The 72,089-nt window shown below is 46.7% G+C and overlaps 1 protein-coding gene across 1 annotated transcript; it reads right to left on the bottom strand.

The window, feature by feature from the left end:
* Nucleotides 1-17,181: 17,181 nt before the first annotated feature.
* rab10 (RAB10, member RAS oncogene family) lies at nt 17,182-57,545 on the bottom strand. The gene is made up of 6 exons (XM_056294284.1): nt 56,836-57,545; nt 40,234-40,294; nt 31,091-31,229; nt 28,079-28,168; nt 18,532-18,633; nt 17,182-18,222 (listed from the first exon to the last, which is right to left on the bottom strand). Exons 1-6 carry the CDS (start codon nt 56,960-56,962, stop codon nt 18,136-18,138), a joined length of 606 nt encoding a protein of 201 aa, XP_056150259.1. The 5' UTR covers nt 56,963-57,545; the 3' UTR covers nt 17,182-18,135.
* Between the last annotated feature and the right edge of the window lie 14,544 nt (nt 57,546-72,089).

Raw genomic sequence — 72,089 nt, 5'->3', positions numbered from 1 at the left:
GTGTACACCCCCATCAAACAGAACTTACCTCTTGTCTGCCAGTCAGAATGAGATGATAGAGTGTTGTTCCCAAGAGGTAACTGCAACTATTGTCAGAGAGATGAGAGAATCAAAGATGTATGCCATTATGGCTGCTGAAGCCAGAGATGGCAAGACGGAACAGTTGGCACTGTGTGTGAGGTATGTTTCTATGGAGAATACAGTGAAGGAGAGGTTCATAACCCTTACAGAGCTGACATATTTTGATGCTACATCAATAACTGCAGCAATTGAGAATCATCTGGTAGAGAAAGGAATTGATCAATTGAAATGTGTGGCACAAACTTACGATGGAACAGCAGTCATGAAGTTGGGGGTGTGCAAGCCCATTTTCAAAAGCACCACCCTGAAGCGATATATGTGCATTGTTATGCACATGAGTCGAATCTTGTCTTGTGTCACACATGCAGAGCAGTTTCTGAGGCCAGAGTTTTTTGTCATGCTGGAAAGTGTCCATTCTTTTTTTAGCATCTCGCCTGTGAACCACGATAAGTTGGTAGACACTCAAAGGAAGTTAGGATTGCAGCCAAGTGAACTTGTGCAGTTGTCAAACACATGTAGGGCATGCCAGCTTTGTTCAGTAAATGCAGTGCTTGACAATTTCCCTGCCATCAGTACCATCATCTCTACCATCAACACACCTTTGGCAGTGGGAAAGAAGGCAAAACTCAGTAAATTCTCCTCAGTGTATTTGCTGTTTGTTTTCCAGGCTCTTCTGTCTGTAACAGCATGTTTACACAGATACCTACAGAACGAGACCATTGATCTTTCCCAAGCAGTGACATACAAAGATGCAGTGATTGAGTCCCTTAAGGAGAAACGCAGTGATCTCTGACCTTGAGAAGCGTTTTTCTGATGTGAATGAAGAATTGCTTGATGGAATTCATGTGTACAGTCCAACTTCAGACCACTTCTTATCTGAGCCACATTTGTCAGAACTGGTACTGTATTACCATATTGACCTTAAGTCAGAGGAAGTGATGGTTGCCAAAAACTATTGAGGCGCAAGAGAGGCTGGTGCTGTTCAACACATGCTCACTGTGTACAACCTACTGGATTCTGATATGTTCCCTTCACTGAAAGCTATTATTCAGGTTGCCTTGACCATACCAGTTAGCAGCTGTAGTTGTGAAAGGTCTTTTAGTCCCTTGGGTCAGCTCCATACCTGGCTCAGGAAGAACATGGGGCAAAGTAGACTCCAGCACCAGGCTGTGATGTCAGTCAAGAAGGAGATGCTTGAGAGAGTCAGTCACCAAAAAAGTGATTGATATATTTGCCACCCTCAAGGTGAGGCGACACAGCTTAATTCTTAAGTGACATTGTACTTTAAGGGTAAGATGGGTTGGGTTTTGGGGGGTGAATTGAGCCAATGTGAAAACAATCTTTATTTATTCAGTTATTGTTTACTCTCATTATCTTTTATTTTTTGATGCTGGTAGTTCATGAAGAAAGTGACTTTTTAAACTCTTTTTCATTTACTCAATATTTTTCTACCTTTGTAAAACCAAGTGATGGTTTTGTGCCTCAACATTTAAGGTAAGTGTTCTCAGATTTGTTGTCTTTCCAGTCACATAATTGAATAATTGATGTATAAGAGGAAATGCTTTTATTAACAGGTGTAAAATTGTCAGCAGAGAGTAGCTGAACAAATTGACATCTCTTAATTATAGTAACACACACGCAGTTGTCTGCACATGGCAAGTCAGTTTGAGCTCTATCAAGTTGCTTGTACTTCACATGTACACTACCGTTCAAAAGTTTGGGATCACCCAAACAATTTTGTGTTTTCCATGAAAAGTCCCACTTATTCACCACCATATGTTGTGAAATGAATAGAAAATAGAGTCAAGACATTGACAAGGTTAGAAATAATGATTTGTATTTGAAATAATATTTTTTTTACATCAAACTTTGCTTTCGTCAAAGAATCCTCCATTTGCAGCAATTACAGCATTGCAGACCTTTGGCATTCTAGCTGTTAATTTGTTGAGGTAATCTGGAGAAATTGCACCCCACGCTTCCAGAAGCAGCTCCCACAAGTTGGATTGGTTGGATGGGCACTTCTTGCGTACCATACGGTCAAGCTGCTCCCACAACAGCTCAATGGGGTTCAGATCTGGTGACTGCGCTGGCCACTCCATTACCGATAGAATACCAGCTGCCTGCTTCTGCTCTAAATAGTTCTTGCACAATTTGGAGGTGTGTTTAGGGTCATTGTCCTGTTGTAGGATGAAATTGGCTCCAATCAAGCGCATGGCGTTGCAAAATGGAGTGATAGCCTTCCTTATTCAGAATCCCTTTTACCCTGTACAAATCTCCCACCTTACCAGCACCAAAGCAACCCCAGACCATCACATTACCTCCACCATGCTTAACAGATGGCGTCAGGCATTCTTCCAGCATCTTTTCATTTGTTCTGCGTCTCACAAACGTTCTTCTTTGTGATCCAAACACCTCAAACTTGGATTCATCCGTCCACAACACTTTTTTCCAGTCTTCCTCTGTCCAATGTCTGTGTTCTTTTGCCCATCTTAATCTTTTTCTTTTATTGGTCAGTCTCAGATATGGCTTTTTCTTTGCCACTCTGCCCTGAAGCCCAGAATCCCGCAGCCGCCTCTTCACTGTAGATGTTGACACTGGTGTTTTGCGGGTACTATTTAATGAAGATGCCAGTTGGGGACCTGTGAGGCGTCTGTTTCTCAAACTAGAGACTCTAATGTACTTATCTTCTTGCTCAGTTGTGCAACGCGGCCTCCCACTTCTTTTTCTACTCTGGTTAGAGCCTGTTTGTGCTGTCCTCTGAAGGGAGTAGTACACACCGGTGTAGGAAATCTTCAATTTCTTAGCAATTTCTCGCATGGAATAGCCTTCATTTCTAAGAACAAGAATAGACTGTCGAGTTTCAGATGAAAGTTCTCTTTTTCTGGCCATTTTGAGCGTTTAATTGACCCCACAAATGTGATGCTCCAGAAACTCAATCTGCTCAAAGGAAGGTCAGTTTTGTAGCTTCTGTAACGAGCTAAACTGTTTTCGGATGTGTGAACATGATTGCACAAGGGTTTTCTAATCATCAATTAGCCTTCTGAGCCAATGAGCAAACACATTGTACCATTAGAACACTGGAGTGATAGTTGCTTGAAATGGGCCTCTATACACCTATGTAGATATTGCACCAAAAACCAGACATTTGCAGCTAGAATAGCCATTTACCACATTAGCAATGTATAGAGTGTATTTCTTTAAAGTTAAGACTAGTTTAAAGTTATCTTCATTGAACAGTACAGTGCTTTTCCTTCAAAAATATGGACATTTCAATGTGATCCCAAACTTTTGAACGGTAGTGTATAGATAGCATTTTCCAAGTCTCAGCACAGACTCTTCATAGCATTCTAAACATGGCTTGAACTGTACCACTGCCACTCGAAGATTGAAGCAACAGAGTATAAATCTATTCTTCACTTTTGGGATTGGGGCACGTGGATGATTGAACATTTTTGCAAGCCACTATATGCATGTCATTCTTATAAGGGGCTGAGCCCCCCTAAAGGTCTGATCCTAGAATCGCCCCTGCTACCAGCCACTGAAAAACAGATCACAGAGACCCAGACACACCAGGACAGTGACATTGCTCTCAGTCAGATCAAGAATAAGCACGGATAAGCACACAGTGCCGCACATAATACAGCCATACCTGCCATTCTGAGGCGAGTTAACAGTGCAAAATGGACTGCTGTTGAAAGGCAATAGAATTGTGATACCAGAATAACTCCGATCTGACAGGGGGGATGTGTAAACTGTATAAGGGACATGTAGGAGTCACAAAATGCTGTGATGTGTGTGCATGTGAAAGAACAAATTTCAAAGAGACTATGATACCTACAGAGTTCCCAAAGAGGCCCTGGTCACAGGTGGGGGCTGATCTTTTCCAGAAGGGGAACAAACAGCACTTGTTAATTGTTGATTACTTCTCCAGGTTCTTTGAAGTAGCGCCACTCACATCCACAACATCTGAGACAGTCGTGGAACACCGCAAGTCGATAATTTGCCCAACATGAGATTCCACAGGAGATGCGAACAGATAACGGGCCAAATTTGCGTCTGATGTTTTCAGCCATTTCTCACGGGACTGGAGTTTCACCCATGTTACATGTGCGGAGGCCGAGCGAGCTGTCAGAACTGTCAAAAGCCTGCTCAACAAGTCAAGCGACCCATATCTGGCACTCATGGCGTACAGAGCCACTCCATTAGCCAATGGATACCGCCCCACCGAGCTCCTGATGGGGTGGAGAATCAAAACTCTCGTCCATGTCATCCCAACTCGGCTGAGCCCCGGGTGGGCCAACATGGAAAAGCTGAAAAAGACCGAACAGATCTACAGACAGAAACAACAGAGACCCTTTATGTGAGACACAGAGCCCGTGATCTACCAGGTCTGCACCCAGGGGACCACGTCTGGGTAAAAGACACCACCGAGAGAGGAACGCTAGTGTCTGCAGCGGACACTCCTATATCCTACCATGTCGGGACCCCTGGGCGTACCCTGCGGAGGAACCGGGTTCATCTTTCAACTACCCCTGTGGTACCTTCAACACCCACTGATCCACCGGAGACAGTTGAGGAAACAAACACCATTCCTCCCCAACCTGTCAGAGCACGGGACAAACCTGTCGACCAGAGTCAGCCAAGCCCAGTACCCGAGAGATGATATCCTTTAAGAGTGAGACAGCCTCCAGGGTACTTTAAGGACTTTATGAAGCGCTAGAGGGGCGGATTGATATCCTAACCTTCTTGAGAGAGAAAAAAGATGACCTACCTTTGTTAAGAAAAAAAAAGAAATGCAAGAGGTTATTTATTGAAACAAAATGCAGGGAAACCGAGTTTCTGTAAAGTAGTGAGAAAGATTTGTACAATGTTTATTTACAGTGGTTATTTCATGCAAACTGGATGTCTGTTTAACAAACAAAACAGGAGTGATTCCAGTTTTGTCTTGCACTGGCAGTTAGACATTAAAGGTAATGTTAAGTTTGACATTTAAGGTGGGGTCCGCGGTGGTGTAGCGGCTTTGTGTCGATGTAGTTGCCCACGGGGACCGGGGTTCGCACCCCGGTCTCGTCAGATCCGACTATGGCCGGACTCGATGAAACAGCAATAATTGGCAACGCTGTCTTCGAGAGGGGGGCAGAGTCGGCTTGTGTTCGTCACATGAATGCATCTGTGGGTGTGAGGGGAAAAGGCAGTGGTTCGGCCTGGAGTCGCCTTGTCACGGAAGTGGCGAGGCGACTCCTTCGAGACTGCCGGCCGGAGAGATGCAGCTGGTGAACGCATGCAGTACGAGGGTGGGGGTTTGAACTAAAATAGGGATCGATTGGCCTCTAAATTGGGAGAAAAAAGGGAAAAATCAGAAATAAATTATAGAAAAAAAAAGAGAAACTGAATTCAGATTGGCCTCAAGGAACAAGTGGATTTGGGAGTTCATAAATACAGCGAATTCTGGGTCTTTCAGCAGAAATGTTTTAAATCTCCATCTCTGAGGGGATGGTTTCACAGGCTCCATCACCCAGGTCATCTTCAATGGATTGCGATCTAATAGTGCAGCAGCCAGATAAGAGCGATCCTTTACCCTAGTGGGCAATCCTTTACCCTAGTGGGTATATTTTGAGGGGCTAAGAACATCTATTCTAGAGTAAGAATTATGAACATTAGAGAACAAGGAGAACTCGTTCTTGATAGGGTTGAGAGTATGCCAAATATCACATATCCCTAGTTCTTTTAGGCCGCGATTCAATACTGAAGCTGCCTTAGATGGTGTAAGTGCCTTGGGCAGTGAGCAGTCAATAGCTGGGTTAAGGACCAGATTAAAATCTCCACCAGTAAGGCAGGGACCCTCAACCACCGCTAGTCCGGTAAGTCATTAAAGAAGGCTGGGTTGTCATAGTTGGGACCAGTGTCACCCCATTCATATTCAAAACACAATCAATAAGCAGGAATCTACCATTTTTACCTTTTTTACCTGAATTCAATGTAAACGTTATGTTTTTGTTTGTAAGTACAGCAGCCGCTCTCGCTTTAGAGGTAAAAGATGGATGGAAGACGTGTCCGATCCAGTCCCTCCTATGTTTCAGAGGTTCCATATCTGTAAGGTGGGATTCTTGAATGAATGCAGTAGTTGTAGATAGTGTTATTTATCCACATATTATACAGCAGAAGTGACACGACTGCTCGGTAACTGTCCACATCAGCTCTCTTTAGTTCCCTCTCTTCTCCTGCACCCCCCCCCCCCAGTGGATATAACATCCCTCCACCCCTCATTGAGCATAACCATTACTTTGAAATAAACTCCCACCAACACCCACAGATGAGTAAATATCGGTCTAACCAAACAACATCCTATTGACTGAAAGAACAATATAAAAGCAGCTAACTCAGAGTGGGGGTAGACTGCCCCTCTGGTGGACTCAGAACAGGGGTTATTGTGCCCCAAGAAGTTCTGGTCACTCTAACTACAAATCAAGTTTTTCGGGGAGGGGGGGGGACTTCCTTGACCGACAGGAACGGTGAGGGCCCTCGTACCCTATTTCCTCCTCCCTAACCTCAGGCTCAGTACCGGGTGGCTGGTCTTCGTTGAGCGGGTGGCGTCTGTCTGACTCTCTTAATAATAGGTGGTCTACATGATGTCTAAGCACCTGTCTTTCCACCGCCACTCTGTAGGAGAGAGGACCTGTGCAGGTGATCACCACCCCGGGTAGCCATTTCTTATGGCTTGTGAAATCCCTTACCCACCGTTCTGCACCTGACGCCAGTGTTGTGGTTGGCCTGGTGCTGTTGTTTTTCTACAGATAATGTGCTCTTGGTTCTGGAATACTTTAGCATAGGCATCCGGTCTTAGCAGGTCAAACCTGGTTCTGGCAGGACGGCCGAATAACATCTCTGCTGGTGACCCAGCTGTTGTTGCATGTGGTGTTGGTCTGTGTGCTGCTAAGAACCTTGATATACGTATGTGCGTCTTTAGCGATCCTCCTGATCCCAGGGTGTTCTTCAGGGCCCTCTTAGTAACTGTTTGGACAGCTCTTTCAACAACCCGTCTGTGGAGGGCTTGTAGGGGGCAGATGTTACGTGTCTTACGCCACTGGATGTCAGAAATCCCTTCAACTCAGCGCTCTGGAAAATTGCTGCATTGTCTGACACGACTGTATGGGGGAGGCCTTGAGTGCTGAACATCTCCCCTAGGTGCTCAGTTGTTGCTGCTGACGTGGCTATTCGGACAGGGCAAACTTCAAGCCATGTCGAATGTGCGTCTACTGCGATCAGGAACATCTCCCCCAGGAATGGACCTGCATAGTCTGTGTGAATGCGTGTCCATGGTTTGCCAGGCCATTCCCAAGGTGAGACTGACGCTGGGAGGGGCGTTGCGTACCTGTTGACATATGGTACATGTAATGACCTACTTTTCACTCTCACAGATGATAACACCCTTTCTGAATTAGCCGAGGAACTTCGGCATGTTTATTTCTCTCGGTGCATAACGTGCACATAATCCGACTGACTCTCGTCTACCTTCCCGCTCCCGCGGCTGCTCTGTTGACTATCCCATAACTCCCTGTGTCCTTAAAGGTGTATTCCCCTAATACTGAACATCACAGTACAGGCTTGCACTGCAAATTCTATTTCATTATCTACGTATATATGTGTGTGTTTATATATAACTTTATTAAAAGAAACACTCAACGGTAGGGATAGTGCTCAACAAATAAGGAGTGAAATAATAATAATAACTATATATATATATATTTACATATCTTATAAATCCATGTAATTTTGTTATCCTGTTTCCATGTTATATCCTTCTCTTACTCTGATGTGTGACTAATGTTTTTCCTTGTATCTTCTCCCGTGTATGTATGTGAATGGTGTGATGTGAGTCTCCCCTGTGTGCATGTGTAGTCTGTCCTCCTGTCAGGTCTACATAGTGATGGTGGTCATGTGGCTCAGGTCCTGGGCTGTGCTGGTGACATCTGGACACTGCTTGGCGCCCTCCTCATCATATTCTTCATGTATTGTATAATTCCATTTAAATTGTGTTATCCTCTTTCGGTGTTGTATTGTGTAAATTGTGTAAACACAACATCACCGCATGTTGTGCGTCTTGGGAGAGAGAGATCCTCCTGCGTTGCTCTCCCTGAGGTTTCTTCCTCTTTTCTCCCTGTTAAAGGGTTTTTAGGGAGGTGTTCCTTCTCCGATGAGAGGGTCTAAGGACAGGATGTTGTGTTGCTGTGAAGCCCCTGAGGTAAATGTGTAATGTGTGATATTGGGCTATACAAATAACATTGACTTGGCTTGACACTGCCCTTTATGTCCCCAGGTCCTCTGGTGGCCACAGACTGGTCGGTGGTCATGGTGAAGCTGTGATGCCAGACGGACCTCCTGGTCTCCTGATGAGTGCATGACGGAAGCTGAAAGGGTTGTGACAACAACTGAAAGGCTGAAAGCAGGGGGCTGATGCTGCTGTTCCAGGCTGTAAGCACAAGGGGGCGTAAGGCAAACATATAACAAAATCCCAATCAGCGGGACCTCTACTCAAAACTGGTTGTACTGGGAAAACCCCCAACAATGGCTTCCAGGTAGCACACAGGTGTTTAATAGTTTTGTCACTACGTCCCCATTTCAGTTGCTGAATGACAACATGTAGTCGTGCTGAAGTGTGAGGGAAGAGGCGAGTAAAGCGGCCCCAGTATTAAGATCTCCAAATCAACCGTCCCGGCCCGTTTCATGAGGATGAGGTTCAACTGACAAACCACTCGTCTCAAGTTGTGTTGTTTGCTGGTGCTGCTTGTCTGCAGGTGCTGCCTGGCAGTGTGGTGTGGACCAGGCCAGCTCAGTCCTGCTGACCCTGCTGGTACTTCCATCCAGGTGCTGCCTGGCAGTGTGGTGCGGACCAGGCCAGCTCAGTCCTGCTGACCCTGCTGGTACTTCCATCCAGGTGCTGCCTGGCAGTGTGGTGCGGACCAGGCCAGCTCAGTCCTGCTGACCCTGCTGGTACTTCCATCCAGGTGCTGCCTGGCAGTGTGGTGCGGACCAGGCCAGCTCAGTCCTGCTGACCCTGCTGGTACTTCCATCCAGGTGCTGCCTGGCAGTGTGGTGCGGACCAGGCCAGCTCAGTCCTGCTGACCCTGCTGGTACTTCCATCCAGGTGCTGCCTGGCAGTGTGGTGCGGACCAGGCCAGCTCAGTCCTGCTGACCCTGCTGGTACTTCCATCCAGGTGCTGCCTGGCAGTGTGGTGCGGACCAGGCCAGCTCAGTCCTGCTGACCCTGCTGGTACTTCCATCCAGGTGCTGCCTGGCAGTGTGGTGCGGACCAGGCCAGCTCAGTCCTGCTGACCCTGCTGGTACTTCCATCCAGGTGCTGCCTGGCAGTGTGGTGCGGACCAGGCCAGCTCAGTCCTGCTGACCCTGCTGGTACTTCCATCCAGGTGCTGCCTGGCAGTGTGGTGTGGACCAGGCCAGCTCAGTCCTGCTGACCCTGCTGGTACTTCCATCCAGGTGCTGCCTGGCAGTGTGGTGTGGACCAGGCCAGCTCCGTCCTGCTGACCCTGCTGGTACTTCCATCCATCCGTCATGCCAAGCACTCGCAGCGAGTTCAGCCAGGGGAGCGGAGGAGTTGAGCTTGTGAGGGGGGGGGGGGGCTTGTTTGTGATGTGTTTGTTGGAACCAGACTCTCTTACATCCAGGTATGTTGGCAAATGCAGAGAAAAGGACTGGCAGGTTGTTAAAATGTTAAAGAATGAAAAGTAATAGTATATGAAAGGTAAAGCAAAGCGATAAAACGCTCAATCAAAAGAGCCAAGAAATCAAAAAGAAATCAATCTAAAGCCAAGAAATATAGAAAAAATACAGAAAATTTAGGGGAAAAATAGTAAAAATATAGAGCAAAAAAAAGAAAAAAGAAAAAGAGCCAAGAAAGAGGGGAAATGGAGGGCCTCTCCCATGTAAAGCTAGTACTCACATGTGTTCTGACCACCACAAAGGAAAGGAAGCCGGTACAGAGCTGAGAACATGGATGTAGACTAGACTGCTGGAAACCTGCCTTACCGTGCTTCTACCTGTTGTGTAGCTTGTTCCACAGGGCTGTTACCTGTTGTGTAGGTTGCTTCACAGTGCTGTTACCTGTTGTGTAGCTTGTTCCACAGGGCTGTTACCTGTTGTGTAGGTTGCTTCACAGTGCTGTTACCTGTTGTGTAGGTTGTTTCAGTGCTGTTACCTGTTGTGTAGGTTGTTCCACAGTGCTGTTACCTGTTGTGTAGGTTGTTTCACAGTGCTGTTACCTGTTGTGTAGGTTGTTTCACACGGCTGTTACTTATTGTGTAGGTTGCTTCACAGTGCTGTTACCTGTTGTGTAGGTTGTTTCACAGTACTGTTACCTGTTGTGTAGGTTGTTTCACAGTGCTGTTACCTGTTGTGTAGCTTGTTCCACAGTGCTGTTACCTGTTGTGTAGGTTGTTTCACAGTGCTGTTACCTGTTGTGTAGGTTGTTCCACAGTGCTTTTACTTGTTGTGTAGCTTGTTCCACAGTGCTGTTACCTGTTGTGTAGGTTGTTTCACACGGCTGTTACTTATTGTGTAGGTTGTTTCACAGTGCTGTTACCTGTTGTGTAGGTTGTTCCACAGTGCTTTTACTTGTTGTGTAGGTTGTTTCACAGTGCTGTTACCTGTTGTGTAGCTTGTTCCACAGTGCTGTTACCTGTTGTGTAGGTTGTTTCACAGTGCTGTTACCTGTTGTGTAGGTTGTTCCACAGTGCTTTTACTTGTTGTGTAGGTTGTTTCACAGTGCTGTTACCTGTTGTGTAGGTTGTTTCTCAGTGCTGTTACCTGTTGTGTAGCTTGTTCCACAGTGCTGTTACCTGTTGTGTAGGTTGTTTCACAGTGCTTTTACTTGCTGTGTAGGTCGTTTCACAGAACTGTTACCTGTTGTGTAGGTTGTTTCCCAGTGCTGTTACCTGTTGTGTAGGTTGTTTCCCAGTGCTGTTACCTGTTGTGTAGGTTGTTTCAGTGCTGTTACCTGTTGTGTAGGTTGTTTCACAGGGCTGTTACCTGTTGTGTAGGTTGTTTCCCAGTGCTGTTACCTGTTGTGTAGATTGTTTCCCAGTTTTTTTACCTGTTGTGTAGGTTGTTTCAGTGCTGTTACCTGTTGTGTAGGTTGTTTCCCAGTGCTGTTACCTGTTGTGTAGGTTGTTTCCCAGTGCTGTTACCTGTTGTGTAGGTTGTTTCCCAGTGCTGTTACCTGTTGTGTAGGTTGTTTCCGTGCTGTTACCTGTTGTGTAGGTTGTTTCACAGTGCTGTTACCTGTTGTGTAGGTTGTTTCAGTGCTGTTACCTGTTGTGTAGGTTGTTTCACAGTGCTGTTACCTGTTGTGTAGGTTGTTTCAGTGCTGTTACCTGTTGTGTAGGTTGTTTCACACGGCTGTTACTTATTGTGTAGGTTGCTTCACAGTGCTGTTACCTGTTGTGTAGGTTGTTTCACAGTACTGTTACCTGTTGTGTAGGTTGTTTCACAGTGCTGTTACCTGTTGTGTAGCTTGTTCCACAGTGCTGTTACCTGTTGTGTAGGTTGTTTCACAGTGCTGTTACCTGTTGTGTAGGTTGTTCCACAGTGCTTTTACTTGTTGTGTAGCTTGTTCCACAGTGCTGTTACCTGTTGTGTAGGTTGTTTCACACGGCTGTTACTTATTGTGTAGGTTGTTTCACAGTGCTGTTACCTGTTGTGTAGGTTGTTCCACAGTGCTTTTACTTGTTGTGTAGGTTGTTTCACAGTGCTGTTACCTGTTGTGTAGCTTGTTCCACAGTGCTGTTACCTGTTGTGTAGGTTGTTTCACAGTGCTGTTACCTGTTGTGTAGGTTGTTCCACAGTGCTTTTACTTGTTGTGTAGGTTGTTTCACAGTGCTGTTACCTGTTGTGTAGGTTGTTTCTCAGTGCTGTTACCTGTTGTGTAGCTTGTTCCACAGTGCTGTTACCTGTTGTGTAGGTTGTTTCACAGTGCTTTTACTTGCTGTGTAGGTCGTTTCACAGAACTGTTACCTGTTGTGTAGGTTGTTTCCCAGTGCTGTTACCTGTTGTGTAGGTTGTTTCCCAGTGCTGTTACCTGTTGTGTAGGTTGTTTCAGTGCTGTTACCTGTTGTGTAGGTTGTTTCACAGGGCTGTTACCTGTTGTGTAGGTTGTTTCCCAGTGCTGTTACCTGTTGTGTAGATTGTTTCCCAGTTTTTTTACCTGTTGTGTAGGTTGTTTCAGTGCTGTTACCTGTTGTGTAGGTTGTTTCCCAGTGCTGTTACCTGTTGTGTAGGTTGTTTCCCAGTGCTGTTACCTGTTGTGTAGGTTGTTTCCCAGTGCTGTTACCTGTTGTGTAGGTTGTTTCCGTGCTGTTACCTGTTGTGTAGGTTGTTTCACAGTGCTGTTACCTGTTGTGTAGGTTGTTTCAGTGCTGTTACCTGTTGTGTAGGTTGTTTCACAGTGCTGTTACCTGTTGTGTAGGTTGTTTCACAGTGCTGTTACCTGTTGTGTAGGTTGTTTCAGTGCTGTTACCTGTTGTGTAGGTTGTTTCACAGTGCTGTTACCTGTTGTGTAGGTTGTTTCCCAGTGCTGTTACCTGTTGTGTAGGTTGTTTCCCAGTGCTGTTGTGTAGGTTGTTTCAGTGCTGTTACCTGTTGTGTAGGTTGTTTCACAGTGCTGTTACCTGTTGTGTAGGTTGTTTCCCAGTGCTGTTACCTGTTGTGTAGGTTGTTAAAGTTCAGTCCATGACAGTCCACTACTGCTTGAGGGAGAGGAAGCTTCTCTGTGTTCCTCAGTTGTTGTGGTCTTGTTTGGAAGAGCAGTGGCTGCTGGGACAGGCTCCAGCCTCCCCGTGACCCTGAGAACAGGATACGCGGGTTGGATAATGGCTGGATGGAAGCAACTGCTTCCTAGATAGGAGGAAGGAAGATGTACTGGCCAGAGTGTGACAGGCGGGCGATGGTTGGCCTCACACCTTCACAGACGGAGTCTGTGAGGGCTCCATAACGTTTGGCCGTCATTGTCTGCAGAAGGTTGCCGTTTCGTTGGACTTCACATGTTCTTTCTATTTTCGGGCCTGGGAGATTGTTTTTGACTCCGCAGGCTCGTTGTTATGGCGGCTGAGGCCTACAAGTCACTCGTCTCCAGAGTAGGTGGCTGTGGCCGTGATCTGCTCACACGGTATATCTGTATGCTGGCCCATCCATGTCACGCATGACTGCTATCAGTGTCGTTTCATCTGCAAATCTGAGGAGTTCTGCAGTCAGCAATGCAGTTATCAGTTCTGGAGTGACACCATCCACTGGCCTTTTGTACTTGTACATGCACTGCGGAGGTCTGCGATGGCTTTTCAGGTGGGTCAGCCCTGGTCGAAGGTCTTCGTGATAAAATAGGTCCGCCGTCATTTAGTCTTATCAGCCTAGGCTTCCTACTGATTTGTAAAATGGTAGAGCTTTTAAGGACTGTGCAGAAGTTCCAAACGCTATTTGTTTTCCACGTTAGCTTTGAAGGTAATACACCCCATCCACTATAAAAGAAGAAAAAACAACCCTCTAGCCGCTAATCCAAGGCTAATCTGGAATTACAAAAAGTTACAATGACTTCCAAGACCCTAATGGCCTGCCTGGGTCCATTTCATACAGCCAGTCTTATACATATGGACCCTGAGCTGGACCAGGTGTTTGGTTGATGGTTCCTGTATTGCCACCTCCGCACTGTGGATCCAGTTTCCACTCACTCCAGACTACCGGTTTTTAAATCCAAAACCAGCCTTTTCATTTCTCCTGTTCATTGTGTTCTCATCCATTTTTATCTCCAACCCTTTGTGTCGTTGTCTACTTGTAGTGAATGTGTGTTTTGTGCTCATTTAGCGTCATGCCCCCCTTTTGTCTTTTTGTTCATCTGGAATCTACTCTGCTCTTCCACTCCAGTGTTCTTCACCTGTGGAAAGACGCTCCTCAAACAAAAGGAATGATTTTACCATTATCCATCTGCTGGAATCCACTAGAGTACCACAGGAGGTCATTCCTGCCTGTGGCCATCAAGCTGTACGACTCCTCCCTCCCTCACAGGGCCAGTTCATGGTCACTGGACTGCCCTTCCACTTGTTTTACCCTGCCGGGTTTTGTTTGTGCTGTTGTTGTGTGCTGCTGTAGTGCAGTATAGATAGGGTGTTAATTTATATGTTTATATACTCTGCTTTTATTTCTGTTTCTTATTTTATCTTTTACTTCTGTGTTCCTGTTTTTCTTGCTTCTATTTGTTTCTGTTCGTTATTTTCTTGTTATCTTGTATCTTGTTTTCTTGCATCTTTTTATTTTCTTGTTATCTTGTATCTTATTTTCTTGTTATTTTCTTGTTATCTTGTATCTTATTTTCTTGTTATTTTCTTGTTATCGTGTATCTTATTTTCTTGTTATCTTGTATCTTATTTTCTTGTTATTTTCTTGTTATCATGTATCTTATTTTCTTGTTATCTTGTTAGTTTTTCCGTACTAGAGTGTGTGTGAGTGTCTGGTAGAACCCAGCTTCCCCTGGGGGATGAATACAGTGTTCCAATTCTGAGGCCCATGAGAAAATGAAGCAGTCAGTGTGGAGCTCTGTCTTGACCACATGAAGACATGTGTAATTAATTTTCATTTGTCTACTCCAAATACTACAGAAATACTACTACAGCTTTAACCACACCAGTGGTGACCAACTCTGTGCCCAAAAGAGCCACGCGTGTGCACCTTTTATCGTCATCAAACATTCAAATAGCGGATTTAACTCCCTGGCTGTGAAACATTAACATCGTTTTGTGTAGCGTTGGGGTGGACAAAACTCTCAATGGTTGGCAACCGTTTCCCTAAACCAGGTCTGAACCTCCTGGTGTGAAATTCCCTGTGAGACTAAACCAGGTCTGAAGCTCCTGGTGTGGAACTCCCTGTGAGACTAAACCAGGTCTGAAGCTCCTGGTGTGAAACTCCCTGTGAGACTAAACCAGGTCTGAAGCTCCTGGTGTGGAAACTCCCTGTGAGACTAAACCAGGTCTGAACCTCCTGGTGTGAAACTCCCTGTGAGACTAAACCAGGTCTGGAGCTCCTGGTGTGAAACTCCCTGTGAGACTAAACCAGGTCTGGAGCTCCTGGTGTGAAACTCCCTGTGAGACTAAACCAGGTCTGAAGCTCCTGGTGTGGAAACTCCCTGTGAGACTAAACCAGATCTGGAGCTCCTGGTGTGAAACTCCCTGTGAGACTAAACCAGGTCTGAAGCTCCTGGTGTGGAAACTCCGTGAGACTAAAGCAGGTCTGAAGCTCCTGGTGTGGAACTCCCTGTCAGACTAAACCAGGTCTGAAGCTCCTGGTGTGAAACTCCCTGTGAGACTAAACCAGGTCTGGAGCTCCTGGTGTGAAACTCCCTGTGAGACTAAACCAGGTTTGAAGCTCCTGGTGTGGAAACTCCCTGTGAGACTAAACCAGATCTGGAGCTCCTGGTGTGAAACTCCCTGTGAGACTAAACCAGGTCTGAAGCTCCTGGTGTGGAAACTCCGTGAGACTAAAGCAGGTCTGAAGCTCCTGGTGTGGAACTCCCTGTGAGACTAAACCAGGTCTGAAGCTCCTGGTGTGAAACTCCCTGTGAGACTAAACCAGGTCGGAAGCTCCTGGTGTGGAAACTCCCTGTGAGACTAAAGCAGGTCTGAAGCTCCTGGTGTGGAACTCCCTGTGAGACTAAACCAGGTCTGAAGCTCCTGGTGTGAAACTCCCTGTGAGACTAAACCAGGTCTGGAGCTCCTGGTGTGAAACTCCCTGTGAGACTAAACCAGGTCTGGAGCTCCTGGTGTGAAACTCCCTGTGAGACGTTTTGAATTAAAAAACTAGTAGTAAAAAACAGCTTTGTAAAAGCTTCCCTTTATTCGTCGTTTTAAAATCTCTCCCACATCATCACTCCTGCACAAAGGTTGTGTGTTTTGTGTAGCAGTGCTGTCTGACTCCAGAACTCTACGTGTCCAGAATTAAAAACACAATTTTGAATCAACTGTCCTATCAAGAGATGTGTATTTTCAACATGTTAGCATTTTGGTCAGCAACTACCTTCAGTCTTCTGTACTTGGCACAAAAAGTAAGGACATTTGTGTTTGGTAGGTTATTTCTTTGTTGTAACAATGCTTCTTGGCAACAAATCTTATACCGTTGGAAAGCCTGTTTAGTCCCCTTTTAAATGGCGCCACATGTGTAAGGAACCTGCATCTGTGGGATGAGCAGCACAGCTGAGTATGTGGGCTGCATCCATGAAACATTTGCCAAATCTCCAAGCAGCTCATTTTGCTGTTGCTATTGACTCTTGTGTTGAGCTTCTGGTACCCCAGGTGCTGCTGCCCATCAGCTGCCTGATAGAAGATTTACTGCCGAGAGGCATCGTTACAACAAAGACACTCTGCCAAACACACATTTCCTTACTTTCTGTGCTAAGTTTAAAAAAGAAGCAGGTAAAGACAAAGACACACTGAGAGGGCGACTTCTGAGCCTGGCAGGAAGTTCCTACCACGTGGACACTTTTCCAGTTCCTGTTGGTTACTCATCATGCCGGAGTACCACGGCCATACTAAGCTGTCAAGTTTTCCTTTTTTTATTGGGGGGGGGGGTCCCCCTTTTTCTCCCCAATTGTACTTGGCCAATGACCCCACTCTTCCGAGCCGTCCCGGTCTCTGCTCCACCCCCTCTGCTGATCCGGAGAGGCTGCAGACTACCACATGCCTCCTCCCATATATGTGGAGTCACCAGCCCCTTCTTTTCACCTGACGGTGAGGAGTTTCACCAGGGGGACGTAGCACATGGGAGGATCACGCTATTCCCCCCCGAACAGGCGCCCCGACTGACCAGAGGAGGCGCTGGTGCAGCGACCGGGACACATACTCACATCTGGCTCCCGACCCACAGACACGGCCAGTTGAGTCTGTAGGGACGCCCGACCAAGCCGGAGGTAACCCGGGGATTCGAACCGGCGGTCCCCGTGTTGGTAGGCAGCAGAATAGACCGCCAACGCCACCCGGCCTTCCTGTAAGCTGTGACTTTTAAGCAGTGTGTCATGTTGCAGAAGTTACAACATCAAACTACACATGGATGACAAACAAGGTAACTTAAACAAGCTTATTGTTTAATGGATCTGCAAATCTGTTTGAATTCCAAAAGAGAACTTCTGAGCCTCCCGCCCACAGTTGCCCCAGTGGCAAATATTATATGTTACAGGAACGCTACCAACCCAAAGAAATCTGCATGCAGGATAAAAAAAAAAAAAAATACCTAAAAGAAAAACAAAAAACAGAACAATGCAAAATAACCCACAGGAAGTAAAAAGAGGACATAATGCCGCCGTCTCGTGGCTGCAGGAGGACTCAAACGCTTCCGTTCCGCTCGGCAGGGAGGAGCCACAGCTCACAGGGTGTCAAACGGTGACGTCGTTAGGTGGATATGACTCCGCCCAACACTCAGCCCCGCCCCTGTCTTTCATATAAGGCACAGGACAAAATAAACCCCACATACAAAAGGAGCTAGCCACGCCTCCGTCACCGTGGTAACAACTGACAGATGACCGAATACGAGTAGACACAGAAACCCCACTAGTGTACAAAATGTTAACCTATACTCAGCTTTTCTTTACTTTTTATACTTTTTTCATTTTCCTCTGGGTTTTGGAGGGGGGGGGGGAGGGGGGGGGGTCCAAGCAGGTGTGCTCAGGCGAAGGAATGATAAAAATGTGAGCTTGTCTTTTTGTCTCTTTTCTTTTTTAAAACAAATGACAGGAAACATGACGTGATTTCTCTTTTTATCGGAAATAGAAAATCATCAGAAAGCAGTGGAGGGGGGGGGGGGGGCGGGGGGCAGACGAGAGAGAGAGAAGTGGTTTACTGTTTATCTGAGACAGTGTCAGTGTGCGAGAGGTCATGTGACAGGTTAGAGGGCGGGGGTCAGGGTTAGTCGTTAGACAGAGAGAGGAGGTGGAGAGAGTGTGTGTCTGTCTCTTGTGTGTGCGTGTTAGTGTGTGTGGTCGTGTGTGTGACTGAGACGGAGGTGAGTTGTTCAGCTGCAGCACTTGCTCTTCCAGCCCGTGACCCCGCCTCCGCTGCTGATGTCCACGTTTTCACTGTTGGGCTCTTTCACAGGTGTCTGCCAGAGACCGAGAGCAGCACAGGAGAGACACACCTCATTAAATACACACACACACACACACACACACACAGCCCGAGAGCACAGGACAGCCGGGACAAACAGGACATGCATGTGCTGCCAACACTCATTAACATTACTGTCCATCCATCCATCCACCCATCATCCATCATCCATCATCCCCTGCACCACCGTGTTGTGGTGGTACTGGGCCACACAAATAAAGGGACTTGACTTCTACAAAGGCAGGTCTCCAGTCCACATTATAGTCACAGTTAACACACATGGTGGACGGTAAGTTGCACAGACCTTTCTTAGGATGTCTTCTGCTAACGTGAGAAAAGCCTTTTCAATGTTGATGTTGGCCTTAGCACTCGTCTCGAAAAACCTAATGCCGTGCTCCCTGGCGATCTGTGAAGGAGAGGGACACACCAGGACACCGTTAGTGAGCGCGTCCGCTCCAAAAATAACCTGGCCACCTCCTGTGCGACGCAAGTGATCCGGTATCCCGGGTCTGTCACACAAACGCACACACGTCCTCTTTGTGTGTGTGTGTGTGTGTGGAGTAACGGATATGTATATGGTGTTGCTAAATGTGCGGACTAACTGCTCCCCACTACAGTGGTGTGAGCCGGGGCTCTTTACTGAAGGGTGTCCGATCAGCAACATGAACCAGGACAGGTGAGGCACAGCACTTCTCACACAATGCTACTGAAACTGAAGAGCTGGGTACTGAGGCTCTCCACCAGGGCACACAGAACCCAACAGAACCCAACAGAACCGAACCGGATGAAACATCTCTGTTGTTCTGGGGCAGGGCTTCGCTTGTACTGGCAATCAGTAGTACGATTAGGACAACCATCCATCCATTATCCCAACCACTTATCCTGCTCTCGGGGTCGTGGGGCATGACGGAGCCTATCCCAGCTGTCACTGGGCAGCAGGTGGGGCGACACCCTGGACAGGCCACCAGGCCATCACACAGGGCCCCCACACACACACACACACACACACACACACACCTAGGAACAACCTAGTACGGCTGATCCACCTGACCTACATGTCTTTGGACTGTGGGAGGAAACCCACACAGACACGGGGAGAACATGCAAACTCCACACGGAGGACGACCCGGGACGACCCCCAAGGTTGGACTACCCCGGGGTTCGAACCCAGGACCTTCTTGCTGTGAGGCGACCGCGCTAACCACTGCACCACCGTGCTGCCCAGGAAAAGTTCTTGGAAGATTTGTGCCCGTATCTGTTGAATTACACAGATGTAAATATGTTATCGGATATTTATGTTTTATATGATTAGGACAGTATAAAACATAATTAATGGATAACATATTTACATCTATATAATTCAAGAGTCCAACAAATATGGACACAAGTCTTCCAAGAACGTTTCCTGTTTTGTCAGGCAAGGACTGCAGGCTTTGTCCTGAGGGCAAGGCTGAACGTCCGTGCTGGATGCAGGCGTGCCAAAGAAGCAGCGCTGACAGTACTACGGACCATTGTTAGTGTTGGCTCTGTCTGTCTGTTGGTGCTGATGGATGTGCCGGCACACCTACAGCCAACCGATCCATTATTCATGTTATTATCTGCTGCTGTGTTTATCCTGCTATGCTTACACCACAGAGTACCAGGTCCAGCCTGCTGGGTTTTAACCTTTACATGGTTCTTAACCCGTCGGTGTCAGTAAACTCACTAAAATGGTTTTTAATGTAGTTACCCTAATGAGTCACTATTTATGACGTTCCTCATTTAATGGGAGGGGGGGGGTGTCTTTCTACAATCGACTTTCCCAAGACTTCCTGGCTGGTCCACAAATTGAAACCGAAAGCATTCAACAAGCAATCCTGCTTCTCTGTCTTTCAGCCACTTCCAACAGCATGTGCTCAAAAAAAACAACACAATAATTCTGTTCATAAAATGTGCAGGGTTGTACATTTTCCCAGTAGTTCAACATTTATATTTGAAATGTTTCATGTGAAATCTGTATTTTCCAACAACTGATAAAAAAGGAAATAGTTTACATCACCACGAGGGATGGATGTACCACAAATACGATGTAAGAAGCAGCGACAGAGACGCTTGTAAATTGAGTAATAAAAACATGCATAAAAATGTCAGCTATCCGGGCGTCCGGGTGGCGTGAGCCTCCCACATGCTATGTCCCCCTGGTGAAACTGTCAGGTGAAAAGAAGAGGCTGGTGACTCCACATGTATCGGAGGAGGCATGTGGTAGTCTGCAACCCTCTGCCCCACCCCCAGCTGGGAAGAGGGGGTGGAGCAGTGAGCGGGATGGCTCAGAGAGCGGGATGATTTGCCAGGTACAATTAGGGAGAAAAAAAAAAGGGGGGGGGATCCCTCCCCCCAAAAAGCTATGAAATACTAACTGATCTGATGAATTCAGAGAACTTTTGAGTCGACGTGCCAGTTTGATAAAAACTAACTTGCCTCATCAGTTGTTGCCACTTTCTATCTTTCTAAAGTGCCGCTTAGATTCACACACCGTTTCCCAGGAGCCACGGTCCCGGTCATGCTGGTCTCCAGCCCTCACTCCCGACCCCTATCAAAGAACAATAGTTCATGTGGGGGCAAATGACACAAGCCATCAGGAGTCTGAGAGCACCAGAAAGGACTTAACCCTTCTTTTTAATGTTTTAAAAACTATGGAAAGTCTCTTTCTATAGCTACGGCCCCATCCCCACGCTCTTCTGTGGAGTTGGCCGTTTTAGCAGAATCCCCAGCCTTCATACTGGGCTCCAGTCGGCCAGCAGGACTCCCCACATGGGCTTTATTGACAGTTTCTACTTGTTCTGGGATCGCTTCTCTCTTTTAAAGAGAGATGGGATCCATCCCAACATGCGGGGTAGCCAAATGCTACCAGCTAACCTGCAGCATGTGGCAGAGTCCCTCCCACGTGACTGAGTAGTCTCACACACACCCCGGATCCCCCCTCTTCCTCTGTGGTACTACCTCGCCATCATGAGAACTCCCCCCACAGCTCCCCCCTGTCATCTTCAGCCCATAGCAGATCAACCTCATTCCTCTATTTTTCTAATCTTTTTTTTAGTTAGCAAATCACATCCGATTATACAGTGAATAATAAATACATGATGTTGTGTTGCTGTAAAGCCCCGCGAGGCAAATGTGTGATATTCAGCTACACAAAACTGACTTGACTATATAAATCAGAAACACTTGCCCTGTTTTCCCTTCCACAACTCATCCCTATCAACTGAGTAGGGACAACAAAAAAAAAAAAAATATATATATATATATATATACACACACAGTGGCTTGCAAAAGTATTCATGCCCCTTGATCTTTTCCACATTTTGTCACGTTACGACCACAAGCATAAATATATTTTATTGGAATTTTATGTGAAAGACCAACACAAAGTGGCACATAATTGTGAAGTACAAAGAAAATTATACATGATTTAAAAAAAAAAATTACAAATAAAAAACTGAAAAGTGCGGTGTGCAAAAGTATTCAGCCCCCCTGAGTCAATACTTTGTGGAACCGCCTTTTGCTGCAATTACAGCTGCAAGTCTTTTGGGGTATGTCTCTACCAGCTTTGCACGTCTAGAGACTGACAGTTTTGCCCATTCTTCTTTGCAAAACAGCTCAAGCTCAGTCAGATTAGATGGAGAGCGTTTGTGAATGGCAGTTTTCAGATCTTGCCACAGATTCTCAGTTGGATTTAGGTCTGGACTTTGACTGGGCCATTCTAACACATGAATCCGTTTTGTTTTAAACCAGTCCATTGTAGCCCGGGCTTTAGTTTAGGGTCGTTGTCCTGCTGGAAGGTGAACCTCCGCCCCAGTCTCAAGTCTTTTGCAGACTCCAACAGGTTTTCTTCCTAGATTGCCCTGTATGTATTTGGCTCCATCCATCTTCCCATCAACTCTGACCATCTTCCCTGTCCCTGCTGAAGAGAAGCACCCCCAGAGCATGATGCTGCCACCACCATGTTGGACAGTGGGGATGATGGTGTGTTCAGAGTGATGTGCAGTGTTAGTTTTCCGCCACACGTAGCGTTTTGCATTTAGGCCAAAAAGTTCAATTTCGGTCTCATCTGACCAGAGCACCTTCTTCCACATGTTTGCTGTGTCCCCCACATGGCTTCTGGCAAACTGCAAACGGGACTTCTTATGGTTTTCTTTTAACAATGGCTTTCTTATTGCCCCTCTTCCATAAAGGCCAGATTTGTGCAGTGCACGACCAATAGTTGTCCTGTGGACAGATTGCCCCACCTGAGCTGTGGATCTCTGCAGCTCGTCCAGAGTCACCATGGGCCTCTTGGCTGCATCTCTGATCAGCGCTCTCCTTGTTCGGCCTGTAAGTTTAGGTGGACGGCCGTGTCTTGGTAGGTTTGCAGTTGTGCCATACTCTTTCCATTTCCGGATGATGGATTGAACAGTGCTCCGCGAGATGTTCAAAGTGTGGGAAATCTTTTTATAGCCTAACCCTCCTTTACACTTCTCCACAACTTTATCCCTGACCTGTCTGGTGTGTTCCTTGGACTTCATGATGCTGTTTGCTCCCCAATATTCTCTTAACACACCTCTGAGGCCGTCACAGAACAGCTGTATTTGTCCTGAGATTAGATTACACACAGGTTGACTCTATTTAGTCATTAGGTCAACATTCGATCATTCAGCAATCATCAGGCAACTTCTGAAGGCAGTTGGTTGCACTCAGAGAAAAGGGGGCTGAATACTTTTGCACACCGCACTTTTCAGTTTTTTATTTGTAAAGAAAATTAAAATCATGTATAATTTTCTTTGTACTTCACAGTTGTGTGCCACTTTGTGTTGGTCTTTCACATAAAATTCCAATAAAATATATTTATGTTTGTGGTCGTAACGTGACAAAATGTGGAAAAGTTCAAGGGGTATGAATACTTTTGCAAGCCACTGTATATATATATATATATATATATATATATATATATATATATATATATATATATATATATATATATATATATATATATATATATATATATATAGTAGAGAGAGAGAGAGAGAGAGAGAGATAAAAAAGGATTTTAAATAAAAAGTAAATAGACAGATAAATAAAGTAAAGGGTGTTTCTCGATAGTGAGGACCCGCTGTTTGTTAGTTTGCCTACCACAGGAGAGCATAAACTGTTGGAAGGGACAGGAGACAAATGGAGTGGCTTAGCTGTGAGTGTCATTTTAGGAATCTCTAGGGGTCTGAATTTGCTTAACGCCAATTTAAGTTAAGTTAATTTTATGTTATTATACTTATGACAAGATGTTAAAAATACTTCATGTAGCAAATTTGTAACCACAAAATTACTTTGTAATAAACATTTTGTTGAAAAGAAATACATTTAAGATTATATAGATAATCTATTATTTGATTAAATTATGGTATATTCCAGGAATATACATGAGGATTAACTAGCTTAATTAAGAGGCATAATTTCTGATACTGGTGTGGTGAGTCAACTGTTACACCTTTTGTAAATACTCAAGATGTAGATGCATTTCCATATTTTTGCTTGCCCCTTCCTGTAAATTACAACCCTGGATTGAAACCAAGCCACTGAAGATGCACAAGCCAGTGCATTCTTAGTGCCAGTCCCAAACCCGGATAAATAGGGAGGGTGGTGTCAAGAAGGGCATCTGGTGTAAATATGTGGATTATAAATCAGATTTCCATGCCAGATTGGTTGAGGCCTGGGTTACCAACGACCACCACCGGTACTGTTGGCCAGCAGGGTGTCGGGAGGAACTATGCTACTGTTGGGCAAAGGAGAAGGAGAGGGGGAAGGGTAGGAGTGTGAAGGTGAGGGTCAGAACTTTGAATGCTGGCACTATGACTGGTAAAGGGAGAGAGCTGGCTGATATGATGGAGGTAGATATACTGTGTGCAAGAGACCAGGTGGAAGGGGAGTAAGGCCAGGAGCATCGAAGGTTGGTTCTAACTTTTCTACCACGTTGCAGATGGGAGGAGAAATGGGGTAATTCTGAAGGAAGACTATGTCAAGAGTGTGGTGGAGGTGAAGACAGTGTCAGACAGAGTGATGAGCATGAAGCTGGAAATCAAAGTTGTGATGATGAATGCTATCAGCACATATGCCCTGCAAGTTGGGTATGAAATGGAAGAAAAAGAATAATTCTGGAGTGAGTTGGATGACATTGTGGAGAGTGTACCCAAGGAGGAGAGAGTGGTGATTGGAGCGGACGGGCATATTGGCTAAGGGAACAGAGGTGATGGATAGGTATGGTGGCAAGGACATGAATGTGGAAGGACAGATGATAGTGGATTTTGTGAAAAGGATGGAAATGGCTGTGGTGAATACACATTTCAAGAAGAGGGAGGAACATAGGGTGACATATAAGAGTGGAGGAAGGTGCACACAGGTGTACTATATCTTATGTAGAAGGCGCAATCTGAAAGGGATCGGAGACTGCAAGGTGGTGACAGGAGAGAACATAGCTAGGCAGATTCAGATGGTGGTCTGTAGGATGACTTTGGAGACTTTGGAGACCAAGAAGAGGAAGCAAGTGAAGGCAGAGCCGAGGATCGAATGGTGGAAGTCGAAGAAGAATGATTGTTGTGTGTAGTTCAGGGAGGAGTTAAGACAGGCACTGGGTGGTAGTGAAAGTGTTGCCAGATAACTGGGAAACTATTGCAGAAATAGTGAGGGAGACAGCTAGGAAGGTACTTGGTGTGTCATCTGGAGAGAGGAAGGAAGACAAGGAGACTTGGTGGTGGAATGAGGAAGTACAGCAAAGTACACAGAGAAAGAAGCTGGCAAAGACGAAGTGGGATAGTCAGAGAGATGAAGAAAGTAGACAGGAGTACAAGGAGATGAGGCGTAAAGCGGAGAGAGGTGGCCAAGGCAAAGGAAACGATGTATAGTGAGTTGTATGACAGGTTAAACAATAAGGAAGGAGGAAAAGGACTTGTCCTGATTGGCTAGACAGAGGGACCTAGCTGGGAGGGATGTGCAACAGGTTAGAGTGATGAAGGACAGAGATGGAAATGTGCTGACAAGTGAGGAGAGTGTGTTGAGAAGGTGGAAGGAGTACTTTGAGGGGCTGATGAATGAAGAAAATGAGAGAGAGAGAAGGTTGGATGGTGTGGGGACAGTGAATGAGGAAGTGCAGTGAATTAACAAGGAGGAAGTGAGGGCAGCTATGAAGAGGATGAAGAGTGGAAAGGCAGTTGGTCCTGATGACATACCTGTGGAGGCATGGAGGTGTTTAGGAGAGATGGCAGTAGAGTTTTTAACTAGATTGTTTAACACAATCTTGGAAAGTGAGAGGATGCCTGAGGAGTAAAGAAGAAGCATACTGGTACTGATTTTCAAGAATAAGGGTGATGTGCAGAACTGTAGCAACTACAGAGGTATAAAGTTGATCAGCCACAGCATGAAGATAAAGATAAAGAGTAATAGAAGCTAGGTCAACAGGAGAGGTGACAATCAGCGAGCAGCAGTATGGTTTCATACCATGACAGAGCACCACAGACGTGATGTTTGGTCTGAGAATGTTGATGGAGAAGTATAGAGAAGGTCAGAAGGAGTTACATTGTGTCTTTGTGGATTTACAGAAAGCATATGACAGGTTGCCCAGAGAGGTGTGGTATTGTATGAGGAAGTCGGGAGCGGCAGAGAAGTATGTAGGGGTGGTGCAGAATATGTATGACGGAAGTGTGCTAGTGGTGAGGTTGGAATGACGGATGGGTTCAAGGTGGAGGTGGGATTACATCAAGGATCGGCTCTGAGCCGTTTCTTGTTTGCAATGGTGATGGACAGGTTGACGGAGGAGATCAAGCAGGAGTCTCCATGGACTATGATGTCTGCGGATGGCACTGTGATTTGTAGTGAGAGTAGGGAGCAGGTTGAGGAGAGCCTGGAGAGGTGGAGGTATGCACTGGAGAGAAGAGGAATGAAAGTCAGTAGGAGCAAGACAGAATACATATGCATGAATGAGCCGGAGGACAGTGGAATGGTGAGGATGCAAGGAGTAGAGATGACGAAGGCGTATGAGTTTAAATACTTGGGGTCAATTGTTCAAAGTAGTGGGGAGTGCAGAAGACGGGTGAAGAAGAGAGTGCAGGCAGGGTGGAGTGGGTGGAGAAGAGTGTCAGGAGTGATTTGTGACAGAAGGGTACCAGCAAGAGTTAAGGGGTAGGTTTGCAAGATGGTTGTGAGATCAGCTATGTTATATGGTTTGAAGACAGTGGTACTGATGAAAATACAGGAGGTGGAGCTGGAGGTGGCAGAGTTGAAGGTGCTAAAATTTCCATTGGGAGTGATGAAGAAGGACAGGATTAGGAACGAGTATATTAGAAAGACAGCTCAGGTTGGACGGTTTGGAGACAAAGCAAGAGAGGCAAGATTGAGAAGGTTTGTAATTGTGTAGAGGAAAGATGCTGGGTATATTGGGAGAAGGATGCTGAATATGGAGCTGCCAGGCGAGAGGAAAAGAGGAAGGCCAAAGAGGAGGTTTATGGATGTGGTGAGGGAGGACGTGCAGGTGGCTGGTGTGACAGAGGAAGATGCAGAGGACAGGAAGAGATGGAAACGGACGAGCTGCTGTGGCGACCTCTAACGGGAGCAGCCGAATATAGTAGTAGCAGTAGTAGTAGTAGTAGTAGTAGTAATAACACCCTGTATTGAAGCTGCAAACTTAAGCTATTTCATTTTTCAGACTCAACTTGCTTGAACCATGCTATTTTTAACAGTAATCTTTTTGAGAATTCTATCATTGGCAATGTCAGTCAAGTTTTGCTAAAGTAATAAAAATTACACAATAAACAGGCAAAGTAACCAAAATGGCACAACTCCCTTGGATAATTCTGACTATGTAAATTCATGTTCAGGTTTGTTTATTATGTGTCTTTAGTTAAGACAGTGGACATGCTGACAAGCTAGAAACTGTTCTAGCTGCTGCTAACGGCTAACAGGGTCAATGACTCTTCTAAAAGACATTTATGGCTTCATGCAGCTTCAACAAAACAATTTCAAAAACCAATATAACTATCCTACTTGATTCACTGGCTCCTATATAGCCATACTTTATGTATTTCTTAATATTTACTGTTTGTTTTTTACATTCTCATCTTACTTTCATTTTTTTATATGGCCATACCATACAAAATAATTAAACATTTTGCAATGTTCAATTATTTTACAGTTGTGAGTATTTACATTAGTATTACATAGTAACCATCATCCTGTGATAGAAAAAGGACTGAACTAAAATGAGAAATTATAGCAGTCGTGATGACGGCACAAGCATTTTTCTTTTTTTGATACCCCCCCCCCTTTTACTTGGCCAATTACCCCACTCTTCCGGGCTGTCCCGGTTGCTGCTCCACCCCCTCTTCCGATCTGGGGAGGGCTGCAGACTACCACATGCCTCCTCCGATACATGTGGAGTCGCCAGCCGCTTCTTTTCACCTGACAGTGAGGAGTTTCACCAGGGGGACATAGCGCGTGGGAGGATCACGCTATTCCCCGCAGTCCCCCCCCCCCCAAACAGGTACTCAAACCGACCATGGGAGGTGCTAGTACAGCAACCAGGACACACACCCACATCCAGCTTCCCACCCACAGACACGGCCACTTGTGTCTGTAGGTAACACAGGGATTTGAATCGGGATCCCCGTGTTGGTAGGCAACGGAATAGACCGCTACGCTACCCGGACGCCCAAAAGGCACAAGCATTAATAAAATGGCAAAGCTATGTGATCTGCCTGTAGCACCAAAGCAGTTAGCAACAAATCGGCTGATAAACACATGAAAATCTGGTGATGGATGACTACTTATATCTGCAGTATACTGCACCAACTCACCTGCTCCCCCCTGGCTTTTGGTACGACCCTCTTGTCCTCCATGTCACACTTGTTGCCTAGCAGCATTCGCTCAACATCCTCATTTGCGTGCTGAAAAATACACAAAAAAGAAAAAAAAATCCCAGTGGATTATCATACCCTTTTGTCTGTTTAATGACACAGACCTTTGCCTAATCTGAGTTCATCCAAAACATACAGATGTCACCAGCATGTTGTGCATAAAAACTGAGCAAAATCACTTTCAAAGTTTAAAGGTAGATTATATAAAGTTGTCAAACAGAGGCCTCTAGACAAATTTGCCCCACTTGGTTACTGCACATTGTCTTACATTTTTTTGTTTTGGTGTGATGTCTCAGAAAGGGTGTGTGTGTGTAGTTGAGTGGGGAGAGCAGAGGGTTTTGAGAGAGTGTTTAGAGAGTGTGTTGCTGTAAAGCCCCTTGAGGCAAATTTGTAATTTGTAATTTGTATTGGGCTATACAAATAAAATTGACTTGACTTGAGAGCAAATGAGGTTGTGATCACTCCTGCAATCGTGTACATATTAGATATGCTTTACTGAGATGGAAATGGCGGCAGCCCACTGCTCCTAGCTACAGTGTGTGTTGGGATGGATGAATTTCCCCACAGGGATTAATAAAGTACATCTTAAAATCTTAATCGCTCTTAAATATATTAAAACCAAAGAGGATTGACCAGCAATGTTGCACTTGCAGCATTTTTACTGTGCAAGTAAATGACTTGATTTTCCTTCTAGGTCAAAAATGAAGCTCTCTGGCTGTGGAAAAATCCCTCATGTTCACTTACCACACTTTTAACCATGCTAAAAACATCTTTGACCTCGGTGATGTCATGCAAAGACAACAATTTCATAACTTCTCGTGCACTTCAAATGAACTGTCAATGGCTCTTGTGTAAATGAGACGCTGGCTAACATCCATCACATCTGTACTCTCATCCAACGCTAAGCAGAAGTACTTGCAGTCATGCATGACTTGTTTTAAGCTCTCCCTCGACAGGACTTTGAATGTCAAAAATTCTTCGCGTCACTGTGCAACAGGACAGAGAGACCATTTCAAAGTTCTTAGCCATGTTATCGTCTCCAAAAGGTTTAGCCATCTCTACTGCACATGGCTTCACTGTTTCGCCATCAGACAAGGGCTTCTTTGCTTTAGCAAGCTCCAGGGAAACAGCACAAGACGCCTTGAGAGAGGACTCCTGTGCAGACCTGGCTTTGGTGAAAAGACCCTGCTGTCATATTTTTCCTTTGAGGTCAGTGATGATGGTGGCTCTGGCACCTCCGGGGTAGATGTCATATTCGTCTTTGTGCGTAGTGTTGTAGTGGCGACTCAAGTTGAAATCCTTCATGGCTAATTTTGTTTCCAGGCACACTAAACACACAGGTTTGAATTCTGTGAAAAGATGTTCTGTTTCCTGTCTTGCCTGGAAGACATGGTTCTCTAGGCCAAGTTTTCTTTTTTGCCACTCATGTCTCTCCTTGTTGCGTGCCATTGCGGAAGAGGCCCGCCGAGACCAATACAAAACCATGTGCAAGCAGTTGCTTGGCTACAGGCCTCTTGTGTTTTGATGGAGCGCCCTCTATCAGTGGACAGTATAATTACAATTGGGATCAGGTTCAAATGTGGTCAAATGCCCCGCTTGCTTCCAACGCCTGTGAAACCAACAGTTTATTGATATTTGGAAATTGACCCGCAGGCCGCCAGTTTACTATGTCTGAAGTAGAGTTTCAATGGCAATGTGTACAATTCACAGAGGATTTGGGAATGGTCGCAATGACAGCATTGTAAGATGGTGACAGATGTACTCTTAGACCCCCCCCCCCCCTCGGTTCAGGGATGGTCATTCTCTCGTCACATAGTTGGCCTCTTTGACTCGCGGTTCAAAACAGCATTCCTCCCTATCACATATGTGCACACCCTCATCCTTGAAGGAGTGGCCACTGGCCTGTAGATGGTGTAGACTGCAGAGTCCTGGCCTGACGCATTAGCCCTTCTGTGTTGTGCCATCCTCTTGGCCAGTGTCTCTTTGGTTTCCCCGATGTACAATTCACAGCACTAGCACTTGAACAGAATACACTATATTCCTCTGTTTGTGCTGGGGGGACCCTTGGGGTGTATCAATTTCTGGCGCAGTGTGTTTGGGGTTTGAAAGCAATCTACAGGCCAGTGGCCACCCTTTCAAGGATGAGGATGTGTACATCCTTGATAGGGAGGAACGCTGGTTTGAAGTCAAAGAGGCCATATGTGAAGAGGCAATGACCATCCCTGAAATGAGGAAGGTGTTGGGGGGGGGGGGTTAAGAGTATATCTGTCACCATCTTACAATGCTGTGATTGCAACTATTCCCCAATCCTCTATGAATAGTATACGTGGCCATTGTAACACTAGTTAACTGTCACGTCAATTTGAATATGAAACTGATCGTTGGTTTTGGTTGTTTTGCCATTGTGTTGTTTAAAAGGGTGGGGATACCTGCAGTCAGCTGAGACTGAAGAGGTCACTTAGATGAGTGATGAAACGTATCAACAACGTATCAACAAACATTGAGTCCAGATGAACTGATTCAACTTTCTGTGAGCAAATCAAACCATTTGACAAAAAATCTAGCTGTTAGTGCATTACGCTTGTGTTGGTTTTGACCTCAATTGAGATGGTTGATTAAGGTGTTCACATGGCAGTTGCAATAACCACATTATTGCCATATGATTCAAATTGAAGCATGTTGAATATGGAGCTGCCAGGGAAAAGAGGAAGGCCAAAGAGGAAGTTTATGGATGTGGTGAGGGAAGACATGCAGGTGGCTGGTGTGACAGAGGAAGATGCAGAAGACAGGGAGAAATGGAAACAGATGATCCACTGTGGCGACCCCTAACGGAAGCATCCAAAAGTTGTAGCAGATGTAAAAACACTAACTGTAAATGTGTACCACAGCAATAAAACCACGGACATAGGAGACAACACAGCAGGTGGTGCATCACATAAATTCATGTCTTACCTCGTCAATGTTGCGCAGCCATTTGCTGATGTTTTCAAAGCTCTTGGCATTAGTTATGTCGTAGACCAGCATGATGCCCATGGCTCCTCTGTAGTAGGAGGTGGTGATGGTATGGAACCGTTCCTGCCCTGCAGTGTCCCTGCAGATACACACATACAAGAAGAGAGAGATTTGTGCTATGATACTGACTGCTTCATTCCTAAACCAATAATCAATAAAGATCTTTCTTGACAAGGGATATATAAAGAAATAAGAAGTTTCCCTCTTGGAATCACTCTACTCTTGTACACAATACACAGTACAAGATAACGCAACAATGTAAGGTGTAATGTAAATTATACACCTTACATTGTTGTGTCATCATGTACTCATTTCATCATCAGCCGCTTCTCCGGGGTCGGGTCATGGTCGCAGCAAAGTAGGGCACTCGAGACGTCCCGCTCCCCAGCAGCACCCTCCAGCTACTCCTGTGGGATCCCAAGGTGTTCCCAGGCCAGACTGGACATGTAGTCCTTCCAGTCAGTTCTGGGTCTAACCCAGAGTCTCCTCCCAGTTGGATGTGCCTGGAAAACTTCCAAAGGAAGGCACCCAGGAGGCATCCTAATCAGATGCCCAAACCACCTCAACTGGTTCTTTCGATGCAAAGGAGCAGCGGCTCTACTCCGAGCTCCTCCAGACGTTCGAGCTTCTCACCCTATCTCTAAGGCTGAGCCCAGACACCCTACGGGGGAAACTCATTTCAGCCGCTTGTATCTGCAATCTCACCATTTTGGTCACCACTCAAAGCTCATGACCATAGGTGAGGGTTGGAATGAAGACTGACCGGTAAATTGAGAACTTTGCCTTCCGGCTCAGCTCCCTCTTCACCACAACGGTCCAGTACAACGTTCACATTACTGTTGATGCTGCACCAATCCGCCTGTCAATCTCCCGCTCGATTCTACCCTCACTCGTGAACAAGACCCCGAGATACTTGAACTCCTTCACTTGAGGCAACAACTCATCCTCAACCCGGAGGGAGCAATCCACCATTTTCTGGTATAGAACCACGGCACCAGACTTGGAGGTCCTGACTCTCATCTCAGCCATTTCACACTTAGGTCACACTGGAGGTCGCGTTCTGATGAAGCCAACAAAACCACATCATCTGCAAAGAGCAGAGATGCAATTCTGTGGTTCCCAAAATGGACACGCTCCTCACCTTGGCTGCGCCTTGAGATCATGTCCATGAATATCAAGAACAGAATCGGAGACAAGGGACAACCTTGGCGAAGTCTGACAGCCACTGAAAACGTATTTGATTTTGTGCTGAGAATGCGGACACAGCTCTCCCTTTGGTTAGACAAGGACTGGATGGCTTGTAGCAACTGCCCCAGTACCCCCTACTCCCGCAGTACCCTCCACAGATTGCCCCGGGGTACACGGTCGTAAGCCTTCTTTAAGTCCACAAAACACATGCAGACTGGCTGGTCAAACTCAAATGCCTCCCTCAGCACTTCCGCAAGGATAAAAAGTTGGTCTGTTGTTCCATCACTAAGATGGAATAATCCGCATTGTTCCTCCTGGATCCGAGGTTCAACAATCGGTCAGAGCCTCCTTTCCAGCACCCTAGAGTAGACTTTCCCAGGGAGGCTGATCAGTATGATGCTCAGATAACTGGAGCAAACCCTCTGGTTCCCTTTTTTAAATATGGGAACCACCACCCCAGTCTGCCTCTCCGCAAGGTACGATCTCCAACCTCCATGTGACACTGAAGAGGCGTGTCAGCCAAGACAGCCCAACAATATCGACAGCCTTCAGCATCTCAGGGCGAATCTCATCCACACCCGGCGCGCCTTGCCACTGAGGAGCTTCTTAATTACCTCAGAGACCTCTGCCAGGGATATGGCTGGGGCTTCCCAAGAGTCTTCAGACTCCACCTCCTCCACTGAGGATGTGTTAGCTGGGTTCAGGAGCTCCTAAAAGTGTTCCTTCCACCGCCCGACAATGTCCCCAGTTCGGGTCAGCAGTTCCCCTCCCCAGATGAACTCAGCCTGAGTCAAGCCCTGCTTCCCCTCCCTGAGTCGCTGGAGGGTTTGCCAGAACTTCCTTGAGGCCAATAGAAAGTCCTCCTCCACAGCCTCGCTGAACTCCTCCCACACCTGAGGTTTTGCTCCTGTGACCGCCAAAGCCCTTCTGGCCTCCTGGTACCTGTCTGCTGCTTCAGCAGATCCCTAGGCAAACCAAGCCCGAAAGGTCTCCTTCTTCAGTCTGATGGCTTCCCTCACAGCCGGTGTCCACCAGTGGTTTCTTAGGTTGCCACCTCGACAGGCACCAGGGACCTTATGACCAGAGCTCCTCTGTCTGCTGCATCTGCAATAGAGGCTTTGAACATGGCCCACTCAGACTCCATGTCCCCAGCCTCCCTCAGGATACACACAAACTTCTTCTGGAGATGGGAGTTGAAGAGCTCACGGACAGGGGCCTCCGCCAGACGTTCCCAGTTCACCCTCACTAGACATTTGGGTTTGCCAGGTCTGTCTGGCAGCCTTTCCCGCCATCTGATCCAGCTCACCACCAGGTGGTGATCAGTTGACAGCTCTGCTCCTCTCGTCACCTGAGTGTCCAAAACATACGGCCACAGACCTGATGATATGGCCACAAAGTCTATAATTGATCTTCAGCCTAAGGTGTTCTGGTACCAAGTACACTTATGTTCGAACATGGTTTTTGTTATGGCCAATCCATGACTCGCACAGAAGTCCAATAACAAGGCACCGCTCGGATTCTGATCGGGGAGGCCGTTTCTCCCAATCACACCCCTCCAGGTTTCTCCATTGTTGCCCACATGAGCATTGACGTTCCCCAGCTTATAGAGTCCCCAGTCAGAACCTTATCCAGGACACCACCCAGAGACTCCAAGAAGGCCAGATACTATAAACTGCTATTCGGTGTATAAGCACACACAACGGTCAGAACCTTCCCCCCAGGGACTCAGTCATATAGAGGTGGACCCTCTCCTTCCCCGATCAGAACTCCAACATGGCAGCACTCAACCAGGGACTTGTGCGTATCCCCACACCCACCCAGCACCTGTCGCCTTGGCCAACACTGGAAAAGTAGAGTCCAGCCCCTCTCCACAGGGATTTAGTACCACAGCATATGCTATGTGTGGAGGTGAGCCCAACTATATCTAGTTGGTACCGCTCCATCTCCTGAACCAGCTCAGGCTCCCTCCCTGCCAGAGAGGTGACATTCTACGTCCCAAGGACCAGTATGCGATGCCAGAAGTCGGCACGCCCCGGTTTCCACCTTTGCCTGCCAACCAGCCTACACTGTACCCTACCCCAATGCTAATCCCCATAGGTGGTGGATCCACGGGGTGTCATCATGTACTGTATATTAATAATAATAACAAAAAACAATAATAATGGATTACATTTACATAGTGCTTTATCGAGACATCCAAAGCGCTTCACATTAAGGAGGGGAAAGTCATCTCAACCACCACCTATGTGTAGCACCCACTTGGATGATGCACGGCAGCCATTCCGCACCAGAATGCTCACCACACATCAGCTTGAGGTGGAGAGGGGGGAATCACTGAGCGAAATACACAGGGGGATGATTAGGTAGTCAGATGGAGACAGCCAGGTTGGGAATTTTGCCAAGACACCGGGCAAGCCCCTATTCTTTGTGATAAGTGCCATGGGATCTTTAATGACCACAGTGAGTCAGGACCTCGGTTTTAACATCTCATCCACAGGACGGCATTTCCTACAGCAGTGCCCCATCACTGCACTGGGGTATTGGGATTTTTTTATTTATTCTTTTAGGGCCAGAGGGAAGACTGCCCCCTATTGGTCCACCAACACCGCTTCCCAGCAGCAACTCCGTTTTCCCAGGAGGTCTCCATGCCAAGTACTAGCCAAGCCCATACCTGCTTAGCTTCTGTCAATTGGCAGAGCCAGGGGACATGCCAACATGCCACCGTACTGTCATTATATACCAATATAAAATGTATGAATTCATTGTGTACACAGTCTATGTAAGTCTGTAGTGTTATCTTTTTCTTTTTATCGGGATGGTGTGTCCTTGTTTCCTTTGAACTTGTGTCCCTTTTGTGTTAAGGCAGAGAGAGCCAGAACACAAGAATTTCATTATATTCTAATTAGGGCTGTTGTAAGGAATTCCGGGAGTAGAATATAAATGGAATAGCTAAACAGTTAATACTAATCGAATGCTGAAAATTGTTATTTGAATGCGTATTTTTTTATTTTTTTATAAATGTGCTGGCTAATGTTAACGTATCTTGCCCCTCTCGCCACTCGTGTGTAGATGGTTACCCTACATTTGCAAAACTCTCTCACACAATTCAGCAGAGCAGCACTTCACAAGCATTATGTTAAGGTTAGTTTAAAAACCCTGATAGTTTTGCAAATCTAGGGTTACCATCTAGACACGACCCTTCTCGCCTTGGCCTACCCGCATGTGAAAACAAAATGCTTTTGTCACAAATGATGAACAATAAAGTTTTCTGAGTCTGACTGCGAATCACGATCTCACGTTTAATGTGCTGACGTTAACCTCTAACGCTACATCAGAACTGGCAGAAAGCTATGGACCCATGGAGATCACCACTCCTGACCATGTAAGAAGTGATGTGTGGAAAGTTCTTGGATTTCTGTCAACAAACAGAAAAATAACAAAGAAAGATCGGTAATGCTGGAATGCCCTCTATTGGACAGAAGGTATAGCATTCACATGCTGATGGTGGCATTTGCAATGCATAAGTCCATGAATACAGTGTATAGGTACATAGTAAACATTAACAGGCTAAATTTGAGCATTAAAAATAATAAAGAATGAAATTAAACTGGGATTACAGAGGAAGATTGACAGCCCTAATTATAATACACAACAATAAAGTTGAACTTGGAAGTCTTATGAATCACACAAGTACAGTTAAACTTGGAGCATATACATTAAGGGCCCTGACAAACCAGGCCGACAGTCGGCTGTTGGCCAATGTCGGGCCGTCAGTGAGCGTCTGTGACCCTAGCTTTTGCGGTGTGTCCCGCACCGTCGGCGCTAGTCGAACCTCTGTCGGAAGCTTTTCGGCTGATTCCGCATGTTGAATGGGCGGAGCCCGTTGGTGAGAGAGATCACTCTGATTGGCTGTTCAGTTTAGCGAGTCAGTGCAGAACATACATGCTAGTTGGCTGTCGGCCATAGTCTTTGCGGTGTGTTCAAGTGCTACTTTTTGGCCTAGATGGCCTTCGTCGCCACTAGAGTTTGGTGTGTCTGGGCCCTAAAATGAACAGAAAAGCTCATCATTGAACCTCTTAAACACCTGCATTAGCATACATCTCAATCATTAAATTACACTTCTTCTTTCAGCTTGTTCCCTGTTTTTAAGGGGTCAACACAGCGGACTTTACAGTTTTCATCGGTACCGTGTGAGGGCACAGTACCAATGGTTTCATTCAATCATGAAATTAAACTACCTGGAGAAAATTGTGAACAGCCATTTATCACTGCAAATGGAGATTAAGGGACGCACACACTTATGAACACTCGTGTACACACACACACACACACACACACACAAAAGCTTTAAGCACACAAACTAAAGCTCCAGTTACACTCGTTCGTCCGCTACATTTAAATCATTCCAACACAACTGGGTGTCAACACAGCATCTTCCAAATCACATTTTCCTGGAATTGTGATCTAATGAGCCAGGCTACATCCCTGGGTGGTCAGCCAGGCTACATCCCTGGGTGGTCAGCCTCACATTAAGCTTGGAAGACTTTTTGCATCTGGATGTAATGCAGCTACTATGCATATATGAAAACTTGTAGGAATAAGTAGCAGAAGAGAAGAGTCTGCAGCTCTCTCTGGCTCGGCAGAGGGGGTGGAGCAGAGACTGGGACAACTTGGAAAATAGAGTAATCGGCCAAGTACAATTGAGGAGAAAAAGGAGGGAGAAAAATCCCCCCCCCAAAAAAAGAGTGAATTTGTAAAATAACATTCATATGGATTCCTTGCCATATCACCATATTTCACAGTATAATATCTAAATTCACACAACATGATTTTGGCTACGTGTAGAGCTGCCACTCACACCATGCCACACACAATGGCCCATATTCATAAAACTTCACAGAGAAGTCACCGCACCGTTCACAATCTACACCGTGGTAATCAGAGTTCATTCACAGAAACGCCATGGCTGTGGTGACTGCTGTGGAGACACGCTACCATGGCATTACTTATCATCAGCAGTGGTCCCAGTGAAAGCCAATTAAGGGCATACTGAATAGGACCCCTCCCCCACTGAAAATGGCATAAAATTATAATCAGATGGGCTTCGCTTCTTCTGGATCCATTTTGTCTCCACTTGCCAAGCACAATCTTAAAACCAGCCTGAAATCTGTGGTAAGTCGCTAGCTGCCAACAACCGCTGCACCGTGCTACAGTAACGGCGCTAAAGAGGGCGCTGCTTTCAAACGCCATTGAAAAGAGGGCGCTGCTTTTAAACGTCATCGACTCAAGACAAGTGCGTCATCGGTTAAGACCTTCAAGCGGGTAGCCCTGTTGTAATGGAACTGCAAATCCCAGCACAGTGGGCTGACACGCCGAGTCCTGCGACCCCATCGCGTGTGTATGGGAAAGGCCTACTTGTGAGGGTGTTATTCTTTTCAGCTGCAGCATTTAGTGGGTGCAAGATCCTCACAGCTGAAATGATACATAACAGCGGACACAGCACCTAAAAAACAAAAATACACTGAGGCGAAACGCCAAGACAGGACTCGCTCCAAAACCAGAGAGAATCTGGGGCTGACTTTCGGGGGACGGGAATGAAAAGCAAGGCGGTGTTGTGGGCATCGCGTCTTACTGACCTCGGGAGGAGGGGCATATTTTTCAAGTTGTGTTTGTGAGCCAAAAGCAGCAGGATGCAACTCAGTATGCTGTTAAATTGATATGCACATCAAGTGTTGCATATTTACCATCTCGGTAGCTGTGTGGCAGCCCAGCAGAGGGCCAGCGTGACTGGTCAGCGAGCAGCATGCTGCAGAGCTCTGCTGATGGAGGAGGTTGTTGTCTCCAGGTGAAACGTCACTTATGGCACTGCTGAGTAGTCCCGACTCTTTTTTTGTTGTTGTTTTTTTTTGGGGGGGGGGTTCCCCCCCCTTTTTTTTCTCAAGTTGGACTTGGCCAATTTACCCCACTCTTCCGAGCTGTCCCGGTCTCTGCTCCACCCCCTCTGCTGATCCGGGGAGGGCTGCAGACAACCACATGCCTCCTCCAATACATGTGGAGTCACCAGCCGCTTCTTTTCACCTGACAGTGAGGAGTTTCACCAGGGGGACATAGAGCGTGGGAGGATCACGCTACCCCCCCCCTGTTCCCTCTCCCCCCAAAACAGGCGCCCCACCTGAGCAGAGGAGGCGCTAGTGCAGCAATCAGGACACATACCCATTCCGGCTTCCCACCCGCAACATGGCCAATTTTGTCTCTAGGGACACCCGACCAAGCCGGAGGTAACACGGGGATTCGAACCAGGATCCCCGTGTTGGTAGGCAACAGAGTAGACCGCTACGCTACCTGGACTACCCATATTCCCAACTCTTATTCTTAACTCTTAAGTCACCATCTCCCTCATGCACACAAAGTGCTACAACTGCAACGTTTGTCAAGAATCCAAGTAAGTGAGGTGGAGACTGGCGTTTAATGACGGTCCATCACAGACAACTGACAATTCAGTGCCAAGTATTAACGTGGCTTCTAACACCTGTAGGGTTGGGTATCGTTTGAAAATGTTCGACACCGATAAAAAACCAATACCTCCAATTCGACACGATACCTAAACCATACTTTTCCGATACTATATCTTATGAAAACTTTATAGGACTATCAGCAAACTACTTTTCTATACAGCGAGCACCGTAATTCATTGACACATTGTGTTATCTTGGTTCTGTACTCTAGCACTTTGAGACTGAAAGGATACAACGACAATAAGGTCAACGTGCAGAGCGACATCTTTAACGTATGTTTGCTCATTCTCATTTAGCACTCTTATGCAGGAAGATAAGCATATCTGCCCTTTCTGGCAGGAGACGGGCCCTTTCTACACTAATTGTGTCCCCAGTTGTTGAGAATGTTCACCCAACCGGAGTGGAGGATGCTTGGGGACACAAGTACCTCGCACTATAACACATTTTTATAACCTAGCGTAGCTAAAGTTCTATGAAATCAGACTAGCTTCATTTCTTTTTTACCTCAGACATACGTCCTGCTAATGTTAGAGCCAGAAACACTTGACAGAACCGTCCTTACCTGTTTCCTCATTGCTAGCAGTGGCACCAGAAGACCCAGTGGCCGTCGTCCCAGAGTTAACGTTAACCTTGGCAGCAGCGCGGACATTAACTTATCAAACACAGAGCAGCTGTCCACTCGTAAATGTATCCCATGCGTGATCAGACGTTTCATCATATTCAACATTTTCCCAGACTTGCATTTGATGATCGCTTTGCAGCAGTGGCATTTTACTGTGTCAGGTTTGCTGTTTATTTTTACAAAGTGTAGACATGCTCTGGAACACAACTTGCCCACGAGTTTTCAGCTCCAACCAGTCACTCACGAGACGCACACACATACCAAATAGTGTCATGCTGATTTGTCAAGTCTGTGTACAACAACACTGGCAGTGATTGGCTGAATGCGATACCGTTCACGTCGTCTACCATAAAGTATCGAAATTTGGTACCGTTTGTTTCCAAAGAGTTTGATAAGCAGTAGGGCCGAGAGATTTCAGTCCGCGCCCATTTTCGATACCCAACCCTAAACACCTGCTTCCAAACACAGCACTGACACAGACCAAAGATGACAATCTGAGATATTCTGTTTATTAACGAAGCTTTTTTAAATGCAGGTAAGAAACCATGCTGCTTTTCAGAGCAGGGGGTATTTTAGTGAGGCTGTGTGGTTTCATAAATCACTTATGGGACACTCAAATGACCAAAATAACACAAGTGGTGAAAGTGAGGCACAATTACCCGTTTATGAATAGGGAACATGGGCTGTTTAATGAATACGGGCTAATATCTTGGACTGTATGCAAATGAGCAGTCACACTTCAGAACGTGTGTACTCACCATATCTGTAGTTTGATCTTCTTTCCCTGTAGTTCAACAGTCTTGATCTTGAAGTCTATTCCTGCAAAACAAGAGAGAGCGTAGCTTAGCAGAGCCAGCCATCTGTCTCAGGACACACGGGCTCGCTGAATGGCAGCCCTGTCACAGCGAGGCAACACTGACCCCTTTGACATGAGGACAGACCGGGAAGAGGCACGGAAACCTAGACACACAGGCACGCACACACACAAACAAATGGAATGACAAATGTTTCCTATGTAGTATGTTAACATGCGGTGTCATGCCCAGGCTCTCAGCCTATCAGCACATGGCCCTGACATCACCATGTCGAGCGAAGAGTGAACGCTAACAGCAGTGTGGCTGGGTCAAGTCAACTCAGCCATCCACCCATCCATTATCCACCGCTTATCCTGCTCTCAGGGTTGCGGGGATGCTGGAGCCTATCCCAGCAGTCACTGGGTGGCAGGCGGGGCGACACCCTGGACAGGCCGCCAGACCATCTCTCAGTCTCACTCTCACACACACACACCCTAGGGACGACTTAGTACGGCCGATTCACCTGACCTACATGTCTTTGAACTGTGGGAGGACACCGGAGCACCCGGAGGAAACCCACGCAGACACGGGGAGAACATGCAAACTCCACACAGGGGACGACTCCCAAGGTTGGACTGCCCCGGGGCTCGAACCCAGGACCTTCTTTCTGAGGTGACCGTGCTAACCCAAACGTAAAAACATGGTTTTTTTTAAATCAGCTTTGGGTCAACACTGGCTTGCATGAATTTTCATCACCCGCAGCGTCACAAAGGCTGCATTATATTATTATTACTACAGCATTACTACTGTATTACAGTGTCAGGGAGAGCAGGTGGAAGAAGGGCAAGTGATTCACCCTGAGGGTAAAGTTACACATTAGTGGTAGGTCATACAGTACACAACACAACACACACATGCATTCACTCAGCCAACTCAGCCGGTGATTCTGAGTTCAGTCCTCAGGGACGCCCCATTTTTTCCATTTGGGCAGGTATTTAATTACTTCCACATACTGTGTTTAGGTCTGCTGCCATAATTACATATCCTAATTACTTAGCTGACTGTGATCCTTCTGCAGAACCGTTAGGTGACACAGTCATATTTTCCCACCCAAACCTAAAGGGAGTTTCAGCAGTCTGAGGACTGAAGCACACGTCTATGTAGTAGTCATAAAACACCACCCTCGCTACCGGTGCAGCAGCGAGACAGACGGCTCCTCACAAAGTCACGCTGCAGATTTACAGACAGACTTTACAGTGTTTTGCCATTTAATTCCACCATGTTTAAACAGAGTGCCCCCCCCCTTTTTTTCTCCCCAATACTACTTGGCCAATTACCCCACTCTTCCGAGCCTTCCTGATCCCGGCTCCACCCCCTCTGCTGATCCGGGGAGGCCTGCAGACCACCACATGCCTCCTCCGATACATGGGGAGACACCAGCTGCTTCTTTTCACCTGACACTGAGAAGTTTCACCAGGGGGACATAGCACGTGAGAGGATCGCACTATTCACTCCCAGTTCCCCCCCGAACAGGCGCCCCAACCGACCAGAGGAAGCGCTAGAGCAGCCACCAGGACACATACCCACATCCGGCTTCCCACCCGCAGACACGGCCAACTGTGTCTGTAGGGACGCCTGACCAAGCCGGAGGTAACCCCGGGAGTCGAACTGGCGATCCCTGTGTTGGTAGGCAATGGACTAGACTAATGGACTAATGGACCGCCACACCAACCGGACGCCCCAACAGAGTTTAGAATTACTGTGCAGTATGACTGTGCAATGTAGTGACTATTCCTTCACAGATCAGCTGTTCCATGGGATTACACAGAACAGCTGATCTGTAAACTAATATTTGGGGGTGAATGGTGTTGGTTTTTTGCAGATAGCTGATAATGTCCAACTCATTTTGGCTGTTTGCTGATGCCGTCACAGATAAATGCACATATATTTTTTTCCACCTGACGGCAGAGAACATCAGTTTTCTCCTGTAGTGGACTGAGCTAAAGCTTTACCGTTACAGGTAGCTTTCCAAAGCCTTTCTTTTCACCACACATGCAAGTATTGAGATTTACTGTGAATTTAACTATCACCACTGTCAGGCGAAAACCACATATCCACAAAGAAGCTTAACTTTGAAAGGAAGGGGAAAAAACGTTGAAAGTATTTTACCATTTTGTCACCAAACATTACATTTTCACAGGGTTTGTAAACCACTTTGCATTTGTGTTGGAACATAGAGGTGTTGCCAAGGCTTGAAGTTAGGGAGTCCGGGTAGCGTAGTGGTCTATTCCGCTGCCTACCAACACCGGGATTGCCGGTTCGAACCCCCGTGTTACCTCCGGCTTGGTTGGGTGTCCCTACAGACACAATTGGCCGTGTCTACGGGCAGGAAGCCGGATGTGGGTATGTGTCCTGGTCGCTGCACTAGCGACTCCTCTGGTTGGTCAGGGTGCCAGTTCGGGGGGGGGGGGGGGTAGCGTGATCCTCCCACATGCTACGTCCCCCTGGTGAAACTCCTCACTGTCAGTTGAAAAGAAGTGGCTGATGACTCAACATGTATCGGAGGAGGCATGTGGTAGTCTGCAATCCTCCCCGGATGGGGCAGAGGGGGTGGAGCAGCGACCAGGATGGCTCAGAAGAGGAGGGTAATTGGCCAAGTGCAATTAGGAAGAAAAAGTTTACATATGTACTTGGTTCGTGAAATGTAAAGAAAATCACCAAGTTTACAGTGTTTGCCCAACAGCGACATTATGTTCTTTAACAAAATGTGTCCAGATGAACTGTTTCAACTTTCTTTGATGGTTCTTTAAAGTAACAAAGTACGCAATATGAAAACACAAGTAGTCTGGTCCTGTGATGAGTCACTTTTCAACCCTGGAACTTTTAACTGTGTGGAATTATTTGAGGAAATGAATACTGAGTTTGAAACATGAAATGTTGCAGTCAGCATGTTATAAGCCATCCTCTGCAGTCCTGTGGTCATCAAAACACCAGTGTGCGACATCTTCACAATCAAGAGCGCTGCAGCTTTCCGGCATGGATTTACTATTATACAGTTACATCTCTTCGACAAAACTGAGAGCTACAGATTATTCTTTGGAAAACCTATATTTCTATGGGTTAGGGTTAGGGTTAGTACCACTACCTTAAAAGAAAAGTACCTTAAAAGAAAAGTAAACTGCTGATGACTAAAAATTGATCTTCTCCTAACTGGTAAGCCACCAGTTCAGCTAGTCTGGTCATAAGCTGCAATGAAAAGCTGAACTCCAAGAAACGGCGGTGCTCTAGGTGGGGCAGGACCATAAGAATAATGAGGGAACTAGCGGCCAAACTGTGACTCACTGAACTCCACACACACCCCTGGGAAAGGGAGGGAGAATGAAAGAGAATGGGAACAAAAAGAGGAGGGAGAAAGCAGGGAAATTTACAGAAAGATGGCAGTTGAAAGGTTGGGCTGAGCATTGCTGACCAAGATTTAGGATTATCCACTAAATCATTCATCAAGCCTACACATCAATGCTCACTGGTATCAAATATCAGGCCAGAGCACAGGGAAAACAGGATATCAATTAATTTTCTTAAAGACTTTTAGCCTGAAAACAATATATGTGTCACATTACCAAACACAAAGATACAGTTAAGGTAAAAATGATTAGCCCCCAGGAACTACGGCACATTTCGCTAAAATTCTGCCCAATGTTTGCATCATTCATAAAACTTTACATAGTAAAACATTCATCAATGTTAAGGCCCCTATTTGGTACATTTTGGAATGTAAAATAAATCTTCAGGTTCGCTTTGTACCAAATGTAGTGAAAATTGAGGTGGTCAAATAGACCCCCCCCATGTGATTTTTTGCTTTCAAACCACACCTGAGCAATCAATTAGCTTTCAAACCACACCTGAGCAATCAATCAGCATTGAGCTTTACTTAAGGGACTCCAATGAACAGGGCTAGTGGCACTTGAACACTTGATTGAGAGGGAGTACTCCTAAATTCTTGGTAAGAAGTAATTTCATCATGCCAAAAAGTAAAGAAACCAGTCTGGAACTCAGAAAGAAGATAGTGGATGCTCATCTTAAGGGAGAAGGCTATACTGCCATTTCCAAGCATTTCAGTCTAGAACAGCTATGCATTGCATCATTGCAAAGCACAAGGAGACAAATTCTGTTAGAAACAAACCTGGGCCTGGTCAAAAGTGCAAGATTTCAAAAACTTTGGAGAGGAAAATAGTCAAGAGATGTCAACAACAATCCCCGGATCTCTGCCAAAATGATTGTTGCTGAACTGGCCTCTTCTGGACTTGATGTTTCAAGAAAGACTGCATACCTACCAACCCTAAAGAATAAAAATGAGTCCTTTTTGCGTGCCCACGCATACAAAAATGTTTTTTGTGTTTGCGTGCATTCTTAAAGTACACACTGAAAAAAAAATACATTACACAGTACATTGTGAAAAAACATTGAATACTGAAATCAAAAAACAAAACCACCAGTCATTGGGATTCATGACTGTTCACTATGTTAGTAGGCTTGCATCGGGTTAAAAAAAAAAATCAGTTTGAAGCCTAAAATAAACTAAAAAATTTTGTGGTGGCCTAAAATCACTCAAGCATTTTTTAAAATGAATTTATTTCTAGTTTTTCCCCTTATCCCACCCGATTAACCCAATGGCATATGGCCAGAACTCTTGTCAAATAACTCCCCTGGCTCACGTTTCCACAGGAAGGAGATAGTCGTTACACCGGCTTCCTTCAAACTCGTGTCGGCTGCTCTCGCTATTTTACACACTGAAGCCTCGCATGGATTGCATTACCTTCAGGCCACGAAGGAGAAATAAGAGAGAATGCTTTCGGTTGCTTGTCTGCAGGTGCCCGGATGGGCCAGATGGGTCGCTGGAAAATGATGAGTCCCCGAACACTACATTGATCTACACCCACTATCCCTCAGGAATGGGTGGCCTAATGAATGCCTTACCCCGTGGACGCTCTGGCTGTGACCGGTTATGGCAAGTCTGGGATACGAACCTCCCAGCCACATGACGAGTGGATTGCAAGAACGGCGGTTGATTCCGCTCGGCCATCAGAGCAGCCAATCATTTAAAAGGCAGCTCTTTTGTGTATTTTGGACCATCAACTCATAGTCGTGTATTTTGGTCTCAAAATGTGGAGTGACTATGCAGAATGCGGAATGCGTAGAGGTTGGCAGATGTGAGGTTGTTGTGAGGGCTCTTCATCGTGGTGGGCTTCGAGGTCATCGTCCAAGAAAAACTCCATTGTTCACACAGTGGCACATCAAAGCCAGACGGAAGTTTGCCCGTGAACATTTGAAACAGGGGCATGAGTTTTGGAAGTCTTTCCTATGGTCTGATGAGACTAAACTTGAGCTGTTTGGGCACATGGATGTTGCTTTTGTTTGGCGAAGGGAGGGAGAGGCCTTCAACCCTAAAAACACAGTTGCCGCAGTTAAACATGGTGGTGGGAGCATAATGTTGTGCGGCTGTTTTGCTGCTTCAGGCACAGGGAACCTTGTTCGGGTGCATGGGATCATGAAGAAAGACGATTATGTTGACATTTTGAAGGATAATGGAAAGAAATCTGCTGCCAGTCTAGCTTTAGGTCACTGCTGGGTCTCCCAGCAAGACAATGACCCGAAGCATACATCCAAGTTGGTCCAAAACTTTTTGAAGGACAATAAAATCAAGGTCCTGGAGTTGCCCTCTCAGAGCCCAGATCTCAATCCTATTGAGAATCTGTGGCAGGAGCTCAAGGTTAATTAATGTCCATGGTGGAAAACCAGGCAATTTGGATGAGCTGGAACAATTTGCCGTGGAAAAATGGGCTAAGATCCCTCAAGAGACATGTGCCAACTACCATAAGAGGTTGTTTGTCAGTTGTGAGTCAGAAAGGTTACACTATTGACTATTAATTGTCAGAGGACTACTAATTTTGGCCTTGTCATATTTGTTTTTTCCTGTTTCAATTCAGTGCATCAGTAAAATATCTTAATTAAGCTTAGTGGAGATTTTGTCTTTGTTATTTTGGAAGCAATTAAACGATAAACAGTTTTGGTTATGGCCATTTCCATGGAAAAGTTAAGGGTTTTGTTTGATTTCATAAAGGGGGCTAATAATTTTGACCTTAACTGTATATCTTTCAAGCCGATTGTCTTTTGAAATTAAATAATTTTTCTGGTATCCATGAAGTGATGGTCCAAGTCTGTGTCATCAGTGAAGTGATGGAGTGGGACATTTTTAGACAAAAAGAAATCACTGTTCACACTATTTTACTTGGTGGAGTTGTTTTCTAAACAGTACAGAAGCTTTGTGAACCAGGCAACAACACATTTGCCCAATCATGGCAAAAACTGAACATGGCTCAGGAATAGGGTTGCGTATTGGAGAGACTCTGGCGATACGATACATATCACGATACAGGGGTTACAATTCAATATATCACAATATATCTCGATACTGTAAAAAAGGTGGTTTATTGCAATTTCATAGGCCTGTGTTCTTTGTGCTTATGCTACTTCCTATCTGAGTTCACGCTGTTGCATTGGAGCGGAAGAGTCAAATGGCTGAAGATAGATTACAACACTTATTTAGCGGTCGTGGGGTTACACACAACACAACATGTTTGTCACGAACCTTTACATGTAAACAATTAAAAACTGATAGAGTGGTTTTGAGAATCGATACAGTACCACAAAATATAATATTGCGATATTCGAGTGTATCGATATTTTCTTACACCCCTACTCAGGAATATAATGAGCCTATGCCAAAACAGCCAAATGCTGAACAGATCAGACACGCTCCAAAAGAACACAAGCAAACCTGCATTTTTTTTAAAGCTGCATTAAGCCATTTCTGACTACTAGATGATAGACAGCAGTGTTACAGATTCCTAAACACATTCCCAGCAAAGACACTCCCCACAGCTACCCTTCTGTCTCTATAGTGGCCAAAGTGTGAAACAACGAGCTAGCTATCCATTTTTTCAGCTGGACAATGCTCACAGAGGACTCAAAGTTATGCTAATGTCGGCGTCCAGGGAGCGTAGTGGTCTGTTCCCTTGCCTACCATCATGGGGATTGTTGGTTCAAATCCCCGCTACCTGCAGCTTGGGCGTCCCTACAGACACAATTGGCCGTGTCTGCGGGTGGGAAACCGGATGTAGGTATGTGTCCTGGTCGCTGCACTAGCGACTCCTCTGGTCGGTTGGGGTACCTGATCGGGGGGAGGGGGAACTGGGGGGAATAGCATGATCCTCCCACATGCTACATCCTCCTGGCGAAACTCCTCACTGTCAGGTGAAAAGAAGCGGCTGGTGACTCCACATGTATGGGAGGAGGCATGTGGTAGTCTGCAGCCCTCCCCGCATCAGCAGAGGGGGCGGAGCAGCGATTGGGAAAGCTTGGAAGAGTGGGGTAATTGGCCGGATATAATTGGGGAGAAACAAAAAGGGGGGAGGGGGGGATCCAAAAAAAAAGTTACACTAACGTTGCTCTATTTCTTCTAGATGTGTAATTATACAGCTGTTTCCTAAGATGTTAACCTAAAAACTTGTCAATGTCATACACACACCGATCAGCCAAAACATCAAAACCACTGACAGGTAAGTGAATAACATCTGGCACCTGTCAAGGGGTGGGATATATTAGGCATCAAGCGAACAGTCAGTTCTTGAAGTTGATGTGTTGTAAGTTGGAATGTTCATAATCAACCGTTTAACCGATAATAAGAATTTTGAACGATTAATACTATCAGTTAAATGGTTAAATTATTTTAAAAAATTAAGAAAAGTCTGCTGATTAATAAAAGAAAAATAGGCTATACATATCAATCAATTCATGTAGGTGTGTCGACACATGCAACCAACCACATGTGCCTACGATCATATTTTGCTGTGCCCGAGCAAAACGCAGCCAGCACAAAAAAAAAAAAAAAAAAAAGGTACAGTGTGGGACCATTTTGACCAAAAGAACGATGAGGTTATTTGGAAAACGTGTGATGCAGTACTGAAATATAGCAGTACTACAAGCACAATGCAAAACCACTTACGAAGCAAACATCCACAAGCATAAGGTGATGGAGGACAACAAATTGGCCTCCATGTTGGCAGGGAGATGTGATGCGCGGCGGTCTGAGGAGATAACTCAGAGAATCTGTTCAATGGTGGAGAAAGACATTTTGCCCATCAGCGTGGTGTGTGGCAAGGGTTTTCAAGAGCTACTGGGCTATAGAGCCTAAATACCAAATACCATCAAGACTGACTATTACCCGTCGAACTGAAGGCCATTTTGGAGAGAAACAACAAGAGCTTAAAACACAACTTGCTAGCACTAAGTTTGTGGCTCTTACGACTGACTGCTGGACAGCGCTCACAATGGAGAGCTACGTGAGTTACATGCCACCACATCGATGAGGACTGGAAGGTTAAATCAGCCATCCTATTAACACGGAGTATGCCAGGCAGACACATGGCTAACAACCTCACAGCTAAACTAACTGATGCAGCGGAGACTTGGGGACTTACAGGGAAAGTGTTTGCATGTGTCCACAACAATGCACGGAACATTGTTGCTGCCAACGCTCCCAGACAGGTGAACTGGGACTCAGTTGCCTGTTTTGTGCACACACTGCAGCTGGTGGTAAATGATGGATTTAATGTGTATGTGCATCGGGTTATCGTTGCAGCCAGCCGGCTTGTCAGGCACTTCGACCACAGCACCCCTGCATGCAAGACACTGGAGGTCAAACAAGAACAAATGAAACTTCCAAAACACCAGCTCATCCAGTCATGCAAAACTAGATGGAATTTGGTGTGCAACATGTTCACAAGACTTTTTGAACAACGGTGGGCAGTCACAGCTGTTCTGTCCGACCAAACTGTAACAAAGCTGCAAGAAGCCAGAAGCCTCGAGATCCTGGACGAATACTGGCAGATAATGGAGGAGATTGCGCCTGTGTTGGCGACTTTAAAATGTGCAACCACCGTCATGTCCACAGAAAAGGAGGTGTTAATTTCCAAAATTTACCCCATCACCTTCAACCTCCTAAAACACACACCTGATGAGAGCTGAGGATGACGGATGAAGAGTGACAGAGTTCAAGGTGAAGGTTCGGCAGTCCTTGCGTGACCGCATGAAGGTTAGCCATTTAATTTACCTATAGGGCTCATTTAAGCCTGTGTATTTTTAAAATAGCCTAGGAACTATTCAAATATTATTATTAGTAGTATTATTATTACTATTATTAGCCCAAGCATATTACTATCCCTAGTGTGTATTGTTACTACTAGCTTATTACTATCATTATCATTGACATAATAGTCTGTTGTGAATTAAGAGGGAAATTAATTAGGCTATATTGTTCACCACAGGTTGACACGGATGAGTTGGTGGCCAAACCAGCAATGATCGCCTCTGTCCTGGACCCTGGCCATAAACATCTTCCTTTTTTGTACCAGGGGAGAAAGACGCCGCAAAAGCAAAACTTGTGGAAAACTGTGCTACTGTGGAAGTGGCCACTGAAGATGATGTAGATGAGCCTGGCGCTGGCACTATGGGGGGAGATGATGAGGCAGCTGGCGCTATGGGGGCAGATCACGAGACAGCGGTGCCTGCTGCCCAGGATGGAGTCATACAACACTGCAAAAGCAACGCCATGATGTTGCTCCGTGGAGATGACTGCAGCACATCTCAACAAGCTAATGATCCTGAGACAGAGGTGGACACCTATATGAGAGACAGTCCCTCCTCATTGGGTACAAATCCTCTTGACTGGTGGAAAGCTTATAAGACACACTTCCTGAGGCTGGCCACCCTAGCAAGGCCCCATCTCTGCATTCCTGGGACATCTGTACCATCTGAGTGGGTATTCTCCGCCGCGGGTCTCACAATCAACAGACTCCACTCCAGAATAGCCCCACAGCATGTTGACATGGTGCTCATCTCATCTCATCATCAGCCGCTTCTCCGGGGTGGGGTCGCGGTGGCAGCAAACTAAGTAGGGCACTTCAGACGACCCTCTCCCCAGCAACGCCCTCCAGCTCCTCCTGGGGGATCCCAAGGCGTTCCCAGGCCAGATTGGACATGTAGTCCCTCTAGCGAGTCCTGGGTCTACCCCGGGATCTCCTCCCAGTTGGAAAACCTCCAAAGGAAGGCACCCAGGAGGCATCCTAATCAGATGCCCAAACCACCCCAACTGGCTCCTTTCAACGCGAAGAAGCAGCGGCTCTACTCCGAGCTCCCTCCGGATGTCCGAGCTCCTCACCCTAAGGCTGAGCCCAAACACCCTACGGAGGAAACTCATTTCAGCCACTTGTATCCGCGATCTCACCCAGTCACTACCAAAGCTCATGACATAGGTGAGGGTTGGAACGAAGATTGACTGGTAAATTGAGAGCTTTGCCTTCTGGCTCAGCTCCTTCTTCACCCCAACGGTCCAGTAAAACATCCAAATTATTGCTGATGCTGCACCAATCCGCCTGTCAATCTCCCGCTCCATGCTACCCTCACTAGTGAACAAGAGATACTTGAACTCCTTCACATGTTGCTATTTCTGAATAAACACCAGTAGAAAAGCTGTCCACTATGCTGAGGACTGAGGTAGGCCTGGCCTGATTATTTTATTTTGAGATCTGAAAAACGCAACGACAAGTTTTCGTTTCGTTCATCTGTTGGCTGTTTCTGATAATTAATTAGCCATAAACATTAGAAAGTATGACTACTAGCTCTTTATTCAAAGTTATAAAATGCTTTTCTACACAGGAGATCTAGGCTATTATGCCGATTACACAGTCCATTTACACAGCGCCGGAGGATTCAGTGTGTTTTCATTTTGTTAATCTGTTTTTGTTCTTTAGAAAGTCTGGATACTATTGGAATTTACTTAAAATTTATTGATTTTTCATGTAGGCCTGTTGGTCTACCTTATTCAGTCTGTTTTATTTCATTCACAGCGGCGCTGCAGGTGTGTGATGATATGACGATGTTCTCATGTTCTGTTGTTTATGCTGCTATTTGCACAAGTAAAAATAAACCCCTTCATATGAAAAAAAATGCTGTATTGTTTTTTTTTTTTCACAGACACTCGTCCATTGCAAATAGTACATTTTACTCTTGTCAGTTAACAGTTAATGATTGGTTAATGAGCATCGGTTATCGGTCAGGAAAAAAAATTCAAAATCAGCATCCTGAGTTGTAAAGCAGGGAAAATGGGCAAGTGTAAGGATCTGAGTGACTTTGACAAGGGCCAAATTGTGATGGCTAGATGACTGGCTCACGGCATCTCCAAAACAGCAGGTTTTGAGGGGTGTTCCCGGTATGCAGTGGTCGGTACCTACCAAGTGTTCCCTGTAAGGACAACCAGTAAACCGGCAAAAAGGTCATGGACGCCGAAGGCTCACTGATGCATGTGGAGAGCGAAGGCTAGCCCATCTGGTGCGATCCCAAAGAAAAGCTACCGTAGCTCAAACTGCTGCATAAGTTAATGCTGGTTATGATAAGCCAGGTGTCAGAACACAGTGCATTGCATCTTGCTGCATATGGGGATGCGTAGCCACAGACTTGTCAGAGTGGCCATGATGACCCCTGTCCACTGCTAAAAGCACTTACAATGGGCACGTGAGTGCCAGAACTGGACCATGGGGCAATGGAAAAAGGTGGCCTGCTCTGATGAATCATGTTTTCTTTTACTTCATGTGGACGACTGGGTTTGTGTACATCTTTTAACTGGGGAAGAGATGGCACGAGGATGAACTGTGGGAAGACGACAAGCCGGTGGAGGCAGTGTGATGCTCTCGGCAATGTTCTGCTGGGAAACCTTGGGTCCTGGCATTCATGTGGATCTCACTTTGACACGTGCCACCTACCTAAACATTGTTGCAGACCAGGTACAACCCTTCATGACAGTGGTACTCCCTGATGGCAGTGGCCTCTTTCAGCAGGATAATGCAACCTACCACACTGCAAAAACTGTTTAGGAATGGCTAGAGGGACATGACAAAGCGTTCAAGTTGTTGCCTTGGCCTCCAAATTGAGATTTCAATTCGATCGACTATCTGTGGGATGTGCTGGAAAAACATGTCCGATCCATGGAGGACCCACCTCGCAACTTACAGGACTTAAAAGGATCTGTTGCTCAAGTGTTGGTGCCAGATACCAGAGGACACCTTCAGAGGTCTTGGTGAGCCCACGCCTCGACGGATCAGAGCTGTTTTGGTGGCACAAGGTAGAGCTACACAATATTAGGCAGGTTGTTTTAATGTTTTGGCTGGTCGGTGTATTTTTGTTATCACACTTGCCTCCCTTTCTCTATGCAAACTTCACCGTAGACCACATTCTCAACCTGTGAGTAGTGAGTCACTTACCCACGATTTTATGGTGGGAGAAGGGGGAACTTAACCAGAGATGGAGGTGTCATTTGTCAAACTGGCACAACCAAACGACAATAAAGTCAAGGAAACTGTAGACCAATGTGTTGATTCTCAGTGCGACTGGCAGTAATAGCAATCCTTTCACATTACTGGAAGTTTAGATTTGTTTTGAGTGACTGTTAATATCAACAATATTGCTTAATGATAACCATTTTCTTTAACTATAAATTCTTCTAGCATGGCCAAGTTTTTTTTGTTTGTTTTTTTTGTTGGTAAATTCAGCTTATTTGTAATGGAAATGGATTTCTGTATACAACACCATGCATGTCCACCCCCCCCCCATGCTACCAAAACAGCTCTGACCCATCGAGGCATGGACTCCACAAGACCTCTGAAGGTGTCCTCTGGTATTTGGCACCAAGATGCTAGCAGCAGATCCTTTAAGTCCTGTAAGTTAAGAGGTGGGGCCTCCATGGAGTGGACTTGTTTTTCCAGCACATCCCACAAATGCTCGTTCAGACTGACATAGGGGGAATTTGGAGGACAGGGTAACATCTTGAATTTTTTGTCTTGCTCCTCAAACCATTCCTGAACATTTTTTGCAGTGTAGCAGGGTGCACTGTTCTGCTGAAAGAGGCCACTGCCATCAGGGAATATCATTGCCATGAAGGGTTGTACCTGATCTGCAACAATGTTTAGGTAGGTAGCATGTGTCAAAGTAATAGCCACATGAATACTAGGACCCAAGGTTTCCCACCAGCCAGAATATTGTCCAAGGCATCACACTGCCTCCACCCGCAGGCCTTCTTCCCATAGTTCATCCTGGTGCCATCTCTTCCCCCGGGTAAACAACACACATGCACCCGGCTGCCCACATGATCTAAAAGAAAACATGATTCATCAGACCAGGCCACCTTCTTCCACTGCTCCAAGGTCTAGTTCTGATGATCGTGTACCCATTGTAGGCACGTTTGGTGGTGGACAGGGGTCATCATGGGCAATCTGACAAGTCTGCGGCTATGCAGCCGCATAAGCAGCAAGGTGTGATGCACTGTGTTCTGACACTTGTCTATCATAGGCAGCATTAACTTTTTCAGCAAACTCAGCTACAGTAGCTCTTCTATGGGATCGCACCAGACAGGCTAATCTTCATTCCCCACGGTGCAATAATGAGTCTTGGGTGCCCATGACCTTTTGCCAGTTCACCAGTTGTCCTTCATTGGAACACTTTTGGTAGGTACTGACCACTGCATACCGGGAACACCCCGGAAGACATGCAGTTTCGCTCTGACCCAGTCATCCAGTCATCACAATTTGGCCCTTGTCAAAGTCGCTCAGATCCTTACGCATGGCCATTTTTCCTGCGTCCAACACATCAACTTAAACACCTGACTGTTCACTTGATGCCTAATGTATCCACCCCTTGACAGGTGCCATTGTAACAAGATGCTATTCACTTACCTGTCAGTGGTTTTAATGTTTTGGCTGATAAGTGTATTATCTCTGACATAAAGAGTATGGGGGGGGGGAGAAAGAGAGAGAGAGAGAGAGAGAGAGAGAGAGAGAGAGAGAGAGAGAGAGAGAGAGAGAGAGAGAGAGAGAGAGAGAGTGAGAATTGAAAGGTTGAGTAAGTCAATCATGAGTGGGGGATTTCGGGTGGGGGTATTTTGAGAAGCAGCTGTGCTTCTCCATCTCCGAAGATATGAGTTCTGTGTCAAAGGAAGGTTTACATAGTCCTATTTCACAGAAGCTGCATCCACATATACAAAACTCATTTTGCTCGTTTAATCTCTGTTGTTCTCCTTAGTAATTGGGATGAAATTGGGATATTGGCATATCGTGATACACATTCTGTTGTCAAAACTGACTATAATGAGAATCCATTGCCTAAATTTTCTCACAAAATGAGATCAGATTTATTTGATGTAGTATTATTAGTATTATTATTAGTACCTTTGATATCATACTTTCATTACCAAACAGTTCCAGTGACAATCATTTTAATTTTCAATGTGGGTATTTTTTGCATATATAAGCAAAATGTGACAAGTGTATCATGTAAAATTCACTATAATTTTCAAAAAGTGCAGACAATATAACAATAGTTTCCTTATCACCCATCACTAATTGGAATCTTACTAAAGGCTTTGCTTTATTTTGGCAAATATTTGATGGGGAGTTCCCCTATGTGCCCAATATTTGAGTGACTGCTAGGCTTTCTTGCGGCATCAACTATACATTCAAGGTGTGCTAAAGCACTAACATCCAGTACAGTCCACTACATTAATACTGAAAACAGAGGTGAAAATGCCAGTCCTTACACAACAGAAGGTTGATTGGAAAACCCGTAGCTTTATCAAAATGTAGAACTAATCGTGTTTCACTTCCCTGGCCGGCACCTATTTCCACACCGGTTAAGTAATTGCTGGGAGGCTTCAGTGGGACCAAAGCATTTATTTATGTGAAACCCTGTTACGGCAAAGGAGTTGAATTAACATTGGTATATATTATGTTTGCTTATTTAAGCCCGTTTATCTGGATACTTAAATGCTGAAATTTGTGTTTAACAACATATACTGAACATGACTGCTGCTTGCATGAAAGTTACTGAGTGGTGGAAAAACCCTCAGGTTGGCTCATGCCAAGTTAACAAGAGAAACACTTAAGCAACACAAAACTTTTAGGGGGAAAAAAGCAGGGCTTTGGCAACCTAATAGTCAATCCCAATCATGAAAGTCATAGTATTCAAATTCTATAGAAAGGTAAGAGAAAAGAATAAATCTAATATTTCAAATGATTGTTACAGCCTCCAGTTTAACATGATTTGAAATCCCTGGCTTGCTCCTTCCTAGGCAGGAAATGCAAAGACCAGGAACATAAATCACTTAGTATGTGACCGCTACAGAGCCCGTTTGTCTGGAGCACGAGCCATTTGATTGTCTATTTTGCCTTTATATGCAGACTAAGTAGTCATTCTGCTTCTACTGTTGTTTTTACTTAAACACACAGGTCTGTCTCTCAATACAACACTTAGATCTGTGTTAGAGAAACACGAGCACACAAAAGGTCCTCACCAAGCCGACAGCAATGGCAGACAGCTTCTGACACACCTAAAAGACACAAAAGTGTGACAGACTTGCGGGAGTGGCTCCTTCACATGGGTCAGCCAAGTGTACTGGAGCCTACATGCTAGCACAGCCTACATGCTAGCACAGCCTACATGCTACATGTTAATACCAACGCTATTACCAATGATGTCGGCCTGTCCTCGCCCCATTACTGACGCGCTGTCAGTGTTTTATGTAGTATGTGCTCACGTGTTCATTTTACGATTTGCGTCAAGCCACGAACATACATATGCTCTACAGGGCAACGCGCGGCACTGGGTTTGGATTAGATCCGATTCGTCTTAACCGAACTGGGCTAAAAAAGTGTATTGAATTTCACTGCAGAAGACCTGGCATAGGCTGACACTCGGCTCTTGATGGGGGGGGGGACGTTACCGCGCATGCGCACATGCAACGGCCGATGACGCCACCGCGATGAATTGTTTATGATATTCTTTTCACAAGTTTGCGAGTTGACTTAAGAGTTTGAAAGTCGCTGCGCATCGCGTGTGAGTGAAAGCCCGGTATTTCTGCCCAGGACGCGTTAAACACACCCAAAAGGCCGAAGCGCGCTGGTCTAAAACGTTGGAGCCCCGCATTCGGTTCGGCCAACCGCTTCAAGTTAGCAATGCTAGCTAACCGCGCTAGCCCTTGCCAGCGGCAGGGCCGCTACACGCTCTCCCTGCCAGCTAGCTAGCTAGCGGTGGCCCGGCCCGGCATCAGCTCTGCTCGCTGCTGCCCGGCTCAGCGGTCACGGCAGAGCAAATCAACGCTGCAGTCTCGCCAAACCCGTCACAGCTAGCCACTGAACAGTACCAGCAGTCCCAACAGAACCTCGGCACATTAAGCTAGTTATTTAGCTAACGTTAGCAGGCCTGGAGACGCTCTCGCCCGCTACCTGCTCTACACCGACCACCTCACCGACTGGACCAACGTCCTGGCCCGTTTAGCTGACGGGCAGAACCCGGCCGTCAAGTCCCCAAACCCCCGGGGACGGGCAGGCGAAACCGACCGCTCCCTCGGGTCTAACGAGGCGTGGACACCGTGCCCCCCTGCCCCCCCCTCCCCGAGCTTACCAATGGTGGAGATGAAGGTTGTGTTGAAGGCATCGTCGGAGAAGCGGAACAGCACGCAGGTCTTTCCCACGCCCGAGTCCCCGATCAGCAGCAGCTTGAACAGCAGGTCGTACGTCTTCTTCGCCATCGGGACAGCAGGGACGCGCTCACGAGACCGGGACAAAACGTTTACTCTAGCGCGCTCGCGACAGACCTCGAGCCAGCTCCTTTAGCCAACCGCTCTCAAGCCGCTCCGCGTTCTGCTGGCCGTGCAACTGGGACGTGCTGATTAGCTGGCCGGGTCAGTACCGCCCAGAACCGCGCGTGTCCGCCGAATAAGGCTGTTAGCCGGATCCCGGTCGCTGCCCCCTACAGCAGCAGAACACTGAGCCGCAGTCGTCTCCCGTCCCGGGCGATGCCTCGCTTCTTCCACTCGCTCTCCCGCACGGTCGGGACAAAATGGCTCCTGTCTCCCCGACCCGACCCGACTCGCTGTGTCTTCCGACTAACGGCGAGCTAATTCAAATGCCTGGCGCACCAGCCGTCATTCCCACGCCCCTGCTGCGGCGCCGGCTCGGAGCGATCGGAATCAGTCGCGGGGCGAACGCGTCGTCAAATAAAACCGCCGTTTAGCAGCAATTCGCCTCCTTTAGGACTCGCGAGCCAAAACAGACGACCGCCGTCGCCTTCGAATGGGAGCCACCGCGGCGACACCCTGCTCTCGAACCCACGCCTTCCTCCCCGCCCCCGCTGTCAGGGCGCGCCCTCCCCATTGGCTGATGCGTCCGCTTTTCCAAAAAACGCCCCGATCCAATTGGTCGGGTTCGCCAGTCTCGAGAGGGGAAAGGCATGTATTAAACCAGAAGACGTATGGAAGGGCAACGGTTACTGCGTACCCGCTCCGGACGTGGGGGCTCGTGTTCTCACGGCGCCCCTTTGTCACATTATAGACTCTGGGATCCAACATGGCCCCCGGCTTCCGGCCCGGCCCGGCCCGGCCCGGACCGCCAAGGTAGCGGGTCGGGGACTTGACGTGGCTGTCTATCCCAGCTGTGAGTCAGGCGGAGTGATGTCATAACCACGGGCGTTTCCCACATCCTCTCTACAGTCCCAACAAAACCTCCCCTCTGAGTCCAGAACAGGCCCTGCTTCTCTTAAACGCGTCAGCGGGCTGGACGGGATGTCTTGCGTGTTCGCCTGTGCGCTGACTTAAAGTTAAAGTGACCATCTCTCCCCCCCCCCTCTCTGTCTCCCCCCCCTCTCCCCCCTCTCTCCGCCTCCCCCCCTTTGTTTTTCCGTCTCTCGGAACGGCTCGACTCTAGACACTCCTTCTGGAATGCTGAGAATGCCCCTGGTTTCTTCTGCCAAGCACAGACTTGACAGAGGGCAGGGTAGCAGAAGAAACAAGATGTCACTGGCCTAAACAGAACGCAAGCCAACACACAACGCATGATCTACGTGTACATAGCTGACACATTGCGGTAACATTGTGATACTAAATACTCTTTTGGAGATAGAAGTCTCGCTCGCTGTAATAGCTTCCTCTACAGCAGGGGGCGCCAATCAGTCCGTCAGGGTCACCCGGTCGATTTTAGTGTCGTGTAAAAATCTTGGGAGACAAAGTAACTGTAAAAATGTGTAGATCCGTATAAAATATTGGTTTTGATTAGCTTTGTCAGAAGTGCCCCGTTTGATGGTGTGCACCAGTCAGAGGAATCCACGTTTGGTTGATTGGTTCCACGACATACAGCCAGTTCCACGATACTCCAAACACTGTCATAACGCCAGGCTAAGCTGCTAACAAACCGTTATAAGCCCAGTACATACAGTCAGGTCAACTATGGCCCAATATCACAAATTACAAACCTGCCTCAAGGGGCTTTACAGCAACACAACATCCTGTCCTTAGACCCTCGCATCGGATAAGGAACAACTATCTAAATATAAATAATAAAATATATAAATATAATACAATATAATACAATATAAATAAAATAATACTAATAAATAATAATATAAATAATAATACAATTTAATTCAAGTCAAGAAGCAATACATGGTACATGTCTAGGCTTTATTGCAGTGTGCAGTGCTGGTGCAGCATGGGAGTTATGACTGTGTGAATCACCAACAAGTGCGAGCTAGCAAAGTTGTAAAAGTTTCCGAGGTGATGATCCTCTGGATGACTCGATTCAGCTAGAAGGACTGCAGTACTACTTATCCTCATTTGGGCTTTCCTGCAGACTTGACAGCTAAACCTGCCTGTCGAGCTTTCAGTTGCAGGGGGAAGAAAGACGGAGGTGCACAAGATCAGAAATGTCACACACACACACACAAGCCAAAGGTCCACGAACCTCCGAACCATAAGGACCGGGTGGTTCATACACTTCCAACATCTGGAGAGAGGATGTCACGCCACACCAGATAATGCCTTTTACGCCCCGAATAAGCCTGTGTCGTCCTGGGTCAAGTCACTTCTGAATTCCAAATGTAGGCAAATTCGTCTTCAGTCCTTTGCAGGTAGTAGGCCTACCTGCCGAAATCTGAAAAAGCGATCCCTTATCGTACAAAGTTAACATGGGGGAACACGACTTGCAAAGGGACATTGAGGGCTATAGTAAACTATAAACTATAATAAACTCATGGTGAATGATGAGCTGTACAAGTTTGATGTTGCTTTTAAAAGACAATGTTCAGTATGCTCTGGCGCCTGCTTGTTTGGGCCCGTCCCAACACCCTGGTCTGAATCTCACAGTGCGTTTGGTCTGCCCTTTCTTTGCCTACGTATACATCTGCCCCATCAAGCACTCACTCTTTCAAGAACACAACTTTTCACGTACTGTACGTCATTAGTAAGCACGTGTATGCACGTTTTCATCCAGACTAACCGCTGCCGCCCGTAAGCATGACTGACAGAAGATGCTTACATGGACTGGAGGCCCGGGTAGCTTGGCTGTCACAGCCCATCTCAAGTACCGAAGATTATCAGGCAGTGTGCAACACCGCCTGTGAGCAAACACTTACTCTTTAACTCGTTTTTTTTGGTCAGGGACGGATTAGGGGGTTCAGAGCCTTTGGTGGCATGCCCTGTATGCACCTGTGATTATTCAAATGAGCTGCAGGCATCGATAATCATCACCGCATATGGCTTATGTAGCAGAGGGGACATTTCGCCAATTGTCAGCCTGATTTCAACAGTCCTGGAACTAGAAGCACAACCTATTTTCTTTCACATGGTGGTTCTCGTCAGAAAGTGTCGTTGTGATGAGTGAGAGAAGTTCCTTTTCTGAGAGGAAGAGGAGGGATAACAACAACAACAATAATAATAAACTTTATGTCACACCTTTCTAAACAACGTTACAAGGGATGGCACATAACCTCTCAGAAACCATGCAATTACACAAAGATAGTCGATCCAAGTAGCCAATCACACAATGAGAACACCCAGTAACCACCACCTAACCCTATTAACAACCTCACCTTAACCGCGACCTCACTGTAATAATTATAATATCCATCATCCAGGCTGCTTATCCCAACTGGGGTGGAGGATGCTGGAGCCTATCCCAGCAGTCATTGGGCAGCAGGTGGAGAGACACCCTTGGACAGGCCGCCAGTCCATCAGAGGGCCCACACACACACACACACACACACACACACACAGTCCCATTATTCACACTGACACACAAAACAAGTGAATAACAGTAATCATGGGCAACACACACCTACTTCTATGGTTCCCTGTGACTCTTCCTGGTCCTCTATCTCCAATAATAACAATAACAATAACAACAGTAATGATAATAATAATATCATAATGATACTAATCACGATAATAACAATGATAATAATAGTGTTAATAATAATGATGATAATAATGATGATGATGATAATAATAATCACAATAACAATGTAATAATAATAATAATAATAATAATAACATTGTATTTACTGGTGCCTTTCTTGACACTCAAGGTCACCTTACATCAAAGACAATAAAACAAAGCAATAGAAAAAAAACATTAGTGCAATCAACAATAAAACACACAATAAGCAACAGAGCATACTGTAACCACTACCTAAAGTAAACCACTACCCCACGTTAACCCTGAGGTTACTGCTGCCGAACTTTAAACATAGACTTGACCGCTACCGAACTTGAACCCTCAACCTAACCGCTACCGAACTTGAACCCTCAACCTAAGCTCTACCGAACTTGAACCCTCAACCTAACCGCTACCGAACTTGAACCCTCAACCTAACCGCTACCGAACTTGAACCCTCAACCTAACTGCTATCTAACTTGAACCCTCAACCTAACCGCTACCGAACTTGAACCCTCAACCTAACTGCTATCTAACTTGAACCCTCAACCTAACCGCTACCGAACTTGAACCCTCAACCTAACTGCTACCTAACTTGAACCCTCAACCTAACCGCTACCGAACTTGAACCCTCAACCTAACCGCTACCGAACTTGAACCCTCAACCTAACTGCTATCTAACTTGAACCCTCAACCTAACCGCTACCGAACTGGAACCCTCAACCTAACCGCTACCGAACTTGAACCCTCAACCTAACCGCTACCTAACTTGAACCCTCAACCTAACCGCTACCGAACTTGAACCCTCAACCTAACCGCTACCTAACTTGAACCCTCAACCTAACTGCTACCGAACTTGAACCCTCAACCTAAGCGCTACCTAATTTTAACCCTCAACCTAACCGCTACCTAACTTGAACCCTCAACCTAACTGCTACCGAACTTGAACCCTCAACCTAACTGCTACCGAACTTGAACCCTCAACCTAAGCGCTACCTAACTTGAACCCTCAACCTAACCACTACCTAACTTGAACCCTCAACCTAACCGCTACCGAACTTGAACCCTCAACCTAACCGCTACCTAACTTGAACCCTCAACCTAACTGCTACCGAACTGAACCCTCAACCTAACCACTACCTAACTTGAACCCTCAACCTAACCGCTACCGAACTTGAACCCTCAACCTAACCACTACCTAACTTGAACCCTCAACCTAACCGCTACCGAACTTGAACCCTCAACCTAACCGCTACCTAACTTGAACCCTCAACCTAACCGCTACCGAACTTGAACCCTCAACCTAAGCTCTACCGAACTTGAACCCTCAACCTAACCGCTACCGAACTTGAACCCTCAACCTAACCGCTACCGAACTTGAACCCTCAACCTAACTGCTATCTAACTTGAACCCTCAACCTAACCGCTACCGAACTTGAACCCTCAACCTAACTGCTATCTAACTTGAACCCTCAACCTAACCGCTACCGAACTTGAACCCTCAACCTAACTGCTACCTAACTTGAACCCTCAACCTAACCGCTACCGAACTTGAACCCTCAACCTAACCGCTACCGAACTTGAACCCTCAACCTAACTGCTATCTAACTTGAACCCTCAACCTAACCGCTACCGAACTGGAACCCTCAACCTAACCGCTACCGAACTTGAACCCTCAACCTAACCGCTACCTAACTTGAACCCTCAACCTAACCGCTACCGAACTTGAACCCTCAACCTAACCGCTACCTAACTTGAACCCTCAACCTAACTGCTACCGAACTTGAACCCTCAACCTAAGCGCTACCTAATTTTAACCCTCAACCTAACCGCTACCTAACTTGAACCCTCAACCTAACTGCTACCGAACTTGAACCCTCAACCTAACTGCTACCGAACTTGAACCCTCAACCTAAGCGCTACCTAACTTGAACCCTCAACCTAACCACTACCTAACTTGAACCCTCAACCTAACCGCTACCGAACTTGAACCCTCAACCTAACCGCTACCTAACTTGAACCCTCAACCTAACTGCTACCGAACTGAACCCTCAACCTAACCACTACCTAACTTGAACCCTCAACCTAACCGCTACCGAACTTGAACCCTCAACCTAACCACTACCTAACTTGAACCCTCAACCTAACCGCTACCGAACTTGAACCCTCAACCTAACCGCTACCTAACTTGAACCCTCAACCTAACCGCTACCTAACTTGAACCCTCAACCTAACCGCTACCGAACTTGAACCCTCAACCTAACCGCTACCTAAATTTAAACATAGACTTGACCGCTACCGAACTTGAACCCTCAACCTAACCGCTACGGAATTGAACCCTCAACCTAACCGCTACCGAACTTGAACCCCCAACCTAAGCGCTACCGAACTTGAACCCTCAACCTAACCGCTACGGAATTGAACCCTCAACCTAACCGCTACCTAACTTGAACCCTCAACCTAACCGCTACCGAACTTGAACCCTCAACCTAACCGCTACCGAACTTTAAACATAGACTTGACCGCTACCGAACTTGAACCCTCAACCTAACCGCTACCGAACATTAAACATAGATTTGACTTCTACCGAACTTGAACCCTCAACCTAACCGCTACCGAACCTGAACCCTCAACCTAACCGCTACCTAACTTGAACCCTCAACCTAACCGCTACCTAACTTGAACCCTCAACCTAACCGCTACCGAACTTGAACCCTCAACCTAACCGCTACCGAACCTGAACCCTCAACCTAACCGCTACCTAACTTGAACCCTCAACCTAACCGCTACCTAACTTGAACCCTCAACCTAACCGCTACCGAACTTGAACCCTCAACCTAACCGCTACCGAACTTGAACCCTCAACCTAACCGCTACCGAACTTTAAACATAGACTTGACCGCTACCGAACTTGAACCCTCAACCTAACCGCTACCGAACATTAAACATAGATTTGACTTCTACCGAACTTGAACCCTCAACCTAACCGCTACCGAACCTGAACCCTCAACCTAACCGCTACCTAACTTGAACCCTCAACCTAACCGCTACCTAACTTGAACCCTCAACCTAACCGCTACCGAACTTGAACCCTCAACCTAACCGCTACCTAACTTGAACCCTCAACCTAACCGCTACAGAACTTGAACCCTCAACCTAACCGCTACCGAACTGAACCCTCAACCTAACCGCTACCGAACTTGAACCCTCAACCTAACCGCTACCGAACTTGAACCCTCAACCTAACTGCTACCGAACTGAACCCTCAACCTAACTGCTACCGAACTGAACCCTCAACCTAACCGCTACCGAACTTGAACTCTCAACCTAACCGCTACCGAACTGAACCCTCAACCTAACCGCTACTGAACTTGAACCCTCAACCTTACCGCTACCGAACTTGAACCCTCAACCTAACTGCTACCGAACTGAACCCTCAATCTAACCGCTACCGAACTGAACCCTCAACCTAACCGCTACCGAACTTGAACCCTCAACCTAACCGCTACCGAACTTGAACCCTCAACCTAACCGCTACCGAACTGAACCCTCAACCTAACCGCTACCGAACTTGAACCCTCAACCTAACCACTACCGAACTTGAACCCTCAACCTAACCGCTACCTAACTTGAACCCTCAACCTAACCGCTACCGAACTTGAACCCTCAACCTAACCGCTACCGAACTTGAACCCTCAACCTAACCGCTACCGAACTGAACCCTAAACCTAACCGCTACCGAACTTGAACCCTCAACCTAACCGCTACCGAACTTGAACCCTCAACCTAACCGCTCCCTAACTTGAACCCTGAACCTAACCGCTACCTAACTTGAACCCTCAACCTAACGCTACCGAACTTGAACCCTCAACCTAACCGCTACCGAACTGAACCCTCAACCTAACCGCTACCGAACTTGAACCCTCAACCTAACCGCTACCGAACTTGAACCCTCAACCTAACCGCTACCTAACTTGAACCCTCAACCTAACCGCTACCGAACTTGAACCCTCAACCTAACCGCTACCGAACTTGAACCCTCAACCTAACCGCTACCGAACTTTAAACATAGACTTGACCGCTACCGAACTTGAACCCTCAACCTAACCGCTACCGAACATTAAACATAGATTTGACTTCTACCGAACTTGAACCCTCAACCTAACCGCTACCGAACCTGAACCCTCAACCTAACCGCTACCTAACTTGAACCCTCAACCTAACCGCTACCTAACTTGAACCCTCAACCTATCCGCTACCGAACTTGAACCCTCAACCTAACCGCTACCTAACTTGAACCCTCAACCTAACCGCTACAGAACTTGAACCCTCAACCTAACCGCTACCGAACTGAACCCTCAACCTAACCGCTACCGAACTTGAACCCTCAACCTAACCGCTACCGAACTTGAACCCTCAACCTAACTGCTACCGAACTGAACCCTCAACCTAACTGCTACCGAACTGAACCCTCAACCTAACCGCTACCGAACTTGAACTCTCAACCTAACCGCTACCGAACTGAACCCTCAACCTAACCGCTACTGAACTTGAACCCTCAACCTTACCGCTACCGAACTTGAACCCTCAACCTAACTGCTACCGAACTGAACCCTCAATCTAACCGCTACCGAACTGAACCCTCAACCTAACCGCTACCGAACTTGAACCCTCAACCTAACCGCTACCGAACTTGAACCCTCAACCTAACCGCTACCGAACTGAACCCTCAACCTAACCGCTACCGAACTTGAACCCTCAACCTAACCACTACCGAACTTGAACCCTCAACCTAACCGCTACCTAGCTTGAACCCTCAACCTAACCGCTACCGAACTTGAACCCTCAACCTAACCGCTACCGAACTGAACCCTAAACCTAACCGCTACCGAACTTGAACCCTCAACCTAACCGCTACCGAACTTGAACCCTCAACCTAACCGCTACCTAACTTGAACCCTGAACCTAACCGCTACCTAACTTGAACCCTCAACCTAACGCTACCGAACTTGAACCCTCAACCTAACCGCTACCGAACTGAACCCTCAACCTAACCGCTACCGAACTTGAACCCTCAACCTAACCGCTACCGAACTTGAACCCTCAACCTAACTGCTACCGAACTGAACCCTCAACCTAACTGCTACCGAACTGAACCCTCAACCTAACCGCTACCGAACTGAACCCTCAACCTAACCGCTACCGAACTTGAACTCTCAACCTAACCGCTACCGAACTTGAACCCTCAACCTAACCGCTACCGAACTTGAACCCTCAACCTAACCGCTACCGAACTGAACCCTCAACCTAACCGCTACCGAACTTGAACCCTCAACCTAACCGCTACCGAACTTGAACCCTCAACCTAACCGCTACCGAACTGAACCCTCAACCTAACCGCTACCGAACTGAACCCTCAACCTAACCGCTACCGATCTTGAACCCTCAACCTAACCGCTACCGAACTGAACCCTCAACCTAACCGCTACCGAACTGAACCCTCAACCTAACCGCTACCGAACTGAACCCTCCACCTAACCGCTACCGATCTTGAACCCTCAACCTAACCGCTACCGAACTGAACCCTCAACCTAACCGCTACCGAACTTGAACCCTCAACCTAACCGCTACCGAACTTGAACCCTCAACCTAAGCGCTACCAAACTGAACCCTCAACCTAACCGCTACCTAACTTGAACCCTCAACCTAACCGCTACCGAACTTGAACCCTCAACCTAACCGCTACCTAACTTGAACCCTCAACCTAACTGCTACCGAACTGAACCCTCAACCTAACCGCTACCTAACTTGAACCCTCAACCTAACCGCTACCGAACTTGAACCCTCAACCTAACCACTACCTAACTTGAACCCTCAACCTAACCGCTACCGAACTTGAACCCTCAACCTAACCGCTACCTAACTTGAACCCTCAACCTAACCGCTACCTAACTTGAACCCTCAACCTAACCGCTACCGAACTTGAACCCTCAACCTAACCGCTACCTAAATTTAAACATAGACTTGACCGCTACCGAACTTGAACCCTCAACCTAACCGCTACGGAATTGAACCCTCAACCTAACCGCTACCGAACTTGAACCCCCAACCTAAGCGCTACCGAACTTGAACCCTCAACCTAACCGCTACGGAATTGAACCCTCAACCTAACCGCTACCTAACTTGAACCCTCAACCTAACCGCTACCGAACTTGAACCCTCAACCTAACCGCTACCGAACTTTAAACATAGACTTGACCGCTACCGAACTTGAACCCTCAACCTAACCGCTACCGAACATTAAACATAGATTTGACTTCTACCGAACTTGAACCCTCAACCTAACCGCTACCGAACCTGAACCCTCAACCTAACCGCTACCTAACTTGAACCCTCAACCTAACCGCTACCTAACTTGAACCCTCAACCTAACCGCTACCGAACTTGAACCCTCAACCTAACCGCTACCGAACCTGAACCCTCAACCTAACCGCTACCTAACTTGAACCCTCAACCTAACCGCTACCTAACTTGAACCCTCAACCTAACCGCTACCGAACTTGAACCCTCAACCTAACCGCTACCGAACTTGAACCCTCAACCTAACCGCTACCGAACTTTAAACATAGACTTGACCGCTACCGAACTTGAACCCTCAACCTAACCGCTACCGAACATTAAACATAGATTTGACTTCTACCGAACTTGAACCCTCAACCTAACCGCTACTGAACCTGAACCCTCAACTTAACCGCTACCTAACTTGAACCCTCAACCTAACCGCTACCTAACTTGAACCCTCAACCTAACCGCTACCGAACTTGAACCCTCAACCTAACCGCTACCTAACTTGAACCCTCAACCTAACGCTACCGAACTTGAACCCTCAACCTAACCGCTACCGAACTGAACCCTCAACCTAACCGCTACCGAACTTGAACCCTCAACCTAACCGCTACCGAACTTGAACCCTCAACCTAACCGCTACCTAACTTGAACCCTCAACCTAACCGCTACCGAACTTGAACCCTCAACCTAACCGCTACCGAACTTGAACCCTCAACCTAACCGCTACCGAACTTTAAACATAGACTTGACCGCTACCGAACTTGAACCCTCAACCTAACCGCTACCGAACATTAAACATAGATTTGACTTCTACCGAACTTGAACCCTCAACCTAACCGCTACCGAACCTGAACCCTCAACCTAACCGCTACCTAACTTGAACCCTCAACCTAACCGCTACCTAACTTGAACCCTCAACCTAACCGCTACCGAACTTGAACCCTCAACCTAACCGCTACCTAACTTGAACCCTCAACCTAACCGCTACAGAACTTGAACCCTCAACCTAACCGCTACCGAACTGAACCCTCAACCTAACCGCTACCGAACTTGAACCCTCAACCTAACCGCTACCGAACTTGAACCCTCAACCTAACTGCTACCGAACTGAACCCTCAACCTAACTGCTACCGAACTGAACCCTCAACCTAACCGCTACCGAACTTGAACTCTCAACCTAACCGCTACCGAACTGAACCCTCAACCTAACCGCTACTGAACTTGAACCCTCAACCTTACCGCTACCGAACTTGAACCCTCAACCTAACTGCTACCGAACTGAACCCTCAATCTAACCGCTACCGAACTGAACCCTCAACCTAACCGCTACCGAACTTGAACCCTCAACCTAACCGCTACCGAACTTGAACCCTCAACCTAACCGCTACCGAACTGAACCCTCAACCTAACCGCTACCGAACTTGAACCCTCAACCTAACCACTACCGAACTTGAACCCTCAACCTAACCGCTACCTAGCTTGAACCCTCAACCTAACCGCTACCGAACTTGAACCCTCAACCTAACCGCTACCGAACTTGAACCCTCAACCTAACCGCTACCGAACTGAACCCTAAACCTAACCGCTACCGAACTTGAACCCTCAACCTAACCGCTACCGAACTTGAACCCTCAACCTAACCGCTACCTAACTTGAACCCTGAACCTAACCGCTACCTAACTTGAACCCTCAACCTAACGCTACCGAACTTGAACCCTCAACCTAACCGCTACCGAACTGAACCCTCAACCTAACCGCTACCGAACTTGAACCCTCAACCTAACCGCTACCGAACTTGAACCCTCAACCTAACTGCTACCGAACTGAACCCTCAACCTAACCGCTACCGAACTGAACCCTCAACCTAACCGCTACCGAACTGAACCCTCAACCTAACCGCTACCGAACTTGAACTCTCAACCTAACCGCTACCGAACTTGAACCCTCAACCTAACCGCTACCGAACTTGAACCCTCAACCTAACCGCTACCGAACTGAACCCTCAACCTAACCGCTACCGAACTTGAACCCTCAACCTAACCGCTACCGAACTTGAACCCTCAACCTAACCGCTACCGAACTGAACCCTCAACCTAACCGCTACCGAACTGAACCCTCAACCTAACCGCTACCGATCTTGAACCCTCAACCTAACCGCTACCGAACTGAACCCTCAACCTAACCGCTACCGAACTGAACCCTCCACCTAACCGCTACCGATCTTGAACCCTCAACCTAACCGCTACCGAACTGAACCCTCAACCTAACCGCTACCGAACTTGAACCCTCAACCTAACCGCTACCGAACTTGAACCCTCAACCTAAGCGCTACCAAACTGAACCCTCAACCTAACCGCTACCTAACTTGAACCCTCAACCTAACCGCTACCGAACTTGAACCCTCAACCTAACCGCTACCTAACTTGAACCCTCAACCTAACTGCTACCGAACTGAACCCTCAACCTAACCACTACCTAACTTGAACCCTCAACCTAACCGCTACCGAACTTGAACCCTCAACCTAACCACTACCTAACTTGAACCCTCAACCTAACCGCTACCGAACTTGAACCCTCAACCTAACCGCTACCTAACTTGAACCCTCAACCTAACCGCTACCTAACTTGAACCCTCAACCTAACCGCTACCGAACTTGAACCCTCAACCTAACCGCTACCTAAATTTAAACATAGACTTGACCGCTACCGAACTTGAACCCTCAACCTAACCGCTACGGAATTGAACCCTCAACCTAACCGCTACCGAACTTGAACCCCCAACCTAAGCGCTACCGAACTTGAACCCTCAACCTAACCGCTACGGAATTGAACCCTCAACCTAACCGCTACCTAACTTGAACCCTCAACCTAACCGCTACCGAACTTGAACCCTCAACCTAACCGCTACCGAACTTTAAACATAGACTTGACCGCTACCGAACTTGAACCCTCAACCTAACCGCTACCGAACATTAAACATAGATTTGACTTCTACCGAACTTGAACCCTCAACCTAACCGCTACCGAACCTGAACCCTCAACCTAACCGCTACCTAACTTGAACCCTCAACCTAACCGCTACCTAACTTGAACCCTCAACCTAACCGCTACCGAACTTGAACCCTCAACCTAACCGCTACCGAACCTGAACCCTCAACCTAACCGCTACCTAACTTGAACCCTCAACCTAACCGCTACCTAACTTGAACCCTCAACCTAACCGCTACCGAACTTGAACCCTCAACCTAACCGCTACCGAACTTGAACCCTCAACCTAACCGCTACCGAACTTTAAACATAGACTTGACCGCTACCGAACTTGAACCCTCAACCTAACCGCTACCGAACATTAAACATAGATTTGACTTCTACCGAACTTGAACCCTCAACCTAACCGCTACTGAACCTGAACCCTCAACTTAACCGCTACCTAACTTGAACCCTCAACCTAACCGCTACCTAACTTGAACCCTCAACCTAACCGCTACCGAACTTGAACCCTCAACCTAACCGCTACCTAACTTGAACCCTCAACCTAACCGCTACAGAACTTGAACCCTCAACCTAACCGCTACCGAACTGAACCCTCAACCTAACCGCTACCGAACTTGAACCCTCAACCTAACCGCTACCGAACTTGAACCCTCAACCTAACTGCTACCGAACTGAACCCTCAACCTAACTGCTACCGAACTGAACCCTCAACCTAACCGCTACCGAACTTGAACTCTCAACCTAACCGCTACCGAACTGAACCCTCAACCTAACCGCTACTGAACTTGAACCCTCAACCTTACCGCTACCGAACTTGAACCCTCAACCTAACTGCTACCGAACTGAACCCTCAATCTAACCGCTACCGAACTTGAACCCTCAACCTAACCGCTACCTAACTTGAACCCTGAACCTAACCGCTACCTAACTTGAACCCTCAACCTAACGCTACCGAACTTGAACCCTCAACCTAACCGCTACCGAACTGAACCCTCAACCTAACCGCTACCGAACTTGAACCCTCAACCTAACCGCTACCGAACTTGAACCCTCAACCTAACTGCTACCGAACTGAACCCTCAACCTAACCGCTACCGAACTGAACCCTCAACCTAACCGCTACCGAACTGAACCCTCAACCTAACCGCTACCGAACTTGAACTCTCAACCTAACCGCTACCGAACTTGAACCCTCAACCTAACCGCTACCGAACTTGAACCCTCAACCTAACCGCTACCGAACTGAACCCTCCACCTAACCGCTACCGATCTTGAACCCTCAACCTAACCGCTACCGAACTGAACCCTCAACCTAACCGCTACCGAACTTGAACCCTCAACCTAACCGCTACCGAACTTGAACCCTCAACCTAAGCGCTACCAAACTGAACCCTCAACCTAACCGCTACCTAACTTGAACCCTCAACCTAACCGCTACCGAACTTGAACCCTCAACCTAACCGCTACCGAACTTGAACCCTCAACCTAACCGCTACCGAACTTGAACCCTCAACCTAACCGCTACCGAACTTTAAACATAGACTTGACCGCTACCGAACTTGAACCCTCAACCTAACCGCTACCGAACATTAAACATAGATTTGACTTCTACCGAACTTGAACCCTCAACCTAACCGCTACCGAACCTGAACCCTCAACCTAACCGCTACCTAACTTGAACCCTCAACCTAACCGCTACCTAACTTGAACCCTCAACCTAACCGCTACCGAACTTGAACCCTCAACCTAACCGCTACCTAACTTGAACCCTCAACCTAACCGCTACAGAACTTGAACCCTCAACCTAACCGCTACCGAACTGAACCCTCAACCTAACCGCTACCGAACTTGAACCCTCAACCTAACCGCTACCGAACTTGAACCCTCAACCTAACTGCTACCGAACTGAACCCTCAACCTAACTGCTACCGAACTGAACCCTCAACCTAACCGCTACCGAACTTGAACTCTCAACCTAACCGCTACCGAACTGAACCCTCAACCTAACCGCTACTGAACTTGAACCCTCAACCTTACCGCTACCGAACTTGAACCCTCAACCTAACTGCTACCGAACTGAACCCTCAATCTAACCGCTACCGAACTGAA

Source organism: Lampris incognitus, chromosome 15 (genome assembly GCF_029633865.1).
Source record: "Lampris incognitus isolate fLamInc1 chromosome 15, fLamInc1.hap2, whole genome shotgun sequence".
Taxonomy (NCBI): domain Eukaryota; kingdom Metazoa; phylum Chordata; class Actinopteri; order Lampriformes; family Lampridae; genus Lampris; species Lampris incognitus.
This window is presented reverse-complemented; position numbering and strand designations above follow the sequence as displayed.

What these genes read in the sequence shown, in the direction of transcription:
- rab10 (XM_056294284.1), bottom strand. Translation starts at nt 56,962, where the DNA reads ATGGCGAAGAAGACGTACGACCTGCTGTTCAAGCTGCTGCTGATCGGG. An exon ending in CAAAAGCCAGGGGGGAGCAG is followed by an intron (nt 18,634 to 28,078) that starts GTGAGTTGGTGC and finishes TCTCCTTCACAG; the next exon opens with ATCGCCAGGGAGCACGGCAT. An exon ending in CAGAAGACATCCTAAGAAAG is followed by an intron (nt 18,223 to 18,531) that starts GTCTGTGCAACT and finishes GGTCTCTGGCAG; the next exon opens with ACACCTGTGAAAGAGCCCAA.